Consider the following 72,089-nt stretch of genomic DNA (forward strand, 5'->3'; position numbering starts at 1 on the left):
AGGGCAGAGGTGGTGGTGATGACAAAGTACCAAACAGTAATGACACTTTGTGACACTTTGACACAATGACACTTCGTCATCACCACCACCTCTGCCGTCAAGGACGTCGCGTGTCTCCCGCCACTTCAGGGGCCAGGTGACTCACGTCTTCCCGGGATGGCCCTCCAACCGACACCTCCCCGGGGTGACCGCTCAGGAGGCAGAAAATCCCCTCTGGAAACCCTTCTCTCTTTCTTCCCGGCCCCCCGCCCCTCACGCGTCTCTATGGAGCGCCCTCGCGTTGCCCCCCAGCGCCAACTCCGCGCGCCGCGGGGGCCCTAACTCGGCCCCGCCCCCCCCCGCCCCCGCCGCCGCCGCCGCCCGCCGGCCGCCGCAGGTCTCTATGTCGCAGGTGCGGGCGCCTCGGTGCGCGCCGCTGCCCCCTGGCGGGCGAGGCGGGTAGCGCCGGGCCCGGGTGGGAGCGCTCGGCTCCGCAGCCCGGCCCGGCCCCCGCCCGCCCCGCCCGCCCCGCCCGCCGCCTCTCGCGCTGCCCCGCAGCTCCGCCGCCTCCCACCCGAGGACCATGTCGCGGCTCAGCTGGGGATACGGCGAGCACAACGGTGAGCGCCTCCCGAGATCGGGGGGCAGGGGCTTGGCCCGGGGGACCCACCGCGCCCCGCAGAAGCCACACTGGGCGAGAAACTTCTTGGTTCCTCTTTAAATTGGGCAGCTTTGCCCAGAGCTGAACGCAGGAAGTGGGGGGAAGGCTTCGCCTGGTGCAGGCAGGCAGAGAAAAGCGTCTTTTGCAGGGTGCTCAGCGGGGGTGAGAGGTGGTGTGGATCCCCCAGACCCGAGATCCTCCCAGGTGTCCGTTCACCTTTGAAAAGCCCAGGACTTTCCCTGCTAACAGCTACTTGCCAATTAAAGGCTCGGAGATGGGAGGTCTGATGACACCCTTGAACGAGGACAAGTTCGCTTTCAGTTTTTTAAAGTTCATTATTCACTTAGAGGAAATCATGGAAAGCATTTGAGGCTACCTAAGGAATTTTAGTAATTTTTCATAATGCAAGCCTGAAGACTTAAGCTGCCGTCTTGGCAACCAAACTACTGCCGATTTCTTTTCTTTTTTAAAGATTTTATTTATTTATTCGTGGGAATACACAGAGAGGGGAGAGAGAGAGGCAGAGACACTGGCAGAGGGAGAAGCAGGCTCCATGCAGGGAGCCCGACGGTGGGTTCGATCCCGGGTCTCCAGGATCAGGCCCTGGGCTGTAGGCGGCGCTAAACCGCTGAGCCACCGGGGCTGCCCTACTGCCAATTTCTTAATAGCTGTTACTGCAAAATAATGCAATGGCGATTTGCAGTTGGTTGACTGGTACCATTAGCTGTAGGAAGACTTAGGTTCTTTCTAAAAAATGAAGTTATGCTTGCGGCTCCTTCACTTTCTCCCTCTCCCACACTCATCCTTGCAGAGACAGAGGATTAGCAAAGGATTATTAAACAAAAATTTTTTAAAGATTTTATTTGTGTATTCATGAGACACACAGAGAGAGAGAGAGAGAGAGAGAGAGAGAGAGAGAAGCAGGCTCCATGCAGGGAGCCCGACGTGGGACTCGATCCCAGGTCTCCAGGGTCACACCCCCGGGTGCAGGCGGAACTAAACCGCTGCACCACCAGGGCTGCCCAGATTATTCAAAATTTAACACGTAGGTGAAAATGTATTTATTGATGAGAGTGACAGTAATAATGATATGTATGCTTTTCTTCCTCTATATACTAAATCATCAAAATAACCATTATTTGAAATAACTGCAAAGTGACACCAAGAGAGCCTTATAGTAAATCACTGTCAAAATTAGATGTGTGAATACTAATAATAATAGTAATAATACTTTCCTTGGATTAACATGCATATTATTGAACAGTACCATATAGTGAAGTTTTATAGAAAGTTTATTTTCACAAGAAACAGAAAAGCTTCATTTCCAATTGTAGACTTTTTTGAGGTTATGATTAACTTGCCACTTTAAAAATGGCAGCAGGTGAAATTAGAACTTTAATAATGAAAGGTATAATTTAGGGGAATATCTTTTTGATTGAGACTATAATTTTAACCTCACATTTTGCTACTTTCCATTTATGTTTTGGGGAAAAAAAGCCACAAAACAAATTTCTTTTCATTTCCCTCTCTGCTGGAATAATTTTAATTTTTGTTATTTATAGTTACTGGCTTTGACAATGCCCTCACTATAGTTAGGAAGAGGAAGGGCATTTTCAATCAGTGAGTACTGATTACTCTTTAATACATTTATATGTTAGAAAATATTGGCTCCAATGAAGCTCATCTTCAGAAATTAAAAAAAAAAAATCTGTCTCTGAAAAGTCATTACCAAGGAGTGATTTTCTTATTCTGCTAAGAATTATAGGGCCATTTCCTGCTTTAGACACAATAGCTTTCTGTGGACCACGTCTGTAAGGAGATCAACTGTGGCAAAAGCCTACTGGCAATGTGTTGTATCTTGACTGGGCAAGTTTGGTTGCCTGTTTTCGGTTTAGATTGGCAGAAGCACTGAATGAGCAGATAAAAGGTAACTTAAACTGGTTATAGTAGCAATGATAAAATGGAATACCAAGGGTTGAGACATTGGAGGGGGGTACCACCTTCACCAAAAACTTGTAAGTTCTTCCAGTAACCTGTGACAGTTTTGTTGGTTTAGTTTAGGGAATGTGACAATTACTGAAAACTAAACCTCTCTATAGATATTCAAAAGTTCTTGAGTCAGTGGAAGAATCACTATCCATCTCTACTTAAGAACTATGTTTAAAAGAGCCCCTTGAGGAGGCAGGGAAATGAACCCACTATGGTGGTTAATAAATAATACTGAGTAATTTGTGCAAAGTGATATTACTTTTATTTTACTTTGGTTTGCCTCTGCTTTTAAAAATTCGTCTTGGGATCCCTGGGTGGCGCAGCGGTTTGGCGCCTGCCTTTGGCCCAGGGCGCGATCCTGGAGACCCGGGATCGAATCCCACGTCGGGCTCCCGGTGCATGGAGCTTGCTTCTCCCTCTGCCTGTGTCTCTGCCTCTCTCTCTCTCTGTGTGACTATCATAAATAAAAAAAAAAATTTAAAAATTCGTCTTGTTATAAAGGACTGGAAGTAAGAGAGTAAAGAAATTAGGAAGAGAAAGAAAAAGGTCAACAATATTTTGTGATACATGCATCACATATTTGAAATCAGATTCTCATCAGGTTAAATCAGACTTGGTGACAGTGAGATAGAAAACTTTTCACTTAAAGCAAGAACTAGATTGTGCAAGGAAAGAGCACTGGGAAGGTAAAGGAGAGTACTTCATACATCAGAGAATGTAATGCCTTTCCTGTAATAAGTTGTAGGCAAGGACTTTGATGTTCAAGTTGCTTTGAAGTCCAAAGGGTCAGACTCAGGAGTAGAGAGCTTGTAAGTTGTGTGTATGGTTATATATTCATGCTCTGACTTTTTGTGCCGGAAGCATACGTGAGCGAAAGAGCTTAAGCTTTCTCATTTGCAAAATTGAAGAGTAATAAGGAACATTAGATTTAGAGATGGGAGCTGTTGATAATTGTGATATATTTGAGTTTCTTGAAACTTCATTCTAAATCTCATCTTTAAAAATATTTGTTGCTGTCGGTAACAAACGTTTAATTAATTGTCATGCTGTGCCATTTTATTTTTTTTTATTTTAAAGATTTTTATTTATTTATTCATGAGAGACACACAGAGAGAGAGAGAGGGAGAGAGAGAGGCAGAGACATAGGTGGAGGGAGAAGCAGATTCCCTGCAAGGAGCCTGGTGTGGAACTTGATCCCAGATCCTGGGATCTCACCCTGGGCCAAAGGCAGATGCTCAACCACTGAGCCACCCAGGCGCCCCATGCTGTGCCATTTTAATACATACTTGAATATTAGAGAAATCAAGTTAGTGAAATCGGGAAAAGCTTAGTTAGTAGCCCTGTGCTCTACCGACCTGGTGGTAGCTGTGTAAATTGCAGGCATAGTAGACATAATAAGAACCTTGAACCCATAAAGTGACCACTCGGATCTGTAAAATGAGTCAGAGGTTACTTGAAGCTGCATTCTTACTCTTGGTTTCGGGAGGCAGGACTCGAATCAAGTCTCCCAGAGAAATGAAGAGTCTAGACAAGGGAATTGCCTGCTTATTGGTTCATGTTAATTTACCAAACATGTGTCTCACTTGGGAACTGGATGCAATTTTGACTTTTTGAATAGAGGATCAGGATGACAGTTGTCCCTTATGTTGTAATTCAAATGTAACTTTGGCAAAATAACCACAGAAGGACCTTTGGGGGGGGGGGTGGTGCCTGGGTGACTCAGTCGGTTAAGCATCTGCCTTGGGCCTCAGGCCATGATCTTGGGGTCCTGGGTCCTGGGATGGAGCCCTGTGTCAGGCTCCCTGCTTGGTGGGGAGTCTGCTTCTCCCTCTCCCTCTATCCCTCCCTCCTTCTTGTACTTTCTCTCATTCTCTCTCACATAAATAAATAAAAGGTCTTAAAAAAAAAAAAAGGGACCTTCTGAAATGTAGAAAGAAGAAAGAAAGAAATTGTTACCTGACTCCACTGACCATTATCAGCTATATTACATTTCCTGACATGGTATAGTCATTTTATTTCGATTATGCTGTGTGAAAAATTTATGCATTTCCTTAGTATGCCTGTTGCACATCAGAGGTAACTGAGCTGAGGCCTGGGTGGCACCTGAAGACACAAGTAAGTGGCAGAAGAAAGAAATAGGGATAGCATTTTTAAGAACTGCACCCCCCCCTTTTTTTTTTCTACACAGCTTTTTCAGTTCCATTAATTCCTTCAACCCATGAACTTACTGACCTCTGGAGCTACCACAGATCATTCTTGGAGCTGAGACTAAATCTCATTGTTTACAATGATGAATTGTGCTGTTGTTTTTAGTTTGATAGAAAGATACCTTTGGAAAGTACTGTTTTTTTCCTCTAAAGATTTATTTATTTTAGAGGGAGAGAGTGAGAGTGAGCACAGGTGTGTGCAGGCGATGAGAGAAAGTCAGAGGGAGAGAATCTCAAGTAGTTCCATGCTGAGCAGGGAGCCCAATGCAGGGCTCGATCTCATGAGCCATGAGCCTTTGACCTGAGCCAAAACCAAGAGTCAGACTCTTAACTGACTGAGCCATCCAGATGTCCCTGGAAACTACTTTTTAAAATTTACATACCAGGGTGGCTCAGTGGTTGAGTATCTGCCTTTGACACAGGATGTGATCTTGGGTCCTAGGATCGAGTCCCACATCAGGCTCCCTAGAGGGAGTCTGCTTCTCCCTCTGCCTATGTCTCTGCCTCTCTCTGTGTGTCTCTCATGAAAAAATAAATAAAATCTTAAAAAAAAAAAAACAACCTTACATGCTTTTCGCCCATAAGAGTTAGTTTAATGCTGCAAAGGAGTTAAGGCAAACCAGGAGGTTTTCATAACTATAATGAAAACTGCTAGTCATATAAAAAAATTAGATGTGAAGTTCCTGAGGATGAAGACCTTATTTGTTTTTCCATCAGCTCAAGCACAGTATGTTGCACCCAACAAATGTTTGGTAAAGGAAATAACTTATTTAGTCTTTTTTTTTTCTACTGGTCCTATATATTTAAGGTCCTATTCATTGGAATAAATTTTTCCCTATTGCTGATGGGGATCAACAATCTCCGATTGAGATTAAAACCAAAGAAGTGAAATATGACTCTTCTCTGCGACCTCTTAGTATCAAATATGATGCAAACTCAGCCAAAATCATCAGTAATAGTGGCCATTCCTTCAGCGTTGACTTTGATGACACGGAGGACAAATCAGGTTGGTTCTTTTTTTTTTTTGATGGGTGGGGGGGGGTGAGGGTCTTGGATGATTGGGCTGTGATTTCTTTTCTTTCATATTTAAAATATCTATGCATTATATGTTCCTTATTAATACTTTGCTAGAACTTATAATAAAGGTTTATTTTTACTATTTCATGGCATAATGTCTTTTATGCTGTCAATAAGCCATGGACCAGCCAAATAAAACTTCAGTTTATTTGTTAATTTGGTAACTAAATGAAGTAGGAAAAGAGAATGTCCTTAAAAATGAACATTTAATCCTACTTCAAGCATATTCACTTCCCAAAGAATCATCATATCCAGTTTAAAGTTAAGATGAGGGAGAAGATTAGAGAGAATCAAATTTTGGAATACTTCTTAAAGCTTCTGACAAATTATTTTTAATTTTAGTTTAATATCAGGATGATGCTGTATTTGCTCTATTCATGAAAAATATAGCTAATTTATAAAAACCCTAAGTTGGAAGAAGGTTTTCATTTATTCATTAAGCAGATTTAGGTTAGTAATAATATCTATATTTATGTGATACTATATTGTTACCAAAAATTATAAGCCCACAAAATTTTTCTCATATTTGTCAAATCCATGAAAGATATATTTTCATCAGAGCATTGTAAAAAATGCACAAAGAAAGATTAGCACATGGTATTTTTAACTTTTTGAGGGAAGGAAGATCTTGCCTTTTATATACTATATTCAATGGTCTTTCCTTTAAGCCTCAGTTTGATGATCTGTATTAATAGATATGGTTGATGGATACATTGTAAATAGTCTAAGGCTTCTGAGCATAAAGTTTATACCATCCATAATCATAGTTTGGTACTGTTTATATCTCAAACATAAAAACTTGAGGCTAGGGACACCTGGGTGGCTCAGTGGTTGAGAATCTTGCCTTTTGTTAATGGTTTGATCCTGAGTCCCGGGATCGAGTCCCACATCAGGCTTCCTGCATGGAGCCTGCTTCTCCCTCTGCCTCTGTCTCTCTCTCTCTCTGTGTCTCATGAATAAATAAATAAATAAAGTCTTAAAAAAAAACTTGAGGCAACCCACTCCTAGTTTTAGAATAAGAAGCAATTACCTAATCACCTAAAACTTTGTTTTTTTTTTTTTTTTAAGATTTATTTATTTAGAGAAAGGGAGAGAGAACATGAGTGGGGAGAGGGGCAGAGGAAGAGGGAGAGAATCTCAAGCAGACTCCCTGCTGAGCATGGAGCTTGAACTCGACCCTAAGATCATGACCTCAGTCAAAACCAAGAGTCAGGAAAGACTTGTGTGGTTCAGTGGTTGAACATCTGCTGTTGGCTCAGGTCATGATCCCGGGGTCCTGGGATCGAGTTCCACCTTGGGCTTCCCGTGGGGAACCTGCTTCTCCCTCTGCCTATCTCTCTCTCTGTCTCTCATGAATAAATAAAATAAAAATCTTAAAAAAAAACCAAACAACCCAGAGTTGGACGCTTAACTGACTGAGCCACCAAGTGCCCCAAAATGTTTTTATTTATAAATGTAGGCAGCCTTGGTCGTAAAAAATTCCTACTCTAATTTGCTTGATGATGATCTAGGTTTCCTCTCTCTCCCTCTCCCTGTTTCCTCCTTTTCCTTTCTCTCTTCCTCTTTCTCCCTGTCTCTTTCTCTCTTCCTCTCATTTTCCCTGTACTTTGGGTTACTCTGGGGGAATCAGTTCGTGTTTCCAGATTTGACAATGTGTCTGTGATTGGTAGTGTGTGCCTCTCCCCTATGTGAAGGTCTCGTTCCTATCTAGATCACAATGAAATTACCAGGGTTAATTGGAAATGTCTGTAAAGTACTTTGTACCCCTCTGAGACAGAAACCACATAAATATGGGTCATGATTCTCTTTCTTTTTTTCTCAAGATAAATAAAATGTTTCATGGTGATTCTGGGTATTAAATCAGTGAAAAAGTAGAGACCACTATAGTTAAAATAAATTGTTGGCTTTTTTTTTAGTAAACTGTAAACAACACAAAGATACTGTCTATAGCAAACCACTTTGATTTGAAGAAAACAGTTCCCATTTTGTAAAGAAGCCATTCTTGACCAAAATTAACTCTGAATCCCACCAGCCAAGAAACCAAACGCATAGTCTTTGTAGGGCTTCTTTTTCTAGGCAGTTGCATTTCCTGTGGTTAACCTCTGGTGACCCACCCATTCGAATTTTAATAGTCCTTTTAAAAGAGGGCAGGAAAAAAAAATAAAAAAGGGACAGAGGACATGAAATTTTTTGGGAAGAATTCCTGTTGGCCATAGTGGAAGGGAAATAATAATCTGATAAGGAGAGACAAGGACATTCCACCCTAGCTACTGGTCTTTCTGTACTCAGACAGGATCTCACATCTGGGAATCTCATCTGACTGGCCCTACAACTCCTCCTGTAGCACCCCAGGCTTGTCCTATCACAGAGCTTCCCACACTGCATTGTAACTGCCAGTTGGTTCTCTTTCCACTCAGCTGAAGACTCCTTGTGAGCAATGTCTATGTCTCACTCATCTATCTAGCATGGTGCCTTGCACACAATAGGTACTCAACAAATGTGTGTTTAAGTTAAAAACATTTTTTGGGTGCACCTAGGTGGCTCGATGGTTGAGCGTCTGCCTTTGGCTCAAGTCATGATCCCGGGATCCAGGGATCAAGTCCTGCATTGGGATCCCTATGGAGAGCCTGCTTCTCCCTCTGCCTTGTCTCTGCCTTTCTCATGAATGAATAAACAAAATCTTAAAAAAAAAAATAAACAAACCAAAAACCCAAAAAATCTTTTGGTACGATGTTTTCTGGAAGACATAGAAAATTGATATGGCATTGTGGTACAGGACATATTGGTCTACATAGGTGAAGTCCCAATAAGATTACAAACCACCAGAAATCAATTAATATTTACCATTTGACACCCAAGTAGTTTAAGCATTTAGTGGATTATTCATTGTTTGGATGTTTAATTGTTAAAGGCTGTTGTACTAATTTTTATATTTTAATAAGGGAGAGTTCCTGGCTTATAGTAAGCATTTAATAACTATTAATAACAAATTAATAACAATAAAACATAATAAATAACAGGCCTGTGTTCTTTCCATGTATGAGATATGTTGTGCTGAAATTTATTTATTTATTTATTATTTATTTATTTATTTAATTTTTTTTTCCATGAAATTTTTTAAAGATGTCAAAAGGAAGCTGGCTTCTCGTTAAGAAAGACCTCCTAGGAATACCAGTGACTTGATGGATTCAGTGCTTATTCTTTAATTTTCATCTCTAGAAATTGTTAATTTCTCGGTTATGATCTAGTTACCAGTTCTAGTTATGTGGTTCTAGATAACTGCCTGAAATCAGCCAAATTCACAAGATCCGAGGTTATACATTAGAAAAGAACAAAAACAGAAAAAAATAGGGGTGGGGGAGGATACCTTAGTTGTATGATCCCCCCTAGAAGCCAAGATCCCCAGGTAACAAAACTTTATTATAATGATGTTTCCTTCACTTGACTGTAAGTTACTTGACGATAGGGATGACCTTACCCATCATGCCGTACTTAGTATTAAACAAAGTTACAGGCCCATAGTAAGCTCTTCAGAATTGTCGGATGAATGAGCAATGGGAGAGCAACCAGGTGTGCATATGCTCAGAGCAAAAGAAGCTGGACTTAATGAAGACTTTCCTGGCTCCATAAAGAATTCAGGACTGGAAACATTTATGGCTTTAGTCTTTCATGGTATAATCCTGGCAGATTTGTGCTGTTTGGTTCCTCTTTTCCTAGATTCCAAGCAAAATACAGATGTGCTATTCATTTAGCTTTACTTCAGAGAACCGTTTACCATACAGTGATTAGGCTTCAACTTTCATTAGATTCATAGTCATAAGAACATATTCTTTAGTGATTCCCAGGTCACTTCCTCAGTAGCCACCTTATAAACCAAAGTTTATGGAGAAGTGCTTCTACAGGTGAGGCCTCTTTTCTACTTTTTGTTAGTAGTATTTATTGATGCAGACCCTGTCTTAGGCACTAGAAATACAAGAGAACAAGACAGACTCTTCCTTAAAAGAGTTTGTATCCTGGTAGGATAGACAGTAAATGCATGCACAGACAAGTGTGTTAACTTTGAAATTATTTTTTTTTCTGATTTTGTTGCAAGCATGCTTATCACTTAAGGCCACTGATGACAGAGTCATTTCAGAAAATGAATAGGACTAGCAAATTTCTAACAAAGTCAAATTTAATGGAGTAACATCTACATTGCTAGTTTCATAACATTGTTGGTCTTTGCAGCATATAAGAAATGACAAGGACCCTTTTACTAAGATATTAAAAATTTCTCATACTTTTATGGCATTTGACTCTGATTTCTTAATCTCCATAGACCTCTTATATGAGTGTTTTATTTGAGATAGATTTAAGAAAAATCCCAAATGAAAGGATAAGTGTACATGTGTACCAAGTGTGATTTTGGAGAAATGATTACTCATTTTCAGATATAAGATGGAGACAATATTTATTTACTCATCTAGGTTACAGAGGAAGATGAATGATTTAATACTTGAAAACACTAAGTCATTTTCCTTAAAAATAATTTTTATTGCTATTATTCATTTCATTATTTTGTTATAGACTATCTCAAATTCAATGATAAATTAACCTTAATATTTTGACTCCCTTTTCCCCACCCTGTGTTTCAGAAGAGCTCTGCTCCAAGAGAATATTTTCTTCACAAGTAGATATTTGCTAATCATGGTCCCAGTTTGAATATTTGAGTTGAAACACTTACATGTGGAGCCAAATATGTAGAGTGTAAGGCAATCTTTGTTGCTTAACTAGCAGAGCTATGCTAATCTGGCTTTAAACCCTGGATTCAGAGCAGACTTTCCAGAGATCAACCATTATTCTTGGATGTTTCCCTAACAATGTGTGTTTTTTGGTATCGCTTTCTTCCTCTTGAGCCAATTTGTTTGCATCTTCTCCCAAAGTTAATTTCACATCGATTACTCAAGCTCTCTAATCTGCTTTTTATCTGTGAAGGAATGACTTTGTGTTTCAGCTCAGGTCTTATGCTACAGCAAGAAAAAAAAAAGGGGCAATAAAAATGTTGATTTCTTTGGCTAAAATTAACAACTCCTGCAACAACAGATTGACGAGGATGCAGAGAAAGGGGAACTCTTTTGCACTGTTGGAAGGAATGCAAACTGGTGCAGCCACTCTGGAAAACAGTGTGGAGGTTCCTCAAAAAGTTAAAATTATCCTATTATCCACCAATTGCACTACTAGGTATTTACCCAAAGGTTATGAAAATGCTGATTTAAAGGGGCACATGCACCCCAATGTTTATAGCCGCACTGTCAACTATAATTAAACTATGGAAAGAGTCAAATGTCCATCGACAGATGAATGGATATATAAAATATATAAATGTTACTCAGCCATCAAAAAGAATGAAATCTTGCCATTGCAACAGCATGGAGGGACTAGAATATATTATGCTAAGGAAATAAATCAGAGAAAGACAAATACCGTATGATTTCACTCCTGTGTGGAATTTAAGAAACAAAACAGATGACCATAGGAGAAGGGAAGGAAAAATAAAATAAGATAAAAACAGAGAGAGAAGTAAACTGTAAGAGACTCTTAACTATGGAGAACAGACTGAGGGTTGCTGGAGGGTAGGCAGGTGTGGGATGGGCTAAATGAGTGATGGGCATGAAGGAGGGCACTTGTTGGGATGAGCACTGGGTGTTATATGTAAGGGATGGATCACTAAATTCTACCCCCGAAACCAATATTACACTATATATTAACTGACTTGAATTTAAATAATAAAAAAGAATTATTGATTTCTTTTCATTTGAAATGCCATTGCATCCGTGCTGTATGGAATCACTTAGGGAAATGTGCCTTTTAAATTAATTTATCTGTGAATCAACCTTGAAATTGCTTGTTTAAAGACAAATCAAATGTTTTATTCATTCATTCATCAAATATTTATCATGCATTTGCTCTGTGATAGTTAATGTGCTTAGGTGATGGGACCCAATCAGAGTCTCTGTCCTCATAAATACTGCTCAGTGGGAGACTCAGAACATGAAAACTACTCTGTTTATAACAGGAGAGCAAGCCCTAGAGTTTGCTGTCAATGCTTCTTCTCTTTTACTTTTCAGAGGGCTTTGGAAATAGCTATCTTAATTATTGTAAAGAAATCTGGATTGAAATGAATCCAAAGGAACCTCCAATCATTCAATCTTCCAAAAATGTTTTATTGCATATGCTCAGTTTTTTTCCCCCTTGGTAGTTTTGGTAATTGTAGAAGGTAAGGAGGAGCATCCAGTCCAATCCCCTAATTAAAAATAGACAAATGAACACAGATGTAGACAGAAAGCTGACGCCCACAGAAGCTTAAGTGAGTTTTGAAAGATCACATAATTCAGTAGCTGAGCTGGGACTATTTCCAGGTTTGCTGATTCCAACCACACTAACTCTTAATCATTGACGTTCAACTTTAGCTGAGTCAAACTGAGTGAGGAAGAAATGAGTTCGGTTTGTACTGGTTAATACAGACAACCGTCTGCATCATTTCTCTCCCGCTGTATAGCCCAATGAGAGGTGTGCTTTAGGCAAATGTATTTTCCCTTTCTTCCTTGCTGTTTGTGGAAAACTGCTAGTGATACCTCTTAGCATCTTTTGCTTCTGTAGGCTCCACATGCAACATGAGACTTGAACTCACGGCCCTGAGATCGAGGCACATGTTTTACTGACTGAGCCAGCCAGCCACCCCATGCCATCTTTTGTTTCTTATGTAAGATGGACCATTCCTGGTGCTTTGGAGATACCTCTATCTCTGTATCTTTGTTTTCCTGTCTCTGAAGAGGAGGTTCATTTAAATCAAACTGCTATTAAGGCTGCACTTCACAACCTAGCTCTTCCATTGAATGTTGATGGGGGATTTGTAACACATATGGTATGTTGAACATCCAGTGCTTTCTTATCTCCCCATAACCTTTAAACATGCCCAATAAAGATTTTTTTAAGATTTTATTTATTTATTGACACACAGAGAGAGGCAGAGACACAGGCAGAGGGAGAGGGAGAGAAGCAGGCTCCATGCAGGGAGCCCGACGTGGGACTCGATCCCAGGTCTCCAGGATCACACCCCAGGCTGCAGGCAGCACCAAACCGCTGCGCCACCGGGGCTGCCCCCAATAAAGATTAATTAGGAGGAGACAGTTTAGAACCATGCTTTCTATAAGGAGCTTTTCTCTATCCTTAAGATATGATTCTGTTGCCAAAAAAAAAAAAAAAAAAAAAAAAAAAACAAGAGTTAATTTTGTCCCATTTATTTTTCTTAATTTTTTAATTTTTTTGTTTGTCCCGTTTAGATAGAATTCAAGTACAGAAAATGTGCTTACTTGGCCAATTTTTGTAGTAATCCTAACAAGAATAAAACAGTAATAATAGAGAATGTGTCCAGCAAACTGATTGTGTGCCAGGCAGTGATAAGTTCTTTTTGTATTCAACTTTTTTACTCTATTTTCAAAATAGCATCAGGAGGAGAGAGTGTTACTATCTTGAGCTTACAGACGTGAAAGCTAAAGCTTTGAAGTTAGGATTGGTGCGAGATGACACAGTAAGAGGGGGAGCCCAGGTCTTCTCATTGCTGGAGGCTGTTCTCAGCCACAGTGCTGGGCTGCTGGGCCAGGCTTAGGGCAGTCCTCTTTACATATCACATCCTTATCCAGAGATCCTGACATCCTCCAGTAAAAGGACCAATTCTTTACTGTTAGGGACCGTTAATTTCTTCTACTTTCTAACCACTGTGTCTGTTGTGATTTCCCACATGTCCCATAAAAATCTGTACCGTGAACTCTCCAACCTTTTAAAATGTTTGTTTTCATTCGTCATGTACCTAAAAATTGTATTCCTGTCTGCAAACTGAATGAAACGTTTGTAAAAAGGATTCCTGGGAGAACACGGGCATGTTGAGTAACTCAGGGAGGTCATGTGGATTGTAGCAGCATGTTTGAGTATTTTTTTCTTGCTAACAACTTAAAATGTGTTGGTGTTTAGTTCTACGTGGGGGTCCTCTCACTGGAAGCTACCGCTTGCGACAGTTTCACCTTCACTGGGGGTCTGCTGATGATCACGGCTCTGAACACGTGGTGGATGGAGTGAGATACGCGGCAGAGGTAATATATTATCCCACACATATTTATGATTCAGCATTTTCCCAGGTGGTGGGATTTAACAAATACAGCGGACAATTCTCTTGACTCCACATTGATCTTGAGCCAATTAGGAGTAAGTGTCTGAAATTGCTTTATTCCATCAGTATGAGAGTTTATCAGTATGAGAGCTATAAATGTGGTCCTTCTGAGCCTTACACTGACTCTGAGAACCTAGAGTTCTTGTACTCATTCTAGAAATGAGTAAACTGCAGAGTTGGAGAGATTAAGTAATTTAGCCAATTAGGAAGTAGTTGAGATGGTTTAAACTCAGGTCTGTTTGATCACAATTACAAACACTTTCTATAATATCTGTTGTGTTTCCTGAAAGTCCAGAGAAGGTAGAGAAAGTGACATTTGATTTGGGCCTAACTGTGTAGATATTTGGTCCAGATATTTGGTCCAATAGCATGTTTAGAAGTTATAGTAAATGGCAAATTCCTTATAGGGAAAAGAAACAAAGGCACAGCTCTCCTAAACTCTACATTACCTCTCTATTTACAGGTATAAAGTAGAATCTCTGTTAATTATTGAAGTCACTGGTAAAGCATAACACAATAAAGCATTCATTGATTTTTTTATTTATTTATTTATTTTATTTTTATTTATTTATTTATTTTTCATTGATTTTTTTAAATTGGGAAGTTACTCTTTTATAAATATATTCGTTAATAATACTCTATGTTTTCTAATCCTCTGTTAAATGACAAGGCATAATGTACTTCAAGTTTTAATACTGTTAAATATTGCCAGCACCCAACTTTTCCCTGAGATGAAAGTGAATTATTGGATGACTCAACCAAAGCTCTTTAAGTGACAGTAATTTGGCTTGCGATTTGTCTAGGTGAAACAGAGCATTACCAGGCAAGTGAAGTTTTTCTTCATTTTCTCATGGTCACTGAGCTGTGGAGTTCAGACACTCCTTTATAGTTCTGCTGTTCAGAGAAATCCAGCCAAGAGAATTTTCCAGTTTTGCTCTTTCATTAACAAGTATATCTATTCTTTGAGCCTATCAACCATAACATCCATTAAAACACTTTTGTTTGCAGCCAAATGCTTAGCATATGGGACCTGCTATGTTTTCACGGTGGGGGAATAAAATGTATATCCAGAGTGTTGTATGGCACTGGACAAAAGATGCCAAAAATGTAGAAAGTGGGACTCCTGAATCTGTCTGGTGCCTCGGTTTTTATCATCCGCTGAGTTGTGTTTATATTGCTTTCTAAAGTTTGTATTCTGAATTTAATACATTGTTCTAAATCTGAAAGGCTCTGTGGGGATTGAGCTGGTTTTGGATTACTGCTTTGTGATTTTCCTAAGCAATTAAAAGAAATTAGTCACATTGCTTTATGGTTATACTTTCCAGCGTCCTGAACTTGAAAGCATATTCTCAGGCTTTTTATCTGAGCTGGCAAGTTGTTTCTTAAAAAGAGCACTCATATCCTGAAATTTTCCAGAAGCACAGAGTCCTGACTTGCAGAGCAAGAGACATCTTTGTAGACTTTTCCCTCTTGAAGTAAAGCTTTGACTTGGGATTTCATATATTCTTTAATATGTGTTTAATGCCGTTTCGTATTTTATTAATTTGTTCAGGGATTCATTCACTCTAAGAATTCATTGTGACCCCACTGTGTCCCCCATCTTTGTCCAGCTTCCTTGTGCTCATCCTGAAGGAGTGCTGGAAGGAAGTAAGGATGAGTCAGGGAATGTTTCCCTGTGAAGAGTCCTTCAACCCTAAACCTAAAGGATGAGCGGAAGTAAGCCAGGCAAAGGGCAGAGACAGCAGTGGCCCTGCCTAAAATCATGTGTGAGGACTTGGGGTGGGGAGGAAAGCACATCATGTATTTGAGGACTTGGGGCAGGGCACAACACGGATTTGAACAACAAAGCGGCCAGTGGGATTTGTGCCTGGCGAGCAAAGAGGAGGGCTGCCAGAGGTAAAGTTGGAAAGGCTGTGGGGCCAGATTTTACAAAGGTAAATCCCAGTAAGGATTGTGAACTTAATTCTAAGTGTGGTGGGAAGCCGCTGACTGGCTTGGAATTGCCAAGTGATCATATTTGCATTTAAAAAATACTCAGGCTACAGTTTGAGCCTGTAACCCAATAAATTGGGTTGAAGCAGGAATGAATAAGGGGAGTCAGTGAGGGGGCTTTCGGGGAAGTTCCAGGAATAGATGATAGTGCAGTTAATTGGAATGCTAGCTTCCAAGTACAGTTTCAGTGGGATTTGTTGATTGATTTGGTTGGGGGTGGCTTGTTTTCTGATGTGAGATAGGAATGCTGATGGAGAATGAAGAAGTCTGGGTCAGACTCCAGGGTTGTGAGGGGTTGTTAGAGGTAGACAATAAACACACGAATAAATGGTATATGGTAAATTCTTTGATAGGAATAATACCATGGGATCTGATTGAAGAGTTAGGAAAACTTTCTTTTCAATTTATGTGAATTGAGACTGAATGGCTAAGGAGTCACCATGAGAAAAATCTAGACAGCTTCTCAGCAAGTGGGCACAGCAGATACAGATGGCCTCAGGCAGAAATGAAGTTGGCATGTTTAAGAAGTGAAAGGCATTGGCTTCTGGGATTGGGTGGGATTAATGAGGGATAGGTGATAGGCCATGTCCTAGAGAGGCAAGCAAGGACCATGCCTTGTGGGGCTTTGTAGGGCTTGATGAGAAATTTAGAACTTATCCTTAATGTATTGAGACAAAGATAATGGAGGGTTTTAAGCAGGAGAATGTCATGTTCTACTTCATATTTTACAAACTATAACTAGCTGCTATGTGGAAAAGAGGTCGGGCAAATGTTGAAACAGGGAGACATATTAGAAGGTTAGGGAAATAGTTAAAATGAGCAAGGGTGGTGGTTTGGGCTCTGGGGGTGGTGGGGGTGAAGAGAGCTAGATGAGTCCATGATCTGTTTGGGAAATAAAATCGGTGGGACTTGCCAATGAAAAGGATGTCAAGATTGAAGGAAGAAAAAAGAGGAGTCTAGAAACACTCGTAAGACTTTGGTTTGAGTAAACATGAGGATCGTTTTTGCCATTTACTCAGATGGGCAAGTCCAGGGAGGAGTAGGTTGTAGAAAGAAGTTAACTTTCTGTTGTGTACATGTTAAGTTTGAGGTGTCTCATAGATATTCTAGGCTCACGTCCAAGAAGTCTGTTAGCTACAGACCTGGAGTTTAAGGAAGGAGTCCAGGCTGGAGCTGGAGGTATTTGGGAGTCATTTGTTTCTGGTTTCAGGTTCAAAAGAATCCCTTTGCGCTCAGCTGTAGAAATGATTCTGAAGTGTTAATTAGTTTTTCCAGCCACGTTTTACCTAACTTCATGACTGTCACTGAGTTGTATGACATAAAGAAAAAGAAAAAGAAATGAAATGAAAGGAACAAGTCATTTAGAGTGTACTTAGAAGCTTAATTTTGAGTCTAATCTGATCTGTGACATTCTAGAGAGGGATTAAAGTGATCTGAATCATGAAAAACCTTATCCTAAGAGTTACACATCTTTAAAAAGTAGACTAATAATCCACTCCATATTTAAAACTTCATCTGATTACGGTTTGTGCAGATTATATAAGTATATTAAATATGTAGTTGATAGTAAAACTGTGATTTTAACCTTAATGGTGATTTTTGGCATGCTGAGCATAATTTACAATAGTATGCAGTTAAAAATGCTAAAGTTGAATAATACTATTATTTAGAAATTATTGGGGCACTTGGGTGGCTCAGTGGATTGAGTGGGTGACTATTTCAGCTCAGGTCATGATCTCAGGGTCCTAAGATTGAGCCCCATATCAGGCTCTGCCCTCAGCGTGGAATCTGCTTAAGATTCTCTCTCCCTCCTGCTGCCCCTCCCCCTGCTTGTGTGTTCTCTCTCATAAATAAATAAATAAATAAATAAATAAATAAATAAATAAATAAAATCTTAAAAAAATAAATTATTGTCTAACAAGGAAGACTCTTCTCATTTCCATTTTTGTAGTGGCTGCGACTACTTGTCATTTGCTTAAATCACTGTGGCTGTCATTATTAGTCAGGAAATATGAGTTTGTTATTTGTTTGAGTTTTAATTCAAATATAAATGCAAATACAAGTGATATCAGTCCATCTGAAGATTTTGGTGCCAGTTAGGTAAGGTGTGTGGGAGAGAGAAAGACTTGTTTACAAAAAACAGATTTCTCTAGCTGTAGTTTCCCATAATATTCTAAATAATTGTTGTTTTTTATTTTTAAAAAGATTTTATTTATTTATTTGAGGGAGAAAGCAAGTGAGCATGAGCTGAGCAAGGGGGGCAGAGGGAGAGGGAGAAGCAGACTCCCCTCTGAGCAGGGAGCCTGATGCAGGGTTTGATCCCAGGACCCTGAGATCATGACCTGAGCCAAAGGCAGACACTTAAGCGACTGAGCCATCCAGGTGCCCCTAAATAGTTGCTGTTTTTAACCAGCAAAAGATTCGTCTCTCTTTGGTTACATATTCGTTTTCTAACCAGTTGACACCTATGTTTTTGGTGTCATCCGTTACTAAGTGAGCTGATGGATTGGCCCAGAGCCATTTAAAACAACATTAATGGTCTTTTCAGCCCCTCCCTTACAGTGGAATGTCATCTATCTCATGTGAACCAAATGAATTTTGTTTCATCACCCAGTGTTTTCAGATTTGGTTCCTCCTCCAACTATCTCACACCAACTTAGAACATGGCACTACAGGGATCTACTCTTGTATTTTCCATCTGCATATCCCACGGTCTTCCTTGCTTGTTTGTTATGGGGACTATTGTATAGTTTTGTAGCTCACTGGTTGTGATAATTCTTATTTATCCAGAAATCCTGCATAAGTAGTTGCCTATGAGATATGAAGTTATGGTTAAAGCATGGGATTAAAACCGTGTCTTTGAACATACTAAATTCTCTCTTTAAGAATCATCTAGAAAGGTGATTTGTGCATGAAACCCTTCATATGTGTTTCCTCCCTGGCTTGCCAAAAGGATTCCTTTAAAGGTTATTTTATCTGAAGTCAGTCCGTCATATGGGGGTTCTTGGACAGCATGGCGTCCTCATGATCTTGGCCAGATTGTTTGAGCATGGCACGTTCCCCTTTGGCATCTATCTTAGTTTGTTCTTCTGCTGAATCAGGAATGAAGATCTCCCCAGGTGCTTTTCTGTCTTACTGTTATTCTGCAGTTTTTCACGGTTGTTTGTGTGTTTGGGACACACTGCTATTTAACAGTGCAGAACATTTAGGATGCCTTTGGATTTTGCAGAAGGCCACTTGCATGAGGGCAGAGTTGTCAAGTAGGTGTATTTTCTGTTTTCTAGAGTTCCAGGTACTCCAACTCCTTGCCTCTTTACTTCTTTCCTTTTCTCCACCTCAGTAGCACCAACTGCCTCTCATTTTCACCCTCAGACACATCCTAATTCCTGTTCCTAGACAAATCCTCTTTGTCTCCGTTAAAACTTGCTGTCAGCAAAGGGGCTGAACATATTTATAGAAGGTAATAAGAGTGGGAATACTGCTTAAAATAGTTCTGTTAAGGAGAATTTGCACTTTCAAGTCATAAAGAGTCTTTTTTTAAAAGATTTTATTTATTTATTCATGAGAGACACACACAAGGAGAGGCAGAGACACAGGCAGAGGGAGAAGCAGGCTCCACACAGGGAGCCCGACATGGGACTTGATCCTGGGTCTCCAGGATCAGGCCCTGGACTGAAGGCAGCACTAAACCACTGAGCCACCGGGGCTGCCCCATAAATGATGACCACCTGACTAGGAACAATTGGTACTGTTACTGCAAACCTTCAGTTGACTTCTCCACCCCTCTGTGAGGCTAAGCTTGTCTAGTGGACTCTGTTATCTGACCTAACGCCGCTCTATTGCTATCCCACCATGGAAGGTTATGGAGGAGACTTAAGTCACTCAGGAGCAATGGTTGAAGATTTTGGGGGCTGGAGGGGCTTGGCAAGATGCTCCAGAGCATTTTACATAGTGATATGGACTTTTCTATAGTACACTACTGATTAAGTGGCCATAGTCCTTGTCTTTGGCTTTTGGACAAAAGCAAATAGGAGGATTCTAATGTTATACACATGAGTGCACAGCACCAGGACATCTAAATAAATATTTTATTTTCATTTATGTTCTTAAGAATTTTTCAAAAATGACATTTGAATTATGTTGCCTACCTCCCTTTCAGCTCCATGTCGTTCATTGGAATTCCGACAAATACCCCAGTTTTGTTGAGGCAGCTCACGAGCCAGATGGACTAGCTGTCTTGGGAGTATTTTTACAGGTGAGAATCCACTGATTTCATTTTAAATAATTCATCAGCAATGTTGGATAAAGAGTTTCAGTGATGGAAGGGATAGTCTGCCATTTTTAATAGTAAACTCATTCTAAGTTTAATGTTTTCCTTTTGAAATATATATTGAAAATTTACATATTAGTTTATGATTTATCTAATAGCCCAGAGCTACCACAGGAGCATTGTCTAATGTTGCCTCTTGTCCAGTGATCATTTTTATAAGAATAGAAACAGCAGCAGCAGCAGCAACCATAGTAGCAGGAGTAACAACTGAGATTCTGAGAAGAAAATCTGTATTCTAGGCTCTTCCCCATTACACATTATTTAGAGATACAGGACAGAGTAAAGTTCAAGTTCCTGATTCTTGAAGCACTAGTTTCACCACAGTGGTTTGTAGTCTCAAACACACTGACCAATTTTTAAAAATCGATGTGTTTTCCTTTGTCTCATACTCACATGTGGTTTAGCAAGTATCATTGTTATAATCCCCGTGGGTGGGTTGGGCTGTTCGGCTCCCACTGTGACTACATTCTTGCAGGGCGTGCACTTTTGCTCTGCCACCAACTCTGTGTGCGATGTTGTAACTCATTGGGGCTGGGACTGGGGGAAGTACAGAGCAGAGTGGAGGGTGAGATGAATGGCAGTGGCTCCTTCCCTTTGGCCATCAAGTATGCTGGTGGCAGTGGAATGCAAGTGGGGCAAGAGATTATATTTTAATCCTGAAGGATTTATAACCTTAGGTAGATTTGGGACATCCCTAGTAATGAAAAGAGGCACATAGATTTTTTTCTGATGATTTCTACTCGTGATAACATATTGTCTTGGTTCAGGACCTCAAATCGCTTTAGGTTGAAAATGGGAGATGTTTTCTTTGATTGCTTGAATGTCACAAGAGTCAGTTTGGATTTAGAGTCTGAAGGTCACATCTGGTTGAATAGTGCAAGTGTTATGTTGGAGTTTCCTGAGCATGTTTTCTCTGAATTTAACGTGTATATTAAACATTCATAAAGCTGAAAACTATGGAGCTGTTACTACTAGTTTTGGAATCGAGTTTATAATTCAGCCAAGGAGCCCTGTAACATTATCTTGTTATTCAGATTTCTCTGGCACGATAAAGCCAGCAGGTAAAGGACAGCTTCATTATAGAACAATCTCTGTTTGTTCTGGGCTGGCATACATTTTTCAAAAAAACAATTCAAAACCAGTGACTGAGATGGAGTTGAACCAGACCTGCTCTGCTACAGTAACCACTTCTCTTGAAATTTTGTGCTTTCAGATCGGTGAACATAATTCTCAACTGCAAAAGATTACTGATATTTTGGATTCTATTAAAGAAAAGGTAAAATGAAATTTTATTTGCTACTGACTAATGTATTCCTTGTTCTCTCCTGAAGTCTGTTACCTGCTTTTAATAACTTAGACTATAGATAGAGCGTATGCTATATGCTTCGAAGCAGGTTTGGAACATACTTGGCCAGTAGAGCAGAATCAACCAATTACCACTCATCTTTTGAAAATTATGAGGGGGTCTTAAGTTCTCTAAAATCATTACTAATTCATCTATGCATAATTAGTTTCTGGTATTGGAGCTTTGTGCAATCAGCACTTAATTGCAACACATCGTAAACAAATCTTGTGCTTCTTAAATAAACCTAGGTAATGTGCTACTTCATCTAAAATGTTTAGATTAAGGCAGAAACTTTTTTTTTAAGATGCAAAGGGAGATACTAAATAATTCCATGAGGTAGAGAATTCTAGTAAAATGGTATTTCATTGATATATGTTTTTTTGAGGGGTGTGTAAAGCTCTCCCATTGTAATTTGTGAGAATTCTCTTTTCTCCACCAGGGCAAACAAACTCGATTCACAAATTTTGATCCACTATCTCTGCTCCCTCCATCCTGGGACTACTGGACATATCCCGGTTCCCTGACAGTCCCGCCTCTTCTTGAGAGTGTCACATGGATCGTTTTAAAACAACCTATAAATATCAGCTCTCAACAGGTATGTCACCTTTTCAAGGTTGCTCTTGATTTACTGGAGGAAACTGGACCAAAACCTAAAAAAAAAAAAAAATCCTGCCCTTCATTTCTGCTGGGGCCTTATGAAGCCTATGTTTTTTCTTCATTGATCAGATAAGTGTCATTGGACCAGGTAAAACTTATGTCCCTTTCTTATTTGACCTGTGATTAGATGATTTCTCTCCCTGTTCTTTGAAATGTGATGTGTGCACAGACACTGAGGAAAGAAAAGTGACTTTAAAGGTTATAATTGTTTTTTGTTTGTTCGTTCTCTTTATTGGGCTGAGATATAAACAGGTCGGTATATAAACTGGAAAATCAGGGGAAAGGTGACTTTAAGAGGGGACTTTCTTCTTTTTGACCGCACCCTCTAGACCTGCTCCTCCTACAGATTTCACAATCAGAAAGTGAGCAGTGAGAACAGCAGTGGGTCTTTTGGCTTTTGTTGACAAAGCTTTCAGTGGGGCTGCTTGAGGGACTTTAAGCACTTACTAAGGTGCTGTTGGGTGCCTACCTGTGCTGTTTTAGTGAAGACATTGCCTCACTTGTTTTTCTGATAAATACATTGAGTCCCCACGATCAGCCAAGCAGTCTGCAGGCTCAGGATGTCTTTGATGCCCAGAGAGTCTGCTCAAATCTACGAGCTGTGTGACTGACCCGTTGGACAGATGGGTGCTATGTCTTCTGTGGATGCTGTGCTGAGTAGGCTTTTCTTTTCTTTTCCTTTTTGAATTACTTGCTGCAAAATCTCAGCAAGGACATAGTCTAGTAATTTTTGCAGCTAATAAGGGATTTCTGTTCTGGGCTTGCTCACCTGCCTGGATGTTTATTTTTTACCCCAAGTCAGAGACTAGAGCTGGTTCACCTTCTAAGGTCATGCCAGGTAACATTTTCCCTTGTGGTGTGTTGAACACATCCAACTTCTGTTGGCCTTATCTTTAGGATTAAAGCCAAATAATAATTTAGGACTAATAAAAACATTTTGTAAAAGTCTGGATTGAAATCCAGAGTTTGACTGACATGGAAATTCCTGTGACTTTTTCCTATCATAAATAAAGTACACTGTGTCATGACAAAAATGACCTGTCACTAATTCGGTGGCCTTACTGACGGAGTACATTTTTCTTTTCTTTGTGTGCTAAACTGTTCGCTTTTACATTCCTTTGTTAAATTTGAACAAGGCAAGGGTAAGAATTAATAAATTATAACATCAAGGTGGTATTAATAGGAGATCATGTTTCTCCTCATATTTCCTTTTTTTTTTGGTAAATTTATTTATTATTGGTGTTCAATTTGCCAACATATAGAATAACACCCAGTGCTCATCTCATCAAGTGCCCCCCTCAGTGCCCGTCACCCAGTCACCCCCACCCCCCATCCACCTCCCCTTCCCCCACCCCTAGTTCATTTCTATCCTCATATTTCAAGGATATTTTTATCTCTTAAATAACTTTTTAAAATCTTTGAAAGAGAATATATCAAAATATATAATTTAGTTCCTTAAAATGCATAAAGCTCTAAATCAAACATGACTGGCTATAAGTTTAGGAATTATGCCTACCTAGCTGTGGTTTCCTTACTGTATCTAATTGGAGACTCAATTGATTAATATTAATTATTAATGTGGTTTCTATATGGTTGAGTATATAAAATAATAACTATATTTTAGCTTTAGTATGATTGATAATTTACTGTGATTTACTTAAATACACTTACATCTATTCTAGCATGAATATTTTCAGACATTTTCATTTTTTAAAAAAGATTTTATTTATTTGAGACAGAGAGAGAGAGAGAGAGAGAGAGAGAAAGAGCACAGGCAGGGGGAAGGGGCAGAGGGAGAGGAAGAAACAGACTCCTCGCTGAGCAGAGAGCCAGACCTGGTCTGATCTGAGAACCCTGAGATGGTGACTTAACCCAAAGGCAGACATTTAACTGATTGAGCCATCCATGCGCCCCAGACATTTCCATTTTTTAACCAGATGGAAATGATTATCTGAGTAAGAATCCAAATTATTATAATATGGCATTATGGTGATTTTAAGAGTTAAAGAATGAAACAAAAGATATTTCAGAAATCCAATCCCAGTCTAACCATGAGAAAAATATCAGACAAAGCCCAACTGAGGGACATTCTACAAAATAGCCAATCAGTATTCTTCAAAACTATCAAAGTTATCAAAAGCAAAGTAAATCTGAGAAATTGTCATTATCAAGAAATGCTCAAGGACATATGACTACTAAGTGTAATATTTCTTGGTAGGATCCTGGAACAGAAAAAGACATTAGGTAAAAACAAAGGAAATCTTAGTAAAGGATGGACTTTGGTTAAGAGAACATTAATACTGGCTCACCAGTTGTGAAAAATATACCACACTAATGTAAAATATTAATAATAATAAGGCAAATAGAGTGTGGGATATATGAGAACTATTTGTGCTATCTTTGTAATAATTCTGTAAATCTAGAATTATTCTAAAATAAAAAGGTTATTAAGAAAACCCAAAACATCAGAGGGTTGAGATGATTATTCAGTTGTTTACCTCTTTTATATAAAGAGAGATGAACCTGTATACCACTTGCTTAAAAGTCACTTTCCAAAAGATAACTTCTAATCTAATTTTTGGCAGCTTTTTATTTTTGAAGTCCCTGGGGCACATTATTTTATTTTCTAATTCTACTGTACAATGTCACTAGCTATGAAGATTAAATTCTTTTTTCAGTAAGTTGGTGCCAATGTTTTTTCTAGGTTTTTCTGCTATTTCTTGCCAAGTCACTGTTTGACAGGAAGGACAAATCACGTGATTTTCATTTTCTTTTATTTGATTCAAGCTCATGTTTTTCTCCAGAGTCACTTACAGAAATGCTTAGTTTAACTGCCAGACCAGTAAACAGATATGCTGTTTTCAGATAGTTTTGATAACTGATGTGTCATTCTCTTTGGAAGGCTAACTTTTCTGCCAAGTTTCTTTGGGTTATCCTAAATTATCCAAATTGGCTTGCTCACCTGCTGAATTCAATGTGCAGAATCCTTGGTTTTAATTCTATGCTTTTTTTAAAAAAAATTCTCTTTGTCATTTGTTATGATATTTCCATACAATAAAATTCATGAGTTTTAGTGTGCAGTTGATGATTATTGCTATTGTATATTACTATGCAGCAATTACTAGATTGAGATATAAAACAGATCCCTAGGCCAAAAAATTTCCTTGTGTGTCTTTGCACTCCACCTCCTTCCTCACCCATGGCACAGGCCGTCACTGAGATGCTGTTACTGGGATTTTGCTTTTTCTAGATTTTTATTTATTTATTTTATTTTATTTATTTTTTAAAAGAGATTTTATTTATTTATCCATGAAAGACACAGAGAGAGAGAGGCAGAGACACAGGCAGAGGGAGAAGCAGGCTCCATGCAGGGAGCCCGATGTGGGACTCGATCCCGGGACTCCAGGATCACGCCCTGGGCCCAAGGCAGATGCTCAACTGCTAAGCCACCCGGGCTGCCCTAGATTTTTATTTAAATGGAATCATACAGTATGTAGATTTTCATGTTTAGTTTTTTTTTTTTTTTTTTACTTAGCATGATGTTTTTTAGATTCACTGTCAATTTTTTGTTACTGAGTAATATTCTATGATATGGATAAACCACCTTATTTTAAAGTCTCTTTACCACCTGATGGACATTTTGGTTGCTTCCTGTTCTGGGCTATTACAAATAATAGCTGTGCATACTTGGAAGTTAGAAATGATTGGCATATGCATTTTTGTGTGGACGCATATTTTCATGTTTTGTGGCAATACCCAGCTCTAGATTCACTAGGTCATGTGGTAACTTCAGGTTTAATTGTATAAAGTGCTACCGTATTGTTTTTTAATGTGGCTGTTCCACGCTCCATTCTCACAGGCAATATATGAGATTTCTAGTTCCTCCACATCCTTGTCAACACTTGGTGGTGTTAGTCCTTGGATCTTTAGCCGTTCTAGTGGGTATATGTGATTTTTAAAATTCGCATTTATCTGGTGATCAGTAATGTTGAACATTTTTTCATATACTTATTGGCTGTGCATATATCTTTTGTGAAATATCTGTTCAATTAATTTGCTCCTTTTAAAATTGGGTGTTTGTTTTTTCATTATTGAATTGCAAAGGTTCTTTTTTTTTATAAAGATTTTATTTATTTATTCATGAGAGACAGAGAGAGAGAGAGAGAGAGGCAGAGACACAGGCAGAGGGAGAAGCAGGCTCCATGCAGGGAGCCCGACGTGGGACTCGATCCCAGGTCTCCAGGATCATGCCCTGGGCTGAAGGCCAGCGCTAAACCGCTGAGGCACCTGGGCTGCCCCAAAGGTTCTTTATACAATCAGGATGAAGTCCTTTTTAAAATACATTTTTTAAAAGATTTTATTTATTCATTCATGAGAGAGAGAGGCAGAGACATAAGCAGAGGGGGAAGCAGGTTCCCTGCAGGAAGCCCAATCAATGTAACACTTGATCCCAGGACCCTGGGATCACGCCCTGAGCCAAGACAGCTCCTGAACCACTGAGCTACCCAGGCGTCCCTTAAAATACATATTTTGCAGAGGTTTTCTCTCAGTCTGTTGGTTGCCTTTTTAAAAACTATGTCTTTTGGAGAGTAAAAGCTCTTAACCTTGATATAGTCCATTTTAATCAGTTTATCCTTTATTAGTTTGTGCTTTTGGTATCCTGTGTAAGATATCTTTGCCTAACTATATGCCCCTAAATATTTTTTCATACTTTAAGTAATGTTTGTAGCTCTTACATTTAAGTTTTTGATGACTTATGAGTTAATTTTTATATATATACACTGTGCCCCATTTTCTCTTTCCTTTCCTTCTGATATTTCAATTACATATACATTTAACCTTTTAATAACATCTCACAGATCCGCAAGACTTTATTTTTTTAGATTTTTAAATTCAATTTAATTAACATATAGTGTATTACTAGTTTTGGAGGTAGAGTTTAGTGATTCAGCAGTTGCATATAACACCCAGTGCTCATTACATTAAGTGCCCTCCTTCATGCCCATCACCCACTTAGCCCATTCCCCCATCAGAGGGGAGATGCCCCTCCAGCAACCCTCAGTTTGTTTCCTATAGTTAAGAATCTCTTGTGGTTTCCCTCTCTCTGATTTCACCAAGACTCTTTTTTTTTTTTTAATTTATTTTTTATTGGTGTTCAATTTACTAACATACAGAATAACCCCCAGTGCCCGTCACCCATTCACTCCCACCCCCCGCCCTCCTCCCCTTCCACCACCCCTAGTTCGTTTCCCAGAGTTAGCAGTCTTTACGTTCTGTCTCCCTTTCTGATATTTCCCACACATTTCTTCCCCCTTCCCTTATATTCCCTTTCACTATTATTTATATTCCCCAAATGAATGAGAACATATAATGTTTGTCCTTCTCCGACTGACTTACTTCACTCAGCATAATACCCTCCAGTTCCATCCACGTTGAAGCAAATGGTGGGTATTTGTCATTTCTAATAGCTGAGTAATATTCCATTGTATACATAGACCACATCTTCTTTATCCATTCATCTTTGGATGGACACCGAGGCTCCTTCCACAGTTTGGCTATCGTGGCCATTGCTGCTATAAACATCGGGGTGCAGGTGTCCCGGTGTTTCATTGCATTTGTATCTTTGGGGTAAATCCCCAACAGTGCAATTGCTGGGTCGTAGGGCAGGTCTATTTTTAACTGTTTGAGGAACCTCCACACAGTTTTCCAGAGTGGCTGCACCAGTTCACATTCCCACCAACAGTGTATGAGGGTTCCCTTTTCTCCGCATCCTCTCCAACATTTGTTGTTTCCTGCCTTGTTAATTTTCCCCATTCTCACTGGTGTGAGGTGGTATCTCATTGTGGTTTTGATTTGTATTTCCCTGATGGCAAGTGATGCAGAGCATTTTCTCATGTGCATGTTGGCCATGTCTATGTCTTCCTCTGTGAGATTTCTGTTCATGTCTTTTGCCCATTTCATGATTGGATTGTTTGTTTCTTTGGTGTTGAGTTTGATAAGTTCTTTATAGATCTTGGAAACTAGCCCTTTATCTGATATGTCATTTGCAAATATCTTCTCCCATTTTTTAGGTTGTCTTTGAGTTTTGTTGACTGTATCCTTTGCTGTGCAAAAGCTTCTTATCTTGATGAAGTCCCAATAGTTCATTTTTGCTTTTGTTTCTTTTGCCTTCGTGGATGTATCTTGCAAGAAGTTACTATGGCCGAGTTCAAAAAGGGTGTTGCCTGTGTTCTCCTCTAGGATTTTGATGGAATCTTGTCTCACATTTAGATCTTTCATCCATTTTGAGTTTATCTTTGTGTATGGTGAAAGAGAGTGGTCTAGTTTCATTCTTCTGCATGTGGATGTCCAATTTTCCCAGCACCATTTATTGAAGAGACTGTCTTTCTTCCAATGGATAGTCTTTCCTCCTTTATCGAATATTAGTTGCCCATAAAGTTCAGGGTCCACTTCTGGATTCTCTATTCTGTTCCACTGATCTATATGTCTGTTTTTGTGCCAGTACCACACTGTCTTGATGACCACAGCTTTGTAGTACAACCTGAAATCTGGCATTGTGATGCCCCCAGATATGGTTTTCTTTTTTAAAATTCCCCTGGCTATTCGGGGTCTTTTCTGATTCCACACAAATCTTAAAATAATTTGTTCTAACTCTCTGAAGAAAGTCCATGGTATTTTGATAGGGATTGCATTAAACGTGTATATTGCCCTGGGTAACATTGACATTTTCACAATATTAATTCTGCCAATCCATGAGCATGGAATATTTTTCCATCTCTTTGTGTCTTCCTCAATTTCTTTCAGAAGTGTTCTATAGTTTTGAGGGTATAGATCCTTTACCTCTTTGGTTAGGTTTATTCCTAGGTATCTTATGCTTTTGGGTGCAATTGTAAATGGGATTGACTCCTTAATTTCTCTTTCTTCAGTCTCATTGTTAGTGTATAGAAATGCCACTGACTTCTGGGCATTGATTTTGTATCCTGCCACGCTACCGAATTGCTGTATGAGTTCTAGCAATCTTGGGGTGGAGACTTTTGGGTTTTCTATGTAGAGTATCATGTCATCGGCGAAGAGGGAGAGTTTGACTTCTTCTTTGCCAATTTGAATGCCTTTAATGTCTTTTTGTTGTCTGATTGCTGAGGCTAGGACTTCCAGTACTATGTTGAACAGCAGTGGTGAGAGTGGACATCCCTGTCTTGTTCCTGATCTTAGGGGAAAGGCTCCCAGTGCTTCCCCATTGAGAATGATATTTGCTGTGGGCTTTTCATAGATGGCTTTTAAGATGTCGAGGAATGTTCCCTCTATCCCTACACTCTGAAGAGTTTTGATCAGGAATGGATGCTGTATTTTGTCAAATGCTTTCTCTGCATCCAATGAGAGGAGCATATGGTTCTTGGTTTTTCTCTTGCTGATATGATGAATCACATTGATTGTTTTACGGGTGTTGAACCAGCCTTGTTTCCCAGGGATAAATCCTACTTGGTCATGGTGAATAATTTTCTTAATGTACTCTTGGATCCTATTGGCCAGTATCTTGTTGAGAATTTTTGCATCCATGTTCATCAGGGATATTGGTCTGTAATTCTCCTTTTTGGTGGGGTCTTTGTCTGGTTTTGGAATTAAGGTGATGCTGGCCTCATAGAACGAATTTGGAAGTACTCCATCTCTTTCTATCTTTCCAAACAGCTTTAGGAGAATAGGTATGATTTCTTCTTTAAACGTTTGTTAAAATTCCCCTGGGAAGCCATCTGGCCCTGGACTCTTGTGTCTTGGGAGGTTTTTGATGACTGCTTCAATTTCCTCCCTGGTTATTGGACTGTTCAGGTTTTCTATTTCTTCCTGTTCCAGTTTTGGTAGTTTGTGGCTTTCCAGGAATGTGTCCATTTCTTCTAGATTGCCTAATTTATTGGCGTATAGCTGTTCATAATATGTTTTTAAAATCGTGTGTATTTCCTTGGTGTTGGTAGTGATCTCTCCTTTCTCATTCATGATTTTATTAATTTGAGTCTTCTCTCTCTTCTTTTTAATAAGGCTGGCTAATGGTTTATCTATCTTATTAATTCTTTCAAAGAACCAACTCCTGGTTTTGTTGATCTGTTCCACAGTTCTTCTGGTCTCGATTTTGTTGAGTTCTGCTCGAATCTTTATTAACTCCCTTCTTCTCTTGGGTGTAGGATCTATTTGCTGTTTTTTCTCTAGCTCCTTTATGTGTAAGGTTAGCTTCTGTATTTGAGTCCAAGACTCTTTTTTAAAGATAATTTTTAATATTTCTGTTTTTCATCATGGATAATTTCTATTGATCAAGTTCATTCACTCTTTCCTCTGGAGTCAATTTGACTGTCAGGTCTATCCAGGTAATTTTTTGTTTTAGCAATTCTATATTTTAGTTCTAAATATTTGGTTTGGTTCTCTTTTCTTATATCTATTTTCCTGCTGAGACTTTCCACTACTCTGCATTAAAGATGCTTTGTTTAACATACAACCCTCAGGTAATTAAAGTAGCCATTTTAAAATCCTTGTGAAAAAATCCTTGTTAAGTTCCTACTTTGGTTCCTATTGGGTCTGACTCTGCTGATGTTTCCTTTTTTGAGAATGTGTTCCATTTTCTTGCCTCTTTGTATGTGAAGTATTTTTAATATTTATTTATTTATTTATTTATTTATTTATTTATTTATTTATTTATTATTGGAGTTCAATTTGCCAACATATAGCATAACACCCAGTGCTCATCCCATCAAGTGCCCCCCTCAGTGCCTGTCACCCAGTCATCCCCACTCCCCGCCCACCTCCCTTTCTACCACCCCTTGTTTGTTTCCCAGAGTTAGGAGTCTCTCATGTTCTGTCTCCCTTTCTGATATGTGAAGTATTTTTAAAATTATATTCTAGATGTTATGAACATTAAGTTATGGAGATTCTGGATTTGGTTATTTTTTTTCTGATGAATATTATTTCCTTTACTTTAATAGGTAATTTTTTTTTTTTTTTTTTTTTTTTGTGTGTGTGTGTGTGTGGTCAAGGCTTGAATTGCAAATTTTCTTTTTTGTGCAGCAGTTCTGGTCTCAGAACAGCCATGTGTGGTTCTTGGGTATAGAGTTTGAGGATCCTCTCTCTGATTCTTTTCCTTAAGACCAGTGTGCTCCATTGCAGATTCTACTCAGCTTCAAGTGAAACACTGGAGAGATAGGAACTCACTGTAGAGCTCCCATCTCTCCTTCAAGTGAGAATAAATTACCCACCTGAGTCCCTCTGCTTTTGCTCACTCTCCACTACCTGTGACTAGTTTTGTTTTTTTTTTAAGATTTTATTTATTTATTCATGAGAGACACAGAGAGAGAAAGAGAGAGAGAGAGAGAGAGAGAGAGAGGCAGAGGCAGGGACACAGGCAGAGGGAGAAGCAGGCTCCACGCAGGGAGCCCGATGTGGGACTCGATCCCGGGACTCCAGGACCACGCCCTGGGCCAAAGGCAGGGGCTAAACCGCTGAGCCACCCAGGGATCCCCAGTTTTTTTTTTTTAATATTGTCTAGGTTTTAGAGTTATTTTCCACAGGGAGGTTGTCTGTAGGTTCTTAGACCAACATACCTGGAAGCAAAACCTAATGTCCCTTTTAAATAGTAAAATGCTATATTATGTAATTAATGATAATGATCTAGGATTACTCTTCTTCTGCATCTTTAGGCTAAATGTGAAATGAGGAAAGAATGCATTCACTTGAACATTAGCTTTGACTTATATAAGAAACTCCATGTAATTAGCTTTGTAATTAAAGTTCCAAATTATAGAAGACAGTACAAATCAATTCTAGAATTGTTTAATAATTGCTAATTCTTGCAAGGTATAATGCAAAGGAAGTGTTTAACAAAGAATTGTTAAAGGAGTGTTAAAAATGTTCCTAGTCTTCAAGTAGTTTATAATCTAATAGACAAGATAAAATAAATGCATAAAAAAATTATAACAGTGGCTGTGCTTGGTATATAAGAGAAATGAGGTGTAAAGGAGGTTAAAGGGGAGAGACTGGTTTATTGGAGAAATCAGGAAAAGACTTCATGAAAGAGCTGATATCTGGGCTAGGGAAAAAGCAGTGACTGGTAGTAAAAAAAAAGGGAGCAATTTCAAGAAAGAACACCATAAATAAAGGCAAGAAAAGGTGCAGAAAATATGTGGGCACCTTTATACTTAAGATTCTCAGACTTTAGTATATACAACAATCACCTGGAGGAGCTTATCAAAATGTGGATCTTATTAGAAATTCTCATTCAGAAGGTCTGGCTTAGGGTTCCATAATCTGAAATTTTAAGAATCATCCCAAAGTCTTTTCATTCAGATGCTCTGGGGCCGCCCTTCACTAAACTGGCTTTGGGTGGGACCTGTGTGTGGTCGTAATCAGAGACAATCTAGTTGGTTGGAACCCAGTGACTCAGAAACCAGGCTCACTAGTTTGTTTTGGGGGCCTTATTAGAGCTAGAAATGTTGCATGTTTTGGAGATAGATTTTGAAATGTTCACACCTGAAGCGATATGATATTCGGGAATTTGCTTCAAAATAATCCAGTTTGGGCAGGATCGGAGGTGGAAAGAGAGAATGAGTAGGAGTACGGATAAAATGAAATTGGCTGTGTGTTAATGATTGATGAAGCTGGGTACTGAGTTTGTGGTGGTTTATTCTGCTCTTTCTAGCTTTCTGGATGTTTGAAAATTTACGTAATAAAACACACGAAAAGAGATGAGGGGAAAATAGAAAAAAAGTTGCAATATTGTGCTGTGGTTAGTGCATGACCTATTTGCCAGATGGCTTATTTATTGAAACTTCCTAGCTCTCCATCAAGCTCCTATAAAATGAGGATAAGAGTGTATCATTGATTAAATGAGATAGGCATGTAAAGGACTTAGCACAATACCTGGCCCATCATGTTCTGTAAGAGAGATTTCACTTTTATTATTATCCAGCTTTGACAGGCAGTGGCTTGCTATTAGACATTTGAGCACTAGAGTGACATAAGCAAAGCTACTTACAAAACATTAGAAAAGAGTGTTTCTGCTTATTGCGGTTGCTATGTAAAGAAATTAAAATTTCAGTAGTAGAGCCAAGAAAAACAGCAAAACAGATCATACTCACGTCAGCCTTCAGGCTAATATGGGGCGATTCCTGCCAGGACTCGTGTAGATGGGATCAGCCTTCATGACAGAGCAGCCCATTTTCTGTCTGCAAGAAGCCCAGGAGCCCAGAGAGTGAGGAGACTGATAAGGGCCAGCCAGGGCTAAGCATTTTGAGGTTAGTGCAGTGGTGGAGGACACCAGGCCCAAGAGAAGCACATCTGAGCAGGGACGGACAGATGCAGGGTCTGCCTACCTGGGCTAAGCAATTGGGAGGGAGATCCAGAGCCAAAAAGGGAAGGGATTTGGTGAGACATCAGGACAGGTTCAGTGAGTCTGACCAAAATGTGCAGGCAGGTCATAGAACTAGAGTAAATTCCAATGGGGTTAACGTGTTACGGAAGTAGGGAACCATGATCAAACTTGCAGAGGAGTCAAAAGAAGGGTGGGAGGTGCACCTGGGTGGCTCAATCAGTTACGTGTATGCCTTTGGCTCAGGTCATGATCCTAGGGTCTTGGTGATGAGGAGTCCTGGGATCAAGCCCCACATCAGGCTTCCTGCTTGGTGGGGAGCCTGGTTCTCCCTCTCCTTTTGCCCCTTTCCATGCTCTTGCCCCCCCCCCCAAATAAATAAATACAATCTTTTTATAAAAAAGCCAAGGTCTTCAGAGTACTGGGCAGTTTCACTGGGAGGCAAGTTGTGTTTGCTGAGGCCAGCAAGTTGGTGCCCTGATTCAGGACTTGGGATCCTGCTGAGCCACCTGGAGAGGCCACAACATAGAGATTTGCTCCCCGTGATCTGTGGAAGGCTGAGTATTTTCCCTGTGGCTCCAGAGGTTAGATTTTATTTACCTCTGCTGCTTGACTTTACCAGAGAATTCTTCAAGTCTCCTCTGGCTTTAGCTATAATCTGGTCTAATGAAACACAAGTAATAGTAAGTTCTAAGTATTTGTCTTATCTTGCCCATATCTATACCCTTTTAAAAGATCTCTCAAAGTATCACTTGTGCAAAGACATGTCTGCCTGGGTATGATGCGAGAACTTCTCTCCGGGGAGTGTGGTTACAAACCGCTGTCTCTTATTATAGAGGAGCTCCATCGCCTCTGCCTCCCATCCTGGCTAGTGCTGAACAAGAAATATTTGGAGCTTCAGCTAAATGATGATGATGGAAACTTAATAGATGTATCCTAGTGTGAATTTTTAAAAAAATATTTATTTATTTGAGAGAGAGAGAGAGAGAGAGAGAGAGCATGAGCAAGGGGAAGGCCAGAGGGAGAAGACAACCTGCTGAGCCAGGAGCCCAATGCAGGGCTCCATCCCAGAACCCTGAGATCATGACCTGAGCTGAAGGCAGACGCTTAACCAACCGAGCCACCCAGGCACCCCGACCCACATTCTAAATGTCATTTCCTCATATTATTTTGATCCTCAGATAAAGTGCTTATGTATTTAATTTTTTGAACCCACAGGTACTTGTGTCATGGTGAGAACTTAGCAGAAGTATTGTTTTATTACTTATATGACTCATAATTTAGAACACTTTTACTGTAACATATTAGTTCCTGGTAGAGGAAAGGTTATATGTTTCGTAACTTTCTATGGAGGGCAGTTCACCAACATTGGTGTGACTTTCTCTGCTGAAGCCAACTCTTCTCTCTTCTTCAACAGCTGGCCACATTCCGCACTCTCCTCTGCACAGCGGAGGGCGAAGCAGCGGCCTTTTTGTTGAGCAACCACCGCCCACCACAGCCTCTGAAGGGCCGAAAAGTGAGAGCTTCTTTCCATTAAAAGTCACCAGCTGACCACTGCAAACATGTCTGTGGAGAAAAAAACAAAACGCAAAAATCCCTGCTAACAGCTCTTTCTTAGAATTCTGGCTTATGGGTACCATATTGCTTTCAGCTTCAGCACCCGAAAGAAGCTCAGATCTCTGCAATCAAACTAACTTAACTCATCCATCTCAGATTTCCACTCATCAGGACTCAAACGGTAAACATTGTTTGATGTGTGTTAAAACCTACAAAATACAATCTTTTACTACCTGTGTGGGAACATGGCAGGCATTGCACAACTTCCTAAAACATTAAAAAATTTTCCCTTGCCCTAGAGATTGAATCAGTCATATCTCTCAGCAATGTTTGGTGAAAAAAATTAAAATCTTTTCCAGAATGATAAGATCATGATATCTTTTTCCACACAAAGGAGTCTTAATGTCTCGATATCATTCCAATTCATAAAACGTTGATAATATTTCCTTTTAAAGGGAGTTTTTGTTTTGATTATGTTGTTGATTCTCATTGCATGGTACCTTTAATAGAATGAACAATCTGAGCATTCTGGGGGGTGGGATATAACTACTCACTGTGTCTGTTCCACAACTCAAAATTAACCTATCCAATTTTGGTGGGCAATTCCTCAGGATATGAATGACTGCTTAAACCTTAATGAGTTATGCCCTATATCACATTCGTGCAGTAATGTTAGTGATAACCAGGTTGATAATTGACCAGATGCAGTGCTTGCCAGTTTATTGACATAGTTTGAAACTAACAGATTGCAAGGTACCAGGCTGGTGGTGCAGCCCAAGGGCATGATGATGAATGGGTTGCTTACTTTTCCCCTTGTTTTGGCACAGAGCAGGGAGCAATCCTGTATAGGTTACTGTTCTGTCAAGTGGTGGAAAATATTTACTTGAGTCTCATATAAGTATACAGTCAGCTCACAAACCCTTCAACCCATTTCCATGGCAAAGTTCATCTCCCTTTTTATCCATGTCCCTCAATCTCACAAGTAATTTTATAAGTTGGCTGTTGATATTCACTTTAACCTGTTGCCTCTTATGTATTTTTCTTTGTTTTTGGTGAAGGAGGATGGTGAGGGTCCTTTCACTCTCTCTGGTGCAAGTGGAGTGACACCATTAATTTAACCACGTTTAAGGCTTGGACACAGAGTACACTTCTGTCTTCTGAGAGAAGTTTAGCTGAGTTTCCTTGATTTTGTTAATTTGTTTCAAACACCATTCCTCCTCTGAATGTAGATTTTGATATCTTAAATTATTGTAATAGTTTTCTTGATAGGATAACTGAGTGTCAGTAAATTATATGATAATGCTGTACTCAGTTGCAGAAGATAAGCTCCTGAAGTCTAACTGGTCATTTCTGTTTTCCCTCATGTAGCTTAAGCCTTGCAGGAGATTGCCATCTCATAAATCTTTAATGAACTGAATCTTTTAAACTATTTTATTTGATGTCTTCGGTAATTATCTCGCAGCTTGTGATTAAATGCACCATCAGTTAATGTAACAAGTAAAATATAAGTTATCTCTTAAAGGTGGTTTCTTCTGAAAGGAATAATTTATTAAATCTACTTGTGTAACCAGATGTTTTAAAAATACCAATGTTGAATGGGAAGGTGTTTCTTTAGTTTGGAAAGACATGTTGTGAGGTATCCTAGTCACAGAAAGAAGTCTGTTTCCTCAGAGAAGGTAGTTGTTCTGTTTGAAGGGGTGTGTAACGAGGATTCTAGTTACTTTGCATGAGAGTTTTTACGTTGTAATTTAGGGTTTCTGCTACAATATTGCCTCAGTTCCATGCTACAAATTGGACTTTAGTAGACTAAAAGTCAACATATCACTCATTATCTTGAAGACTGTCTGCTAATTTATTTATCTCTTAGGGGCAAAAGATCTAAGTGTATGTTGAAGTTGTTATCTCTTAAAAAGATTAAAGAGTATAAATACTAATATGGATCTCTTTTGTTTCCTACACATGTTGGATTTATGTTCATTAAACATTTTGTGTTTTATTTAAGTTGAATTCAACCGTAATGAAGAAAATGAGATAAACTTTGAACTGTATCAGGGACTCGCATATGCAAGACATAAAACAAGATTATCGTTTTATACTTTCTATTTAGAAAATAATCTTAAACTCACAAAAAAATGCAAACAGTACATTTTTTCTGAATTATTTGAGAGTAAGTTGCAAACCTACTGCTCCACCATCCCACAAGCTTTAGTATATATTTCCTGTAAGTGAGGACATTATCCTACAAAGCTACAATATAGCTAAAATAACCATAAGGAATAAAAGGCATCCAAATTGGCAAGGAAGATGTCAGATTTTCACTATTTACATATGACATGATACTCCATATTAAAAAAAACTCAAAAAAACTCCACCCCAAAATTCCTAGAGCTGATACATGAATTCAGTAAAGTTGCTGTATACAAAATCAATGTATAGAAACCTGTTGCATTTCTTTATACCAACCATGAAACAGCAGAAAGAGAAATCAAGGAATTGGTCCCATTTACAGTTGCACCAAAAACTATAAGATATCCAGAAATAAACCCCAAGTAAAGAGGTAAAAGATCTGTATTCTGAAAACTGTAAAACAATGACAAAAGAAATTGAAAAAGACACAAAGAAATGGAAAAATATTCATGCTCATGTATTGGAAGAACAAATATTGTTCTATATTACCCAAAGCAATCTACATATTCGATGCTTTTCCTAACAAAATACCACCAGCATTTTTCACAGACCTAGAGCAAATAACCCCAAAATTTGTATGGAACCACAAAAGACCCTGAATAGCCAAGCCGTCTTGAAAAAGAAGAGCAAAGCTGGAGGCCTTACAATTCCAGACTTCTAATTATATCACAAAACTGTAGGGATCAGGACAGTATGGTATGTGCACAAAATACAGACACACAGATCAATGGAACAGTATAGAAAGTCCAGAAATGGACTCACAACCCTATTGGTCAACTAGTCTTTGATAAAGCAGGAAAAATATCCAATGGGAAAAAGACAGTCTCTTCAGTAAATGGTGTTGGGAAAAGTGGACAGCATCATGCAGAAGAATGAAACTGGGCCACGTTCTTACACCATACACAAAAAGTGAATTCCGAATGGATGGAAGACATAAATGTAAGACAGGAAACCATCAAAATCCTAGAGGAGAACACAGGTGATAACCTCTTTGATATAGGCCATAGCAACTTCTTCCTAGATATGTCTCTTGAGACTAGGGAAACAAAAGTAAAAATGAATTATTGGAACTTCACCAAGATAAAAAGCTTCTGCATAGCAAAGGAAATAATCAACAAAACTAAAAGGCAACAGAATGGGAGAGGATATTTGCAAATGACGCATCCGATAAAGAGTTAGTATCCAGATTTTAATACCCATTGAAGTGCTTACTCCTCTGAGAGAATAATTGTTTAAGTTGCCACCAGTCCTTTACACTTGAAGGTAACTGATCTTTTTTTTTTTTTTTTTTTTTAACGTTAAGTATTTTAATTTCGGCTATCTGTAGAGCACCAAGGAAATGTGGAAAAGATAGAAAAATTAATTCTGGATAAATTAGCAAAGGCATGAAAATTTGCAAATGTGATGTTTTGAACACTGGATTCACTGGTTCTCTGTGTAGATTTGTATCCTGTATGGAGGGTGGGGAGATGTATCAGTGAGGACTCTTTGGCCGGAGAACAATAGGAACCCCAACACCACAGGGCTAGAGCAATAGTGTGAAGCTAGGGGCTAAGATCCGGCCTCAGTATCCCTCCTTCTTGGTGGTCTCCACTTCTGTGGGCTCCATCAGCAGTTAGATTCTCCCTTCATAAAGGAGGGTTGGCAGACTGCACCTCTAGCCCTAAACCATCCCCTGTAAGCCACACCAACAGTAAAGGAGAGCTTCTTTCTTCAAAAACTTTGAAAAATTTTCTTTTTCACTCCCGTTTGCCTAGAATGAGCCACACGCCCTTCAACAAGTCATCAAGGTCAGCAGATACAAGACTTGGGGAAGCAGGTGACATTGGCCCCTTCCCAAGCTACACAGATTAAGAACAGAGGAGAGCTGACTCCAGCAAAAGGAGACTGGGAACCAGTACCTGAGGAAGGGAGAAAAGATTCTGGGCGGCAAAAACAATAATATCTACTCTATACCAAAGAGTGGCTGAAGAGAGGTCTGAAAAGAATAAAACTCACGAGCTAATTCAGACCTTTCAGGAAATAATCATCATCCACCTAAAAGAGAATGAAGTTTCTCAAGCCAAATACAAGGTCAGCATTTCATAAGGGCATAAGATTTTTTTTTTAAGATTTTATTTATTTATTGATGAGAGACACACAGAGAAGGAGGCAGAGACGTAGGCAGAGGGAGAAGCAGGCTCCCTGTGGGGAGCCTGATTCAGGACTCAATCCCAGGTCCCTGGGATCATGCCCTGAGCCAAAGATAGATGCTCAACCACTGAGCCACCCAGGTGCCCCAGGGCATAAGATTTTAAAAAGTTTTTTTCTGCTAGTGCTTTGATGCAGTGATAAATTGATACTTTTCCACAGGAATGAGGAAGGATGGGGATTGTCAGGGCTAGGTACCCAACCTAAAATTAGCCAAACCTGGGAACTTCAGCAGGGAAGAGCTACTTGTTGACCCAATTCAGTTGGTGTTTCCCGTAAGGCTTACATGTTGACACTGGATTCTGATCATGGACAGTCTGTTGGTGGCTTCTTTCCAGTTCCAAGGAGGCAGAGATGTTCCTTTTAGATTTGCTCCTCATTTCTCTGAGCCTTCTTTGTCTAGCAACCAATGTGGATCGTTCATGCTTATGATTCACAATGCCTTTGTCTTTATTGGTGGCTCAAGAAGTATTTGTTAAAAGCATTAATGAATGAACACATGAGGGGTGCCTGGATGGCTCATTCGGTTCAGCAGCCAACTCTTGGTTGGGCTCAGGTCATGATCTCAGGGTCGTAAGACTGGGCCCCGAGTAGAGCTCAGTGCTCAGGGAGGAGTCTGCTTGAGGTTCTCTCTCCCTCTCCCCCTGCCGCTCCCTGCTGTCTAAAATAAATAAACTAATCTTTAAAAATAAATAAATAAATAAAGACATAAATAAATAAAGACATACATAAATAAATGAGTAATAAGTGCTCTGATTATATGTAAAATTAGCACATCTTGAAATCTTGAAATCATTGTTCTTTAGTGAAATAACAGGTGCCCACAGATTCCTAAAAACACAAGCAATTTGTTTCCTAATGAAATGTTAATTTATCAATTATGAAATTAATCCAAGACCATTGGGGGTGGAGGTGTACGTTGTGGTTGTTGCATTGTTATTACATGGGTACACTTTGCCCAGCGTGATCTCCAAACACATCGTGTCCTTCCTTATGAGGGCCAAGGTCCTTCTATTTTTCCTCTGACTAAAATTTTCTACTGCCATCATCTGGACAACCAGATAATTTTCTTCTACAACCTGTGCTTTGGACCTGCAGCGCTGGAAGTGGCTTGCAGACCTCCAGGGCCCCTGAGACACTTCCAGGGGGTCAGTGAAGTCAAAATTAATTTATAATAATACCAAGATACAATGGTGCAACTGGGTGGCTCAGTTAGGATCTCAGGGTTGTGGGGACTGAGCCCTGTGTGGGGCTCTTCAATGGGAGTGGAGCCTGCTTGGGATCCTCTCTCTCCCTCTGTGTCCCACTCACCCCTGCTTGTGTGCTCTCTCTCTCTATAAAAAGAAAAGAAAAGAGCAAGAAAAAGATATTATTTGCCTTTTTCACTGCTTTGACATTTGCGCTGATGGAAAAAAATGGCTAATTTCTTGGCATAAATCAAAGCTGTGGCAGTAAATGGTGATACTAGTCATTTTTTCCTTACCACCATGCATAGTTTTAAAATGTTTTTCTTAAGAATGTCCTTTTTGTTAAGTAAAAATTATTAACTGTGCTTGTATTATTGAAAATTAGGCTGAGATTAACTATTAATCTTTATTCCTGAGTTCACATTCTTTTAATATTTGGTATAACATAATGGAAAATTTGCAAGAGCTTCTGCTGCAGTTTTCTTTCAGGAAAGCACTTATGTAATGGTTTGAGTTGCAAACTGAATTAGACACTTTTTTTATTTTTTTAAAGTTAGCTACACCCCATGTGGGGCTTGAACTCATGACCATGAGATCAAGAGTCACATGGTCTATTGACTGAACCAGGCAGTTGCCTCGACACTTTTTTCATTGAGCACCATTTTGACTTAAAAGAGCAACTGACAAATTGGATATTCAGACTTGGATAACTAGCAAATATTTTCTTGGAAATGAGCAAAGTGAGCTTCTCATTTCAAGAAAAACAACTAAAAGGATTTGTTGGCAATGATAAAATGAGAACTTTAAAGAGAAAATTTGGATTTTGGAAAACATATCTGCCTCTGTGAGCATGCCAGCTTCTCAGTGCTTAAAGATGTTTTTGATGAGACCAGTGGTAATTTTTTTAAATGTGATTTTTTTGATATTGTATAATGAATTGTGCCAACATTTTGAAGATATGCATCACTCGGTGAACCAGTATTTTCTAAACAAACAGTGCATGATGTTACAAATTCATGGACAGATAAAATATCTATTCACAATGCAAAATAGACCAATACATTTTAATGGAACAAAGTATGAAAGGTTTATTCATAGAGTTTCTTTATACATAACTTTTAAGAAAATATTTTAAGAAACTATTGTTAAATTTTAGTGTTTTATTAAAGAAGAATATCCATAATTATCTCAAAAGGTTATTAATACATTTCTCCATTTTACAGCTACTTATATGTGGGAATCTGGATTTTCTTCATGTAGTTAAAACAAAACAGCGTATCATGAGAGATTAAATGTAGAAACAGATATAACAATCCAGCTATCTTCTATTTAGCCAGATATTAAGGAGATTTACAAAAACTGTAATTGCCACTTATTACATTTTTTGTTTTATAACATATTTTCATTAAATCTGTTATGTTCATTTATTATTTATTATATGAATCCATTATATTTAAGTGGATTAATAAATACTTAATAATTTCTCAGTCTTAACTTCTAATATAGTGACCATCAATAGATATTACCCACATTAACAAAAGTTGTTTGGGGTCTTCAGTAACTTTCAAGAGCAAAGGGTCCTGAGACCAAAAGGATTAAGAGCCACTCCTGTGGATCATGTCATGATTCAGTGTCCCATCCTTCATTCTTCTCAGCACATTTCTGCTCTAAAAGAGTTGAGATAAAAAATAAATAACTAGATAATAAATAAATAAATAAATAAATAAATAAATAAATAAATAAAATTTTTTTAAAAAGTGAGTTCTGACCAGGTCTAGTGAACAGTAACTAAGTTCTATTAATGCTGCAATAAGACCAGATATAGATATGCATACATATTACTGAGATGTAAAAAGGTAAATTCTGGTCATACAGTCTCACATTATTTGACATAGGATTCATCACACTACCTCAGGCACTTCTAGATGTACTCTTTACTTCCCAACATCAAATCCAAGGGTAAGCAATTTACACTAATTTCTGTTTAGGTGTTGGAGGAACAATATAATTTCCTCTAAGTTTGAATTAACAGCTGAATTCCAGTCTAAACGACTCACTGTAGTCACTTGAAGTCCCGGCCTTGTAGTTCCCTGGGTTCTGCAAACAGAAACGTCCCACATACTCTTGCTCTTAGCAAGCTGTTACTCCTTTAGCTCTAGGCACTCAATTTTGAAAAATTTCTTCTCAGCCCTTTGTCTTTTTCTTATCGTGTATTATGGAATGGTTTTGACCATGAACTTCAGTATTCTTTATCCTTTCCCAATCTCAATTTTTACATTGATTGGCCTTCCTCTTCCCCTCATCCTTCCTTTTCTACCCTTACAGAGTTACCTCCCCAAGATACTGCCTTCTAGCTCTTGCTTCTTCTCCTGGAAAAGAGCAATAATCTATCTTGGCAGATTAGTTACAGTTCAGCTTTCTTGTTAGGTCGTAGCCATGCAGAAGGGCAAATGTGTTCACGTGTAGGCCACATGGCTGCTTTCTAAGGAGTCTCCTAAGTTGATATACCTTAATACAGTTCTAGAGCCAAGCCCTCAAAGCTGCAAGGTTAGAAGCCTACTTTGTCACTACAGTGAATTTCTTTTTCAGGTGCAGACTCACAATCAGTGAGGTCACAAGTTTGATATATAAAGCAAAAAAAAAAAAAAAAGTCAAGTTATTAATTTATAAAGAGCAGTATGCACCTGATTTTAGTTGGAATACTCAGATCACTATGACTACTTTCAAAGAGTATCTATCAAATCCCACTAGGAAGGTCACCATACATAGGAAACCAAATCAGAAGTTTGCTTGGTGAGTATGGAATTTAGGACAAAGAAGATAAATGGAAGAAGTAAATGTCTTATATCAGTAGACATGGAATAGTTTTTTTTGTTTTTTTGTTTTTTTGGACGATTTTGTTTATTCATGTGAGACACACAGAGAGAAGCAGAGACACAGGCAGGGGAGAAGCAGGCTCCATGCAGGGGGCTCAATATGGTACTTGATCCCGGGACTCCAGGATCATGCCCTGAGCCAAAGGCAGATGCTTAACCACTGAGCCACCCAGGTGTCCCACCTGGAAAAGTTTAAAACATCCAACTCACTAAAAAGGGTGATTTTCAAAGTGAGACCATCATAATAGAATTTTGTTGGTTGTAGCTCCCAGCCCTTATCTCCAAAATACGGATAATTTTGCCAAGAGAACTAAAATACTTGATCTTTTGGCTAATGTTTTCTCAACATTGGATCATTTTGGGATAAACTATTAGTATATACCTCTGTAGTTTTCATTCTTTATTCTTTTTTTAAAAAAAGTTTTTATTTATTTATTCATGAGAGAATCAGACATAGGCCGAGGGAGAAGCAGGCTCCCTGGACCTTGACCTGAGCTAAAGGCAGACGCTCAACCACTGAGCCACCCAGGGGCCCCTCATTTTCTATTCTTTTGTGACAAATCAACCTTTTCCCCAGTTGGTCATCCTTTCTTTTAACATGTCAACATTCACTGAGTGAGAGTTTCAGATCTGAGGGCCGTTCTTCCCTGTAAGGAAAGTCTTTAAATGTCTCTTCTTAACCATAATGTACAGATTTCAAAGCCCAACTCTTAGGGCCCTTTAGCGGATATATAGAATTTTAAACTTACCTTCCTTGTTCTCAAGTTTTTATTGGGAAAGTCCCAATAAAAGCTCCCCAAGGACTGAAAATGGTATTGTTTAAATCCACTCATTGTATGGATACAAAAGAATACAAAGAAAATGAGACAGCACACCTAGAAGAATTCAAGATAGCCTGTTTCTTTGTTTCATCCTGTTTGTTTTCATGGGGGTTTTCTTGTAGGGAAATGTAGCTTTTGATATAGGTAGATGCAGCCTTTTCTCAGCAGGTTGGGGTGAGAAGTAAAAGAATCAAATCAAGGACCCAGAGGGCAGACATTGTGATAAATAGGAGTCAGACTAATCACAAATCGATGACTAAGTAGAGGTTTTGCAGGTAATCTAAACTTTTGAAGACAAGTTTCAGGGTGGTTACATAATGAAAATCTTTGGGATCCTCTGAAACTCCTGGAGCCCTGATCCCAAGGGGTCTCCCGAGTATCATTGACCGGCCAGTGCCCTTTCCTCTTGGCACAGGGACTATTCTGCGCTGGGTTTCTCCATCTGTCACCTGGACATCCTGAGATCAAGCAGTGAAACAACAGTTCCTAAATCCACATCTATTTGCTCCTTTTATTTCTTGTGCAGTTGATATACTTTCTGTGTTTTTCCTTTAGAAACTGGAGCCTGGACAAACACAGCTTGAGGTGCTCCTTCCTTAAACAATGGAAGGTTCTGTTGCGCTTTGCGGCTACACAGAGGCACACTTTACACTGAGTTTGCTCACTCATCACAGGAGTGTGAAATGTGAGCCCCAATTATTCTTTTACTTAAAGGAGTCTGTTAAGAAAACACAAAGCCAAGTCTGGCTTTCTAGCCATGTTAAGGAAGAAAGGAAAAGAGAGCTGTATTCATTTTCTTTATTAGCGAGGATTCACTTCATTCCCTATCCAAGCAAAAACTTTGTCAGATTCGATGAAAATGTATCTTTGTTAAAAATCGAGGTTAAAAAAAAAAAAAATCAAGGTTGAGAAGGTTTAAATATTTAAATTTTTTTAAATAAAGGAACTGTCTCAGATTTAGCTATTAATTGCTGATGTCCAATTACAGATTAATTCTCTAATTAGCCCCTGAAACTGATGCTTAATGGTAAATGTGTCATTTTATCACCAGGTCAGACGGTATCTTTCAGATGACTTGGCAAAATGTAATCACATGCTGTTGCTCTGTAATAACGTCATTCAGGGAAGTTTACATGTGAACCTTCTCCCATTAAGTCATAAATCAAAGCCAAAAAATAGCTTCTTCTCTCCCACTTTCCTTTATTCTCTTTTAGTCTTGGCACGGAATCAGAAAAATACTTAAGTGCTCAACGCTGAATTTAATTATTTGCTGGATGTGGATACACATACACACACACAGATACACACACACATTCACACCCACAAGTATACAGGTATATATGTGTATGTGTGTTTCTAGCACATTTTTCTTGTGCGACACATCTCCTGGTTTCTTCTCTCCTTTGCAGCTGATTTTTTTTTTTTCCTAGTCTGTTCTCTTTTTATTTCACTCTCTCTCTCTGGGTGATTTTCTTCTAGTCCTGTGACTTTAAACAACATTCAACAACTATCCTGATGAGGCCCCGTATTTATATGTCCAGCGCCAACGTTCCTCTGCAATTCTCTCATATATCCAACTGCCTAGAAGACAACTCTATGGGATTCCTGAGACATCTCGCAATGAGTGTGTCCAAACAGATGCCTCCATTCCATGCGCTTCTTCCCTGCGACCCCCACTCTCCCAGGGCTTTCGTCTCATCTCTTTGACCACCGGCTACTCAAAACACACCCCCTCTTTATCTCAAGCCGTGTTAATCTGCCAGCAGGTCTTATGGACTCTACTCTGAAACCATGGCTCCCAACTGGTCTTCTGGCTCTAGTCTTGCCTCCCATCGCCTTCTCCACACAGCAGCCAGAGGGCATCTTTGAAAAAAATAGGCCAAAGTGCTTCATTCCCTCCAGCTCCATGCCTCAGTGACTTCCTCTTGCTCTGGATAAAAGCCAAAATCCTCATAGGGCTCTGTGTCACCTGTGCTGGCTGCCTTTGTCCTGTTCTCCACTGGGGTCCCACCCACTGCACGGTGCTGCAGACACTCGGTATTTCTCCAGCAGGCCTTTTCAAGCCTTTACAATTGATATGCTCTTCACCTGGAATGCCCTTTCCTGGATCTTTCCACAGATCGCTCCCTCATTCATTCAAATGTCACCTCCTCAGAGAGGCTCTCCCTGACAGTAGTCTCTGAAGTAGCGCCCTGTTACTCTCTTTCTCCTTACTTTGCCTGACTGTTCTTTTCACAGCACTTAACCTAATCTAATATTATTTCTAATGTCATCTGTCATTAGGAGGTAACCTCCCAAAGAACTAGTAGAAGCTAACTAGAAGGTAACTACTGGAAGGCAACCTCCCAAAGAACAGGGTTTTTATTTCGTTAGCCGGTGTTTCTAGCATCTGAATAGTGATCGGCCCATGCTGGACATCAAGAAGTATGCCTTCAATGAACAAATGAATATATTTTCATGCATATTTAAAATGATATATTTTAGGGGTGCCTGGGTGGCTCAGTCAGTGAAGTGTCTGCTGTCAGCTCAGGTCATGATCCCAGGGTCCTGGGATCGAGCCCCGTGTCCGGCTCCTTGCTCGGCGGGAGCCTGCGTCTCCCTCTCCCTCTCCCTGTCACCTCCCTGCTTGTGTTCTCTCTCTGTCAAATAAACAAATGAAACCTTAAAAAAAGAATAAAATAAAAATAAAATAATATAGTTTAAAACACAGAGAGTTTAAAAAAGCTAAAAATGAAATGACATAGCTGGTCAAAGTTTACAAACTTGTAACCAGAACACGAATACATTCTAGAGCGCTAATACGCAGGCTGGTGATTATAGTCAACAAAGCTGTATCATATCCCTCAAAGTTGCTAAAAGACTAGACCTTGAATGTTCTCACCACAGAAAAAGAAATGATAATTATGTAACGTGAGGGACGTGTTAGCAAACCTGAGGTGGAATCATAGTGCAATGTATAAATGTATGAAATCAACACATCGTACCCCTAAAGGGTATGCGATGTTACGTCGGTTATATCTCAATAAGGAAAATAAACAAGGGGATCCCTGGGTGGCTCAGTGTTTCAGCGCCTGCCTGTGGCCCAGGGCCTGATCCTGGAGTCCTGGGATCAAGTCCCACGTCGGGCTCCCTGTATGGAGCCTGCTTCTCCCTCTGCCTGTGTCTCTGCCCCCCTCTCTATGTCTGTCATGAATGAATAAATAAATAAAATCTTTAAAAAAAATAAAAAAAAGAAAAATAAACAAAATAACAGGGAGATTCGCAATATAATCTTTGATTTTCTGGATTCGTTTTGTGCTTCTGCAGAAAACTGGGTGTGGAATTCTATGTCAGCTGTGGTGCTATATGCAGTGAGCATTGTTTCTTAAGAAAATAAAAAAGACTTTATTTATTTGAGAGAGAGAGAGAGAGAGTGTGGGCATGAGGGGCGAGGGGCAGAGGGTGAAGCAGGCCCCCACACTCCATCCCCAGCAGGGAGCCCCATGTGCAGCTTGATCCCAGCACCCTGAGACCATGACCTGAGCCTCAGACGGACACCTAACCAGCTGAGACACCCAGGCACCCCAGAAAACTTTTAAAAGAGATTGCAGTTTTTAAGATGTGGGTTAGGGCAACGCCACACACACACACACCTGCCACAGACCACTTTCCATGGTGCTTCAGTACTGTGAAGGCCTTCTCCAAGCTCGCACGCAGCGTTCGAAGGTATAAATGGACTGGCCAAGTAGCTGATTCCCTCAGAGACTCTCACTCTCGATTTAATAGATGCCATATGGGTCACTTTGCCCTGGACCCTGCACCTTCCAAAAGGGGGCTGGAGTGAGACACACACTAAGAGAAAGGAAGCCTGGGAGAGGACAGCGGGAAGGAGAATGATGCTCTTATTAGGAGATGGTGTTTGAAAGGGAGAAAAAGAGTTTTCTAACAGGCACTCAAGGAAATCCAAGAGGGAAAACTTATGGGGGAAATGATCTCCCCTAAAAGGGTGAAAAAGGATGGGGGGTCGGACAGCAGGGCGTCGTCCCTCCCGTCAACCACCAGGTGGCGCTGTTGGAAAAGAAAATGCGCTTTGCCTGGGGCGCGGCCGGGCCGTGCTCTCCTCCCCCTGCTGGGGCCAGATTCCAGGGCCAGATTCCAGGGCCCTCCAAGGACTCCCACTCCTCCCTGGCGTCCAGGCATTTGCACGCAGCGCCTCGTGGGCGCCCAGGAATGAGCCAGGTCAGCTCCTATTTTGCTCTGACCTGTCTTTTCTCCCCTCCCTGCAGGTGCAGCTCCTGGCCAGCGGTCCCTCCAGAAGCATCTCTGCCACCTGGCCTGGGTATTGCTTGGTGCTCCGGGCACCATGCACTGTGCACTGTGACCCTGCCTGGGGGGGAAGGCCGAGGCAGTATTCCTTAAGGGTGAACATTATCCTCCCTACTCTCTGTGGTCTACCTCTATTAATCGGGGAGGCGGCCCCAGGTGACAGCAAGTTTGCATGTGCACGTCCTGGAGTCAAGGCTGCTTCAATGCTGGGTCACTCTTCACTCCATAAACATGTCATCCTTCCCTATGGTTTCCAGCAGCATAGAGTCTCATGGGTGAGTGGTGTCCTCCTTCTTTGCAAAGGGCCTGGGCCAGACGGAGGCCTTCAAGCAAGGCCGAGGCTCTATCAGACACCCAGGACTTATTTATTAAAAGCTTTCTTACCAGGGACTTACTTAGAAGTGTCTCTTTGTCATCTTACCCACACCGTCCTTCTCTTTGGCACGCCTCATACTTGTGGAGATTCACGGTGGCGTTAGGAAACCAGTTGTTCTTTCTTCAATCTCATTCAATTCTACGTTTTCTATTGGGTCAAGACTGTACTGCGGCCTCCAAGGATCACAGCTTTCATTAAAGGCAATAACTGCCCTGCTCAGCCTTGGCTTTCTTCCCTTAGGTCCCCGATGTGACCATCCACCACCCACATGCCTCTACTCCTCAGATGCTATTCCTACAATTAGGGGAATTCAAAACATATTTTGTTAAAAAAAAAGTTATGGGAGCATGAATAGGGTTTTTCTAGACTTAGGATTCTAGGGAAATCAGGTTTACCGCTTCCTCATGTAAGAAAAAAGAAATAGTTTTCTTTGTCTTTTCTCAAAGATATATCTCATTTTCTTATTTTTGAGAAGCCTTTGGGGTTTTTGGTCCTCCTTTTTTTTTTTTTTTTTTTTTTTTTTTTGCAACTGAATCACTGAGGTCAAATCTGAGCACTTTTCCCAGCATTTTGGGAGATTGGTGTTAAGGGCAGTGGCCATGAAGGAAGTACTGATTCTGATCAGGAGAAAGGAGGACGGATGGCAATGGCTTGTGCGCATGGGCAAGTGTCTTCACTTCTCTATGTCTTACTTTTCTAATCCACACACATGTGCACACATGCACATGTACACACATGCACACACACAAATACTACCAACATAAAAATGTTTGTGCGTCTTCAGTTTCATTAGGCACTTACAGGAATTATGACAGGTCCTGGCATACTCAATAAATCTCATTGAATGAGCACAGTCTGTCAATGTGGGAGATACAAGAACAATCTAGCAGCTCCAAATTCCCCTTCGATTCAGACACTAGATGTCACTGCTAGTACTTTCCAAATGAAAGTTTTAAAAAAAGTTCTAAAGGAAAAAGAGAAAGCCATCCAGAGATGGCTTTCTTGAAACCATAAACCTGGAAGCATTTTAAAAAATACTGTATTAAAAGTGAATCAGCTTTACAAAAATTGTAAGGCTTTAATCAACATATTTAGACGTCAAGTAACCCAGTAGGGTTTGCCCATTAACTGACTGAAGTTAGAACAAAAATAAATGCTATTTCTGTTATTTAAGAAACTGCTGTGTTGATGGAAGACTGAAACACCAGAATCATCCTCAGAAATTAGAGGCTTGGATGGGGGGGTGGTGGAGAGGGGATGTTAGTGAACAGCATCCTACAGACCCTATATGACTCTAGATACGGATACCTCCTTCCCTTTAAAGATTTGGTCAATGTACTTAAATATTGGAGTCTTTTCAAAGTACCTTCTTTGATCTGTGGGTATAGAGAACGTCAAGTTAAATGAAAATATGTAGCCTGAAGTCAAAATTCCCGAATTCAGTATATATGCAAGAAGAATGGCCCTTCAGGTGTACTAATTTTGTTAATCACGTTACAGGTGGGGCACCGGGGTGGCTCAGCGGTTCAGCATCTCCCTTTGGCTCAGGTCATGATCCTGGGGTCCCGGAATCGAGTCCCACATCGGGCTCCCTGCATGGAGCCTGCTTCTCCCTCTGCCTGTGTCTCTGCCTCTCTCTCTGTGTGTCTCTCATGAATAAATAAATAAAATCCTAAAAAAAAAAAAATCGCATTACAGGTTCCAAAAGGGAGGTGCTATTTTTAACAAGTATTTAAGAAGTAGGCAGAGGGACCTATACACACTCCTAGCTACTGTTTTCTGGGCTTTTTCTACAGCTGTGGGGAGTCTTCACTCGGGGGCAGCCCCCTATAGTCAGTGTGGGGGGGCGTTTACCGTGCTGAGCAAAAAAATCAAGCAGATGGACATGTGGCTAAATCTGGATTTTTCTCTTTTTCCTTCAAAAATTTTTATAACTGGATGTGCTGAGATGATACTTTCACTAAGGACATCTACAATTTGTTGAGGCACTGTTCTGAGCACTGTACAGAACTCGTTTGAGGCTCACAGTGATAACCCCACAAGACAAATACCATAATGATTCCCACTTGACATGTGGGAATTCAGAAGAAGGCCAGGTTAACTGCCTAAAGCATTAGTGCTAATCATGACTTTGATAAACATTTCCATTAAGGAGAGGTGTAAGTTTCTGAAGCGACCTTGACAGAGAAGGCCAGTTACGTTCATCTATCCACCACCTTTCCAATCTTCTTAATTAGCCACATTCATACAATTGTACCCATATGGGTATGTATCCTGGCCAGCGTCCCACTCTTCCCATGAAACGTTCCTTTATACACATTGTCTCAAGCATTTTACTTATGTGGCTACACGCATATTTTTAGTGACTACAGACATGATGCCACAGTGGTTTTTTTTTTTAAGATTTTATTTATTTATTCATGAGAGACACAGAGAGAGAGGCAGAGACACAGGCAGAGGGAGAAGCAGGGTCCCTGCAGGGACCCCGATGTGGGACTCGATCCCAGGACCCCGGGATCACGCCCTGAGCTGAAGGCAGACGCTCAACCATTGAGCCACCCAGGCGTCCTGAGTAGCTGCTCTTTAAAATATTTTAAATCCATTGATGTATTTAGCTTATGTATCATGTTTCAATGAAGATGGGGTCTCACTGTCTCGTCTAAGCAAAGTTTAAATATCACAGATGATAGAATTTATCATTCCTCTATCGTTGAACACTTAGGTTAGTTCCAATCCTTGTGAGTGTCATACTGATATGAACTTATTCGTACGTACACTACTTCTTCCCTCTTTTGTGTCCTTGCACTAAATTTCCTGGAGTTGATTTAGGCCCAAAGGGCACGGACATCTATAAGCATCTTCCTGGCTTTGCCAAGCGGCCCTGCAGGAGGCAGCTTACCCGGCCCAGGGCAATGTGGGCCTACTTGCCCTTTGCCCACAAACCCAAAGTACCAGCTTTGAAAAAACAAAACAACAGCAATAAAAACCAAACAAAACTCCAAGCAGATGGCAAGTTAAATATGGCCGAGCCGGATTGGCAGGGCCAAGTTCCTGCTCACTGAGGACATGGGGTTGCTCTGAATTCCAGAAGAATGTACTTCATTTACAAAGGATTCTACGGGGACCGTGAAAAGGTGAGAGGCCTTGGTTCCCCTGGAATCTCGAAGGGGCCCTGGAGAACTGGGCCTCCCCAGAAGAGATCTTACCTCTGAAAGTCAGTTGGGGAAGAATTTAATTGGTGCTGCTCATTCATCAGGCTCTGTTAGGATAGTGTAATGTGCTTAACACATGCAAAGAGTGGCTTTAAAATACCACTTATTAAAGGCAAGAACAATAAAGACAAGAGGGAAAAAAAATCGCTCATATTCTCACTTCCACACCAATAACAACTCTGACCATTTTGCCTTTTAGGGATCATGAAAAGGAATCTCTAGTGTATCTGGGTCGAATAAAGTCCCGATAATTTGTTTTAATGTTTTACAAATTGAATAACGTGGCAGAGATTTGAAGGCATCAGATAAGCCGGGTGTAACTCTGTGCCTGTCAATCACGGAGTTGCAGTAATTTACAATGTACTTTATACTCTGAAGGGTAAAGTCTGCTTTCCATCCTTGGTCAAACATATAAATCTGCCAAATGGAATTTCTGGGAGCAAGCTGAGCAAGGAGGACGAGGAGCAGTTGCACCATATCCTCACCTCCGTCTGACATCGCCCGTTTCAGAGTGGTGGCCAATGGCTGGAGAATGTCACACCTCTGCCCCACGGTGCTTCTCTCTCTTCTCCTACAGCAGAGAGATTCAGTTTATTGTGTCACCCAGATGCCAACTCTAGGGTTAGCGCCAATAAGGGCAACAATCTTTCTTAAGTGTGTGTCCAAGGAGATGCCGGGATTTTAATGGTCAAAAGTCATGTGTTGGCCTTTTTTCTTTTTTTTTTTTTTTTTGCATAGACAAGGTCATTTGAAGTTTGGCTTTCTGAGATGTAGTAGGGATTGCAGAATGAGACCACACCTGAGCTCACACAGTCAGCACAGATCCACGAACCTGGAAAATGTGTGTGCGCCATGCGAGTCTCTGGAAGCAGGAACTCTTCCTCATAGACTCTGTCCTAGTTCAGGTCATAACCACCCCCCTGCTTCCTTGCCTTCCGTCCAGCTGCCTCACCACTGTGCTCATCATCTCCCCAAGAGACAGTGGTGTTCTTTTCTGGCCATACACCTTGATGGGGGTTATGCTGCCAACAGAGTAGAGCCCCAGCATTCAAGGGTGCCTGCATCCAAGACCTCGTGCTCTTGGGCTGGACCCCCTTCCAAGCCCCATTTCCTGCTGCTCACTGGCTGACCCCACTGTGTTCTGGTCTCTGTAGACATCCTAGTCATTCTCTGAGCAAGCTCTGTGCTTGTCTACCTTTGGTCTTGCTCACGCTTTCTTCATTTCCATGAAATTCTTTGCTCCATTTCTTCGTCCCTTAGTAGCCAGCACAGATGGAGCCTCCTCTGAATCCTTCTTTGACCATTTCTGTCTACTGGGCAGAATGGAGCGCTTTCCAACTCTATTCTGATGTATTTTGCTCATAGCACTGCGCATCTTACAGTGCAGTTCTTTGTATTTTTCTCTTTTTCACCTGGAAGGCTGCATCTCCGTTTCATCTATTTTTATCTAGTAATTTTACTAAAATGTTTTTGACATACAACATTGTGTAAATTTACCATGTTTTGCATGGTAGTTCGGTATATTTAAATACTGGGATGTGATTGCCAGTGTAGTGATAATTTGCACATCTATCATTTTACATCATTGCCATTTCTTTTTTATGGTGGGGCTAATTAAGGTCTAATCTCTGTTAAGTTGTATAATTATGGAGCAATATTGTTTGGTGAATTCACTATATTGTGCATGTGATCTCCGGGACTTATTTTCTTTTAATGTATCTGTTTTTGTTTTTATTCCCAGAACTAAACTCAGTGCCAGAAACATGATAGGTGCGTGTTTAATATTTTTGAACAAATTCATCTATTTATAAATAGGTTTAATCACTGGTACATTAGTAAAAAAAAAAAAAAAGTAAGTGACGGTTGTTTGCCCACATAGATTATTTACTTATTCAATCATCTTTTACCAGGTCTCTACTATGTGCCAGGCATTGTGGTGGGCACTGGTACTCACTGAATAAGACATTGTTTTTGATCTGAGGGGGGCCACAGTCTTATGAGGGAGATAGAAATATAAGGGTGAATTATGTTCATTTATTTATTTTGTAAAAGAGAAAAATGTTCTTACATTTGGATGTGTTTTCCTCTAGGAAATTGGAGTGGATAGTGGCATTTTAAGAGTGTAAGTAGCAAAACTATACCAATTATATGTGATTTCTGGTCTCTACTACTCAGAAAAGGTATGTTTGAGAGTAATTCCTTTCTTTGCCAACAAAGGTACAATCCTGGGTGTTTCTGCCAGATATACTGGGGCTTTAGACTCTCCCTTTTACACCCACAGTGGACCATACTGCCAGGGAGAAGAGCTGTGGTGCTAGAAATACAGAGAGAGAGGCTACTTCCTTACTGCCAGAACCCTGTTGAGACCCTGCTGTCCCAGGAATCCGTAGTACTAGCAGCAAAGCCGTGGTGTCTCCCCAAGCATCCTCAGCCTTCTTTGGCAAGGTGAGAAGATAAAGAGTTTAACAAGAGAACCAGAAGAGAGTCTTGCATCAATCTTTAATTTCAGTATCAACCTACCTCATAGGCTTGGAGTGAGGATTTGCTATGGTTTTCCTCTAGTCTGGCCACGTGAGACAAGGAGTCACAGTTATTAATGAACCATGACCTATAAAGGGGACAATCGAAGATGGTCAACTGGTATTTTATAAAGGTCAGGGGTTGCTCTAAAAGAACTTGTGTAGGGACAACGATGGTTCTTCTACCACACAAGGAAGTAAATCCAGATTCATAGGAACGTACGACTAGAATGGACAGCAAGAGGTGAAGTGTTTCAGCCCTTACCACCAAACAGGACATCCGATCATTCAAAATACCAGTGGAAATAGAATGGACACAGTCAACCAGATCTTGTTTTGGAAACCAAATGTTTCTCTAGCAAATGGCTCAGTTAACACCTGCATAGCATGTGAGCTGATGTTCTAGAATAGCAAGGAGTCCTGAAGACGTTTTGCCTGTCTTATTACTTTTCTTGACTTATCTCTTGGAAGTGAGATTTTTTTTTTAAGGTTATGAAAGATAGTACAATGTTGGATCTATCATGTCATGATATATCCTATAAGGTGTGTGTTCCTGAAAGATATGTGGAAACGAATATCAACTTTACTGTAAGAGGAAGAGTATTTCTCATTTTTTAGGGCATGGGCAGGAGTGTGGGCTCCAGTTGTGGAAATGCAGAACTTCTAGATATAGGATGTTTATCAAGAAGAATTTATTAAGATTTTTCACAGAACGATTGCAGAGTTTATTATGAAGATTTTATTTAGCAAAGTAGTGATAAGTTCATCATTGTGTGAGTAATAAGATTCATCAATTACCGCTCCTTGCATGGCATTATTTTCAATTATTTTAGTGTATTGTCTTTTTTCTCTCCCTTACCAGCTTTCCCAAAATTTAATACACTTCCTTAAAAAAAAAAACTGATGTCCTTTAATTTCTATCGTTTTCCAAAAAAAGAGTAACAACCACGTTGAAAATTTAGTCTGTTAATATGTGACTTAGGAGTCTGTAAAAACTGGCCTGGGTTATGACAGTAAAAATAAGTTTTGGCTTGATAATTAAAGATTGTGACTTTATGCTAAGGCTTGTGTGGACTACGCATTGGGTCTAAGATCAGAGAGCTTTTTGGGATGAATGTAGGGAGAAGCATGCTCAGAGTGGTTGTGCATGGAGATGTATATCCTCAATGTTATGAGAAATCTTTGAATTATTTGAAATAGTGGTAGGAATAATAATAATAATAATAATAATAATAATAATAATAATAATAGCTGTGAAAGGTGCCCACAGCTGATCCTCAGAAGCTGGGAATGTGTTCCCACATATAACAATAGGGACTTTACAAATGTGAACAAAGGAGCAGACTTGGAGATGGGAAATGATCCCCGATGATCGAGGTGGGCCCAATCTAACCGCATAAATCCCTAAAAGCAGATACCCATTCCTGGCTGTGGTTTGAAAAAGATATGTGACAGAAAAAGCAGGGTCAGAGAGATGTTGCCATCAAGCACTTTATTTTTTTTTAATAAAAAAAAATTTTTTTCCATTTGCCTCCAGCTTTATTGATGTATGATTGACAAAAGTACATCTCTTTAAGTTATGTAATGTGAGTTTTGAAGATCTACAATGGGATGATTTAATATATGTGTTGTGAAATGATTGCCACAATTAACACATCCATCATTTCACAGTCACTACTTTTTTGTAGTAAAACCCTGAAGACTTATTCTTTTAGCAAATTTCAAGTACATAATACGGTAATATTAACTGTAATAACTATTATTAAACATGCTGTGCATGAGATCCTCGGCATTTAATCAGCATATAACTGAGAGTTTATACTCTGACCAGCATCTCTCCATTTCCCCCCATTCCTCAGCCTTTGGAAAGTACCATTCCACTCTCTGCTTCCGTGAGTTCAACTTTTTTAGATTCCACATATAAGTGAAATCATACAATATTGTTTTTCTATGTTTGGACTCTTTTACCTAGCATTATGTCTCCTAGGTTCATCCATATTATTACGAAGACAGGGTTTCTCTTCTTTTTAATGGGTGAATAAATATTCCACTGTATAAATATATATCACATTTTCTTTATCCATTCATCCATTGATGAACGTTTAGGGTGTTTCCACTATCTTGACTATTATGATGAATGCCACAATGAACATGGGAGTGCAGGTATCTCTTTGAGATACTGATTTCATTTCATATATATATGAAATATATGTAAATGTGGGTATATATATGTGTGTGTGTGTGTGTGTGTGGGAATGCTGGGTCATATGGTAGTTCTATTTTTAATTTTTTGGGAAAGTTCTATACTGTTTTCCATGGGGGCCACATCAGTTTACATTCCCACCAATAGCACACCATTTACGTTCCATTAATAGTGCTCCATACTCTCACCAACACTTGTTAACTTCTTGTCTTCTCGATAATAGCCATCCTAACAGATGCAAGGGGATATCTCATTGTAATTTTGACTTGCGTTTCCCTGAAGATTAGCATCTTTTCACATGTCTGTTGGCCATTTGTATGTCTGTGAGCTGTAAAAATGCAGGAAACGGGTGGGCCATGAACCAAGGAATCCTGGTGGCCTCTAGAAGCTGGGAAGTTAAAGGAACAGATTTACTCTTAGAGCTAGCAAAAAAGGAATTTTACATTGCTAATAATTTTATTTTAGCTCAATGAGAACCATGTAGAATTTCTGCCCTAGAGAACTGTAAGATAGTAAATTTGTGTTGTGTTAAGTCACTAAGTTTGTGGTAGTTTGTTATGGAAACAATAGGAAACTAATACAGGAATGCGTTGTGACAATAATTATGAATATCTGACAAGAAGAACTGATTCTGACTCCTAGAAGAAGGATGGAATGAACAGCCATTGCAGGTCTTTATTATGGTGGCCATCTTTCCATATGCAGTTCCCACTTAGTAGTGTGGCTCAGTTGGAGGGAATTAATCATTTTGTTGGAATAAAGAGAAAATAAAATCTCGAGCTTCTGCCTAGGGAATCTGGAAAAGATCATACAAATTCTCATGAGCTGAATCTCCCTCGATGTTTCTAGTTCTTTGCTGAGAACTAACATTTATGGATCACTTTGTAAAATATTTCATTTGAGCTTCACTATTACCCAGATCTCTTTCTTCCTATTTTACCTAAGAAAAACTTCAGGTAGGAAGTTAAGGGAAACTAGAGGTTAAGAGAAACTATTGGTGGATACATGATGTATCCAATAAATGGAAGAAGGATCATGGAGCTTCTCACTCATCCTCAAAACAGATGTTTTGTACCATAAGACTGAGTCATTCTTTTTCCTGATTTTATTCCATATCCTGGAGTATTGAAGCACAACAAAGATTTCCTCCAAAAGTTGGGTATTTTTTTTCTGCCTATGGAACAAAGCTGGCTATATACTATTTTCTCTTAACTGTTTCTGAGTGTATTTTAAAAATGAAGGATCTGGTGTTATCTCAGCCTCTGGTTAACAGGTTTCTGTTTAGGGTCATTGATTGTAGCTTTCACCCTGCCACAGCAGGAAGCCCAGCTCCGATGGAAATCTAATATCAGCTATTGTTTTATTCAAATAATGTAAGTTTAGCAGCTACATACAGGAATGCGCACTCTTGTAGATAAATATAATCAACATATAGCACAGGGCAGGTAAGGCATTCTTCTATACCACCAGAGCTGTACCTGGGAAAAAGGAAAATTAGCCACAAAAATATAAAATATATTTCAAATTTACTTGTGCCTTCTTCTTAACTGTACTAATTCAGATGCAGAGAGGGAGAATTTCTAGAAAAAAAGTAAAAAAAAAACAGTTTTATTGAGATATAATTCAGGAACCATACAATTGACCCATTTAAAGTATACAATTCAATGGTTTTTGGCATATTACATTATTGATTTTTAAAAAATTGTGATTATATATATTTTTATATATATCTCAATCATGATTGAATTTTAAACCATTTTTAAGTGTACGATTCAGTGGCATTAATTACAATTACAATGTTATGCAACCATCACCACTATCTATTTCCAAAACATTTTCATCACCCCAAATAGAAACTCGGTAACCATTAAGCAATAACTCCCCATCCCTCCTCCCTTCAGTCTCTGGTAACCTCTAATCTACTTTTTGTTTTTAAGAATTTGTCTATTTTAGATATTTCCTACAGTGAAGTCATACAACATGTGTCTTTTTGTGTCTGATTTGCTTACTTAGCATGACGTTTGCAAGGCTTATCCACATTGCAGCATGTGTCAGAACCTCATTCCCTTCTACGGCTGCACAATATTTCACTACATGCATATACCACATTTGGTTTATCCACTTATCTGTTAATGGATACTCGGGTTATTTCCACCTTTTGGTTATTGTGACTAATGTTGCAGTGAACATCGACGTACAGGTAGCTGTTGAGTCCCCACTTTGAGTTCTATAGGAATCTACCTCATGGTGGAACTGTTGGATCATATGGTGGTTTTATGTCTGACATTTTGAGGGATGCCAAACCATCTTCCATAGGGGCTGTAGCATTTTAAATTCCCACTAGTAATGTTCAGTGGATTCCAATTTCTCCATGTCCTCACTGGTACCATCCTGGTAGGTGATATCTCATTATGATTTTGTGTAAGTTAACTTTTATTAAAAAGATTAAAAGTCAAATCCTTTCTATCCTTTAATTTCCCTCAGTTTTGTGCATATGAAATCATATTTAGGTGCTTAGTATCATTTCCCAAGTCACTCTCAGATCATGAGTGCTCTTGCCTGTTCTTAGAAAGAGCCTGGTCATCCTGGAAAAGACTCGGACAGAGAATAAACTACAGATGGAGGAATTTTGTGCAATAGGGAAATGTGTGTGAATGTAAAAGTGGGCAAGGAAGGAGCATACATAGGAGGTACATAGTTTATAAAGGGTTATAAAAATTATGTAGGAGAGAGATAACATGGGTGTATTCATGGAAAAGTGCTGAAGGAAATGACAAGGGCAAAGCAGCTATACTCTGTTTATAGAAGCCATAAGTGGAAGGTCCATGGTTCGTCATGTCTAGGACTTGAGGCTTCACGGTAGAGTGAGGATGGATCTGGATTTCTTACATTCCATTTGAATAAGGATGATCATGCTCCCCTCTTTTCCTGTAGGACAGGGAAGTAGCTCTGGAAACCTGTTAAAGACGGGGAACCCATTTCCTCAAGTCGCCTTCCACTGCCACAGATGATCTGACACGAGTACACAGAATGTTGGCCCAGTGATCAGCTGTGTTTGCTAAGGTTAGCCTGTGAGATTTAGGAAAGCTTAAGTTTCCTTCAAAAGAAAGCAAATGACTTGTGTTATTTTTTCGTAAGCGGATTCTCTTTATTAAACTATTAGACCGCATATATTTTTTAGACCACATATTTATCAAAATATTAAACCCCATATTTGGTTGTTTATTCCCAAGGAATGGTAAATGTGATTCTGTATGGAATGCACTCCTCACTGACCTTATGATCTCATGTCTGCCTTTCAGAAAACAAAACAAAACAAAACAAAACAAAACAAAACAAAACCATACACCCAGAGCTTGAAGATAGGCATATTCTTTCACATGTTGTAAATTCATACCAAGAAAAAAAAATCAAAGCTGTGTACAAATATTTATGTACGTGTTGTGCAAGATGCTCATCACAAACTTGCCTGTCAAAAATCTACTGACAACAATAAAATATCTAACTGTAAGGGCTTTATTAGACAAATTTGGCTCGCCCATTTGCTAAAATACTATTTTGCTATTAAATATTATTCTGTAGAAATGTATTAATTGACACATAAGAATACTAATAAGTTATTGACAATCAAAACAAGCAAATCACAAATGAATAAAATCTCCATTTGTCATCTATCGATCCTCTCTTCTTTTCAGGGTTATATATCTGGACAATGACATACCACAATAGTGGCCTTTGGGAAGTAAGATTACGGGTCAGTTTTCTTCATTCAATAAGATTGTATTTTATACTTTTTATTTTTTTTTTAAGATTTTATTTATTTATTCATGAGAGACACACAGAGAGAGGCAGAGACATAGGCAGACACAGGCTCCATGCAGGGAGCCTGACGTGGGCCTCGATCCTGGGTCTCCAGGAACACGTCCTGGGCTGAAGGCAGGCACTCAACCACTGAGCCACCCAGGGATCCCTGTTTTATACTTTTTATACAATAAACCTGTGTTACAAATCCACATCCTCTACCCACACAACCTGGAAAATGCCAGAGGGTGGCAATTTCACCACACTGTTCATGAGGGGGTTGCTTCTCCTGCACATAAACAGCATCATACCTCCCTGTCTCCACATATTCAGAAGAGTATTCTGGATTCTTTAACAACAACAAGAGTTCTACATTCGTCTTAGAGAAGACCGGCAAGATACAATTCTACAAGGCAGCAAATGCTCATGGGAGAGTAGAAGAGGAGATGGTTCAGCAATGACGAATCTTCCTGGTTTGGTCACAGAAGGGGAGAGCGTTGCCAGTTCCCGCTGTCGGGATGCCTTTTGTGTCCTGCATCTTTTTTTTAGCTCAGGGATTATCAGGGCAGGGTTTCCACGCCAGAGCATTCAATACAGCTTGCCCACCCAAATTCAGAGCTCAGTGTGCTTACTACTAGCTTTTAAAAACTTTGCTAGATAAGAATTTAGCTCTTGCCAACAAAATCTTTTCATATGGGTGACTTATTCGTTCAGGAAGCAAGCAAACAGTGCTGTGGTGACATTGATGCACTACAAAGGCATTCACTCCGAGTTAATTTCAGCAGAGTATAATCTTTCAGTTGCTTTGTTAATAAAATGTCCAAATCGTCTTTTTCCACACTGACACTTTACATACTTGGCTTGCATAGTCTATAGGCGTCATAGAGACTGACAGGACCAGATGATCTGATGACCAGTTATGCTGTCAATAACGAAGAGTGGTGAGGTCTGAGCTCAATATCTCCTGGTTCATCTTTATGTTCCTTTTTGAAGATCTAAATAAAATATTAAAACTGAATTTTCAAAATGTTACAGCATAGCATGGAAGGTACAAGTTTTTATTTATTTTTTATTTTTTATTTTTAGAGATTTTATTTATTTATTCATGATAGACACACAGAGAGAGAAGCAGAGACACAGGCAGAGGGAGGAGCAGGCCTCCATGCAGGGAGCCTGATGCAGGATTTGATCCCGGGACTCCAGGATCATGCCCTGGGCCAAAGGCAGGCACTAAACCCCTGAGCCACCTAGGGATCCCAAACGTACAAGTTTTTAAAATTAACTTTTGAAGTTACTTCTGAAATGTCCCTTGAAAAATATTGGATTGAGCAGGTGTTTGGTGTCTAAGTCTGTTTTTCCAGAGGTTTCCACTAACAAGGTCCGGAAGGGAATTATGACAGATCTAAAAACATCAGGCCACAGACTGAGAAAGGTGTTTAAAAATGGAAACTATGCACAGACAAGAATTAGGTTTTTTACTCAATCAAGTTAAAAGTGTGCAAGCAAAGAAGAATCTTCATCAGTAAACTGGAAGATGATTGAAGAGATTTTTTTCAGGTAGAGCGATTTGGGGAGTTCATTAGCAAGATCTTTGAAATTTTTTATACCTTATTTAATTATCTAAATCTGGGACAACTTTTTTTTTTCCCTCCTAGAAATCTTCACTCCTAAAAGATGATGCTCATCATTGCTGCTGAATCATCTCTACCTTTACTCCTCCCATCAGCATTTGCTGCTTTGTAGAATTGTATCTTGCTGGTCTTCTCTAAGGAAAATTTAGACCCCCCCCCTTTTTTTTGAGGAGACGAGAATGCCATGCTATTCTTCTGAATATGTGGAGATGGGGAAGTATGATGCTGTGAATGTGGAGGAAAATCATCCCTCTTTGTGAACAGAATCGTTGAGTTGTTATTGAATTTGGACTCCGCACGCGATTCTTTGATATTGGGTGCCATAGAATACTCTTTTAAATCATTATTGGTTCAGAAAAGTCTTAAAAAAATAATCACCAATTTGCACATAAGAAAAAGGTCCACAGGGCTGCTTTAATTTTTCAGCCAGCTGGTTTTTCCTCCTCCCGCCTTGTCTAACTACCATCCATCCTTTTCATGCTGGTCATGTTACTTCAATGGACTTGTTCCATACATAAAGTTTGGGAATTTGAAAAATTTGGAAATTAATAAAGAAAAGCAGTGTAGAGGGAGTCTATGTAAGCCTTGCTACTGCAGTACTACAATTCTTGTAGACATCTTCTGTATGTTTCCATAAATCTGCTGTTCTGTATGTTTCCATAAATCTTTTGTTCTTCCCTCAAGAACAACAAAATTTCACTCAGAATAGAAACAAAACACACTTGCCCTATTGACAAATGAATTGTTATCAATAAACAAATATTCATCAAGTACCTGCTACATGTCAAGCAGTGGGAATACGGCAGTGAAACGATGAAGCCTCTGACCTCATGGGAGTCTCAGACATTCATCAGTAATTATAAATGTGATGTGCACTAGGAATCAGGGCAATATGGGAAATCTGTTGCGTTCTTTCTGTTCCTTTAATGACTTCCCTTAAAAATTAATGTCACTAGTGCCTCTGTGATCTAGGACCTACACTGAATATATGCAGCAAGTGAATTCTTAAAGAGCAGAAGGATGAATATATAAACAGTGTAAAGTGTGCTCAGAGAATACAAAAGCAATGGCCTGAGGCAGAGAGAATACATTCCATTTCAGGAACTGTGATCTCAGGGGCCCCTCTGACCCTGTCTTCTACCCTCTTCACCATTCTAGAATACCTCCTCAACTGTTCTGTTGGTAAGTCATCAATCTATTTTAGTACAAGTCAATGGCAGTTCCAGTATGACATCACCATCTTGACCAAATCTACTTCTGTGTACTGTGTTCTTGCTTCCAGAGGACAAGTGGCTTATCATCTTCCTTTATGTATGATTTTTCCCCTGTCATTTGCTGTATTTCTTAGTATATTTTTCTGACTCTACTGTCTAGTTCAACCTGGGAGGGCAAAAACAGCATTGTGCAAAATCCCTAGGTAAATAATCTTAAATCCCTCCTCTTTTGGGCCATGTTAGCAGGTACATTTTATAAAAACCTATGTCTATTTTTTCCTATGAAATTATATGTATAAATACACACAGATATATATATACTCACATATGTATAATATATATAATATATGTATATTAATATATATGCAATATACATATATTTAATTTTTAAAAATTTATTTATGATAGTCACACAGAGAGAGAGAGGCAGAGACACAGGCAGAGGGAGAAGCAGGCTCCATGCACCGGGAGCCTGACGTGGGATTTGATCCCAGGTCTCTAGGATCATGCCCTGGGCCAAAGGCAGGCACTAAACCGCTGCGCCACCCAGGAATCCCTATATGCAATATATATTGAGCAGGTATAGATTTAGACACTTGGGTTACTATTATTACTAGTATACAAGTTACATGAAAATTATATATATTATATATATTATATATATATATTATATGTATACATATATATGATTACATATATATAATCCTTGAGGGGGAGAGAATGTCTCACGAAAAGCTTATAAACTCAATGGTATAACACAGTGGTAACCCCCTCAAATCCTATGAAGTCACTTAGCAATACATGTCTGTGGTGCTAGGATAATTCTAATTTTGTTCTTGGAAGGAGCATTAAAGCCATTGTGTTAGCTCCAAAAACAACCTGACAGAAATAATTTTATTTCTTTTTTCACCAGGAAAAATTCTCATGTACTTCCTGTACCATAGAATAAATATCATGGTGCTTGTAAAATATTTCAGTATCTGAGGTCATTTAGGGACATGTTGCATTTTTAAGGGCTAGTGACTTATATCCGAGCTCACTGCTTTTATTCGTATTTAGCAATAAAATATTTTACCTTCTTTGACTTATTGCCTGCCAAACATCAACTGTTTTTTTTGTTTAGATTCATAATATTTTTTCCCTTGAAATCTTTTTAGAGCCTTATGCACTTTATGAAAAAGTAAATAAAATTTAGCATTAAGAAAGAGTACCCTATTTATACACATGCACTTTTTCCCTCACACACATATTTTAATAAAGCGATGGTATCTGGAAAGAAAGTGCATTTGGTAGATAAGGGTTTAGGTTCTGCCTCCACAAAAATTAGAATTCCAATCCTGACTTTGCTCTTCTCCAACTATGTAGTTTTGGACAAGTTTCTACAGTCCTTGAAGCCTCAACATTCTCATATGTTAAGTGAGGAAAATAACTGTATGGAATTCATAGGGCTGTTGTGATGACTGAGATGCTGTCTACTGAAGCCTAAAGAAGTGTCTGTAATTTCATTTAGGGATTTATTTAGTAAATACTACTTAATGTGCAACCACAGTTCTAGGTCTTTGCAAATATGACTCATTTATTATTTCATTTAATACTTCAATCCTAATAACAACTGTATGAGGTGGGCACTCTTATTATTTCTATTTAATAGATGAGGAAACCAAGGGCTGAGAGGTTAAGGTAACTATCCCAGGTTAAAAGACAATATCAGAACCAGGATTGCCCATGTGGGCAATCAGGCTAAAAAAATCCATGCTCTGAAACAGTGTTGCCCTATTTTATTTATGTATTAATTCATCCAACTTACTTAAATCCTACTATGTGTCAGGAATTGTCCTAGGCATATGGTTACAAAGATGAAAAAGTCTCTGCCTTTGTGAAGATCATCATTTAGGGGTTAAAAAAAAGGAAATTGTGAACAAATAATTACAGTCCAATGACGTACCTCCATAGAAGACATGAGTTCAGTGGCTGTGGGAGCCGCTGGCCCATTATTAACACTTGAAGGACTTAGGAAGAGGTACAAATGAAGACCTATATTCCACATGTTCAAATATTTAAACATTATAAATCAAGTTTCAGAAAGCTGTTTTTATAATGACAAACTTGAAAGTATGTGAATTTTGTATTGCTAAAAGTTGACATGTATCAAAGACAACCGAATTTAAGTATTAGTGGGCATGTCTGTGTATTCTGTTGAAGGGCTAGCAACATTTGGATCGAGTAATAAAATAACAATGGGCATAATTCATTTTTTAAAAAAGATTTTATGCATTTATTCATGAGAGACACAGAGAGAGAGAGGGAGAGACACAGGCAGAAGGAGAAGCAGGCTCCACGCAGGGAGCCGGATGTGGGACTCGATCCCAGGACTCCAGGGTCACGACCTGAGCCAAAGGCAGATGTTCAACTGCTGAGCCACCCAGCCGTCCCAATAGTGGGCATAATTCATAAATAAAATTCATTTACCCACAGATATATTTTTCTGACCTTAGTTTTATCAAAGTAACTATCAATTTATAATCAAGATTTTCATATAACTTGTATACTATTAATAATAGTAGCCTAAGTGTCTAACTCTATACCTGCTAACTGTATACCTGCATACAATTTGGACATATTTTCATCAAATTGTAAATTAAAACAAATGCACCAAAGTTAAATTATTTTTATATTTTTCTAAATTTCTCTTTATATGGAATATTCAGTTATTTATTAAAAATAAAATACAAAACAAAAAAATTAAAAAATTAACCAAAGCTGAAATTTATAATTTGATTTTTTGAAAATGTAATTAAACTGTATTAAATACGTATTTTTTATTTGGGTATACTTGACACACAATGTTACATTAGTTTGAGTATACAGCATAGTGATTCAACAACTTTAAATGTTACGCTATGTTCACCAGAAGTGTAGCTACCATCTGTCACCGTGCAGCACTATTATGATGCCATTAACTATATTCCCTGCACTGGACTTTTTACTTCCATGACTGACTCATTCCAGAGCTGGAAGCTTGCATTTCCTACTCCCTCTCACCCATTTTGCCATCCCCCCATCTCCCTCCCTTGTAGACACCATCAGTTTGTTCTCTGTATTTTTAGGTCTGATTCTGCTTTTTGTTTGCTTATTCATTTGTTTTGTTTTTTAGATTCCACTTAAAGTGAAATCCTATGGTATTTGTCTTTCTCTGTCTCACTTATTTTGCTTAGCATAATACCCTTTAGGTCTACCCTAAAGTGTGTCACATGTTTTTATTTTTATTTTTTAAAATATTTTATTTATTCACTTGAGAGAGAATGAGAGAGAGCACAAGGTTGGGGGAGGTAGGCAGAGGTAGTGGGAGAAGCAGGCTCCCCACTGGTCAAGGGGTCCCCCAGGACCCTGAGGCCATGACCTGAGCTGAAGGCAGACACCCAACTGACTGAGCCACCCAGGAGACCCTTGTTAAATGTTTTTTTATGCAAATAAAACGATTCAATATAAAATCATTTTATACAAATAAAATGATTCCCAATGCTAGTGACCAATGTCCATGTAGTTGCTTACTGGATTGATGAGTCACACATGTTACATCTATTTATATAAAATTTAAGAGTAATGTGAATTGTTAACGGTTGCAGAATGTTCCTCTGCGACCATGCGTGACTGTTGTGAATTCTCACTAATTTGCAAGTACCTCTGGAACCATAAATTTGAGCACATAGACAAACAAGAAAATGGGTATTTGGCTCCACTAGGAATAGCAGTTTGTTTTGCAGGAATCTATTGCACATATGCTATTTGAAAAGCATGATTATCGTGTCCATTCTTTGCCTAAACATTACCACGGCTCAAATTCTCCACACACTCTCAGCAGCGTCGGTCTCCAGCGTCGGCATGACCCACAAACCTTTATGTTGTCCAGCTGCAGTTGCCTTTTTTTTTTTTTAAGGACATATGGCTAGAGATAAGGAGATGTGTTTCTTTGGAGCCAGAATCATGTTAGTCATGGAAGAGACATTTAGGGTTATGAGTCTTGCTCTGTCAGTGCTGACCACCAGATCCTAAGAGAAAGGGGTGTCCATATATTCTTTTATAAATTAATTTTTGTGTTTATGACATACGAGACCCTCCAAAGTGCATGATCCTTCTAGTTTTGGTCTTAGGGAGATATTGTATCACTACTAGCTGCAGGGCCAAGGGATTTTTTTTTTTTTTTTAATTTTATGAGGCAGGTATTTGGTTGAGTCTTGGAAGGAGACAGAGGACTGTGGGGCACGGTGCTGAGAGCATATGCAAAGGCACTGAGGCACTTAGGAGTGTAGCCCACTCGGTGAACTGCAGACATGTCTGCATGGCTAGAGCACAAGAGGCTTGAGGGAAGAGATGGATGGTAACGCAGGAGAGGTAAGTGGGGACACATCATGCAGCTCTTAAGAGCCAGTTGGTGTTTATCCTGAAACAAGGAGGAACATTAAACGTTTTTTTTTTTTTTTTTTTTTTACAGGGGAGGAATTTGTTTAGATTGAGCCCTGATGTGGAACCTTGGAGAAGGGCAAGAACTCAGCAATTCGGGTAGCAATTATCCCAGGGAGAAACGACACTGACCTTAACAAAGTTGGGGTGGGGGGGGTGGAAATTGGAAATGCTGGGAGAGGCTGGGAGAGATTGGGAATGTGGTGAGGAGCTGGATGTTCGTTACAGGAAGGCCTAGAACACTGTGGTTGTTTAATAAATGTTTGCAGAAATGAACTGTCCTCCAGCTCCCAGGGCCTCCAGCATTTTATCTGCACTATCACATGCCTTGGTTTAACTGTGAATTAATTTGCATACATTGTTTTAATACTTTGAATTGCAAAGTGGGTACATTCTTAACCAAAGGAAGATTGATACCAAAGACAAACACACCAAGAGATTCTCAGTGAACCTGGGCTGATACTATTACACAACTGTGTTCATTTCCAGTAGGACCAGGTTCTTGGCTCCCATCTCCTTGAGTCAAAGACGTTCGTCTCACGGGTCCATGAAGTCACAGATGGTTGGGTTATAATGTATATCACTCATTAACAAGTCTTCTGTCCCCCCCCCCCCCCCCCCCCCCCCCGTCGGTTACCCTTGGTAACATCCTGTCTACTGTGTCCCGTGGGAAACATTGAGAATCCTTGAGTTATCGGAATAGATTGTAACTTCACAAAATGTTGCCTTTGTTCTTCCAAGTGCTGACTCCTCTATTGCTAAATCAAATTTAACCTAAAATGACTTTGTTGTTGTTTTGTTGTGCTTCAGTTGGCCTTGTGCTGTAACCTTTCAAAACTGATGGGGGGACAGATGGATAACAAATGTAGCTTGAAAATTTGGAAATTTGATAGTCGCAGACAATGGGGATCGTGCTGTTTTTATGTATCTCTTTAAAGGTCCCTTTTTAGGGGCACCTGGGTGGCTCAGTTGGTTAAGTGTCTGCCTTTGGCTCACATCATGATCCCAGGGTCTTGGGATCGAGCCCCCCATCGAGCTCTACTGGGTGGGAGCGGGGGAGCCTACTTCTCCCTCTCCCTCTGCCTGCAAATCCCCTTGCTTGTGCTCTCTCTCTCAATCTGTCAAATTAATAAATAAAATCTTAAAAAAAAGTCCCTTTTTATTCATGCTTGTTATATATGGCTTTTAATTATAGCTGGGTCGACTGGCCCACCTGATGCAAATTCAATCCTAAATTGTCTCTAAAACTTATCCTGACTTTAATATTTATTTTTTAAGATTTTATTTATTTATTTATTCATGGGAGACAGAGAGAGAGAGAGAAAGGCAGAGACACAGGCAAAGGGAGAAGCACACTCCATGCAGGGAGCCTGACGTGGGACTTGATCCTGGGTCTCCAGGATCACACCCTAGGGCTGAAGGTGGCGCTAAACCACTGAGCCACCAGGGCTGCCCTTATCCTGACTTTAAACACTGGGAGAGGTCCAGCCTTAACCTGGGACTGCACACTTAGCCAGAGCTGCTGCTGCTACTATGTGCCTCAGTTCTAGTAACTGCTGCCTCTGCCTAGACTCTGTGCCCAAGTCTAGGTGTCCACAGCCCGATTTTCCTAAGATATGGACAGCAAGTTGCATTTAGCCATTTTTTTATTTTACCCAGGAATTGAAGTCTAACTCTCCAACCTCAAGCTTTGATTTGTGACCACATTCTGGATTTTCCAACTGGTCCCGGATTTCTTTAGGATCTTGCATCTGGTTGCTGGTATAGCTCTACTACTTTTTTTCTGCGGCTTTACCTCTTACATATTTGACTTAGTAGGCCAAGATGGACTTTCACTGAGTTAGACCTATTCTCCTAGCCTATTCTTCATATCAGGAGACAAGGCTGACAATAGATTTCAAATCCTTCCATTGTGTTCCAACTTGTTGATGTAGGTTGGTTGTGTGCCTAGGTAGATGGGCAAATTTGTAGCCCATATAGAGGTAGAAAAACTTGGCTGGATAGACAGCAAGAGGAAGTTAAGATTCAATCATTCTTCCTCTGCCTTCTTAAGGCATTTGATCGCATGTATATCAGTATATGTTTCATTCTATTTTGGTTTGTAGTTCTTAACGTGGACGTCTCCACCAATAGATTATAAGCTCCTCTGTGATTGGATCTATTTTAATCTATTTTAATCTATTTCTCTATTCACAACAGCACTAGGATAGTGCTCTCCAAGTGGTGAACACTAGTAAATGGTTGAAGAAATAAAGAAATATAAAACCAGGGTTCATTAGATGCTTATTAATAAATAGGATCCAGTGTCTTATTGTCTTTATCTTTATTATACCATTAGTGTAATGCTATCCAAATGTAAAATACAGTATACATTTGAAATAATAAATAACAATAGAATTACAGTATCATTTTTCACCTGAGTCAATAGTTTATCCTTTGTGATTTTTCTTCTGCCTAGAAATCAGAAACTGCTGTTAGACTGATAGTGTTTAATTTTCAGAGACAATGTATTATTCCTTTTTATAGCCAGAATAACTCATCTGTGTTCAAGTTGAATACGTTAAGCATTCATTCTACGGTCTAACTTTTTGAGTTCTTCCAAGAGATAAAAAGATAAGTAATAAGATGAATCACTGCCTTCCTGCTTTTTTCCCTCTCACTCATTCTTTTGGCAATCTTTATAGTGTTTATAGTCTAAAGGAAGAGATCAATGAGGCATTCAAGGATTATGAAACGAGACAGAAAAGGAGAGGGTGGAGAGATGCTCTCACAGTGTTCTGTGGGGAACTCTATGCTAGGGAAGGCTTGACACCAGCTGTGGGAATATTACCCCTTAACTCTCCCTCTTTATATTGAATCTAGGGTTTTATTATATGATTTTATTTTATTTTATTTTATTTTATTTTTTTTGATTTTTTTTTTTGATTTTATTTTTTTAAGTGGGCTCCACAGCTAGTGTGGGGCTTGAACTCACAACTCTTAGATCAAGACCTGAGCTGAGATCAAGAGTCAAAAGCTTAACCAACTGAGCCACCTCGGTGCCCCTAATTTTACCTTTTTCTACTGTCAAGGAAATACATGGGAAGGTGAGCAAATTATAGTTTTACAGGGCTTTCCTTGAATCTGCCTTAATTTGCAAGTTCATTCATTCTTTCAACAAAAACTATATGCAGTAAGTATTAAGATCTTTAGTAATTTATTTTGAGTAACAAATTACACATCACATACTTTGTAACTAGTCAAGACACCTTTGTTGAGAATGCTTGTTCAAGGACCAAGGGAAAGTGCTAGTGGGGCAATGGGGTCACTTTAAATATTTATTGATTATATATGTAAAGAATCAGAGAGTATTGTCTTGCTGTACTTCTTCGATTATTAAGATTGAGCAGTTTCCATATATTTATTGATCATTTGTTTGTCTTCTTTACTGATTGCTTATTCATATCTTCATACTATTTTCTTTTGGGAATCAATTTTTATGCTCATAACTTGTGAAAGGTTTTTCTACAGCAACGCCATTGTTCCTGTGGATGTCATTTACATTGAAAAAATTTCCCCCAAAAATTAAAAAAAAAAAAGGGGATCCCTGGGTGGCTCAGCGGTTTGGCGCCTGCCTTTGGCACAGGGCGCGATCCTGGAGACCCGGGATCGAATCCCATGTCAGGCTCCCAGTGCATGGAGCCTGCTTCTCCCTCTGCCTGTGTCTCTGCCTCTCTCTCTCTCTCTCTGTGACTATCATAAATAAATAAATAATTTAAAAAA

General features: G+C 39.4%; 1 protein-coding gene and 2 long non-coding RNA genes across 7 annotated transcripts in view; all 3 read left to right on the forward strand.

Moving 5' to 3' along the window:
- The first annotated feature begins 504 nt into the window (after positions 1-504).
- CA13 (carbonic anhydrase 13) lies at positions 505-49,304 on the forward strand. 4 transcript variants are annotated; one of them, XR_005381177.1, is made up of 9 exons: positions 505-599; positions 5,645-5,842; positions 13,924-14,042; positions 20,271-20,366; positions 21,655-21,717; positions 22,226-22,381; positions 35,205-35,525; positions 39,289-39,604; positions 48,871-49,304. XR_005381177.1 is itself a non-coding variant. In XM_038579665.1 (7 exons), the coding sequence occupies exons 1-7, from the start codon at positions 563-565 to the stop codon at positions 35,322-35,324; spliced, it is 789 nt and encodes a 262-aa protein (XP_038435593.1). In that variant the 5' UTR covers positions 505-562; the 3' UTR covers positions 35,325-37,278. The 4 variants fall into 4 exon arrangements, 1 of the variants encoding a protein (XP_038435593.1); XR_005381179.1 differs by lacking the exon at positions 39,289-39,604 and having other exon boundaries at positions 48,871-49,302; XR_005381178.1 differs by lacking the exons at positions 39,289-39,604; positions 48,871-49,304 and adding an exon at positions 37,347-37,796.
- Positions 49,305-54,137: 4,833 nt separating this feature from the next.
- On the forward strand, positions 54,138-55,958 carry LOC119866736. Its single transcript, XR_005381182.1, has 3 exons — positions 54,138-54,268; positions 54,589-54,620; positions 54,780-55,958. It is a non-coding gene; the product is annotated as an uncharacterized LOC119866736 (long non-coding RNA).
- Positions 55,959-63,847: 7,889 nt separating this feature from the next.
- The window catches only part of LOC111093160, a 10,645-nt gene continuing 2,403 nt past the window's right edge, over positions 63,848-72,089 (forward strand). The window contains exons 1-2 of one of the 2 annotated variants that reach the window (XR_005381181.1): positions 63,862-63,963; positions 68,359-68,426. This is a non-coding gene — a long non-coding RNA (uncharacterized LOC111093160). Of the gene's footprint in view, positions 63,964-68,358; positions 68,427-72,089 lie in introns of both variants that reach the window. The other variant, XR_005381180.1, reaches the window with a different exon arrangement.

The sequence above is a fragment of the Canis lupus genome, chromosome 29 (genome assembly GCF_011100685.1).
Source record: "Canis lupus familiaris isolate Mischka breed German Shepherd chromosome 29, alternate assembly UU_Cfam_GSD_1.0, whole genome shotgun sequence".
Lineage (NCBI taxonomy): Eukaryota > Metazoa > Chordata > Mammalia > Carnivora > Canidae > Canis > Canis lupus.

Excerpts from the sequence above, each read along its gene's own strand:
- CA13 (XM_038579665.1), top strand. The coding sequence starts at position 563 with ATGTCGCGGCTCAGCTGGGGATACGGCGAGCACAACG. Across the intron at positions 600-5,644 it reads GGGATACGGCGAGCACAACG|GTCCTATTCATTGGAATAAA; the intron begins GTGAGCGCCTCC and ends TATATATTTAAG. Across the intron at positions 14,043-20,270 it reads GAGTGAGATACGCGGCAGAG|CTCCATGTCGTTCATTGGAA; the intron begins GTAATATATTAT and ends CCTCCCTTTCAG.